The 72,089-nt window shown below is 34.2% G+C and overlaps 2 protein-coding genes and 2 long non-coding RNA genes across 5 annotated transcripts; all 4 read right to left on the bottom strand.

Annotated features, from left to right (window-relative positions):
- Nucleotides 1-19,296: 19,296 nt before the first annotated feature.
- LOC107613754 (mRNA-decapping enzyme-like protein) lies at nt 19,297-21,301 on the bottom strand. The gene is made up of 6 exons (XM_088496178.1): nt 21,191-21,301; nt 21,010-21,050; nt 20,858-20,907; nt 20,405-20,559; nt 19,847-19,944; nt 19,297-19,324 (listed from the first exon to the last, which is right to left on the bottom strand). The coding sequence occupies exons 3-6, from the start codon at nt 20,874-20,876 to the stop codon at nt 19,297-19,299; spliced, it is 300 nt and encodes a 99-aa protein (XP_088352304.1). The 5' UTR covers nt 20,877-20,907; nt 21,010-21,050; nt 21,191-21,301.
- A 4,933-nt stretch (nt 21,302-26,234) lies between these two features.
- Nucleotides 26,235-27,680, bottom strand: LOC148549923 (uncharacterized). Its single transcript, XR_015896627.1, has 2 exons — nt 27,255-27,680; nt 26,235-27,068 (listed from the first exon to the last, which is right to left on the bottom strand). It is a non-coding gene; the product is annotated as an uncharacterized LOC148549923 (long non-coding RNA).
- Nucleotides 27,681-42,448: 14,768 nt separating this feature from the next.
- LOC148549922 (uncharacterized) lies at nt 42,449-45,574 on the bottom strand. Of its 2 annotated transcripts, none has more exons than XR_015896763.1 (4): nt 44,747-45,574; nt 44,595-44,649; nt 44,391-44,513; nt 42,449-43,635 (listed from the first exon to the last, which is right to left on the bottom strand). It is a non-coding gene; the product is annotated as an uncharacterized LOC148549922 (long non-coding RNA). The 2 variants fall into 2 exon arrangements; XR_015896762.1 differs by having other exon boundaries at nt 44,391-44,495.
- Nucleotides 45,575-50,106: 4,532 nt separating this feature from the next.
- On the bottom strand, nt 50,107-52,521 carry WRKY11 (WRKY DNA-binding protein 11). The gene is made up of 3 exons (XM_016315742.3): nt 51,564-52,521; nt 50,554-50,679; nt 50,107-50,463 (listed from the first exon to the last, which is right to left on the bottom strand). Exons 1-3 carry the CDS (start codon nt 52,289-52,291, stop codon nt 50,283-50,285), a joined length of 1,035 nt encoding a protein of 344 aa, XP_016171228.1. The 5' UTR covers nt 52,292-52,521; the 3' UTR covers nt 50,107-50,282.
- Between the last annotated feature and the right edge of the window lie 19,568 nt (nt 52,522-72,089).

Genomic DNA, 72,089 nt, shown 5'->3' with positions numbered 1-72,089 from the left:
TTTTCGAAAAAATGAGGAGAGAGAAAGTGGTAAGGAAGTTTTGAAAAAGGTATGATTTGGAAAAGATTTTAAATTTTTTTTAAAAAAATCTGAAAATTTTTTTTGAAATTGATTTTCGAAAATTTGTTTTAAAATTAGAGAGAAAAGATATTTTTGAATTTAGTGAGGAAAGAGAAAAACACCAAGGAACACCAAACTTAAAAATTTTAAGATCAAGACACAAGAAAACTCAAGAACACTTTGAAGACTCACAAGAACACCAAACTTAAAATTTTCGAAAAACACAGAAAAACCAACAAGAAAACACCAAACTTAAAGTTTGGCACAGGATTTAATAGAGAAATTATTTTTGAAAAATATTTTAAAAAGAAAATAAGGATTCTAAAATTTTAACACGACAATAATAAGGGACTCTAAACCAAAAAGAAAAATTTTCCTAATCTAAGAAACAAAATAAACCTTCAGTTGTTCAAACACGAACAATCCCCGGCAACGGCGCCAAAAACTTGGTGCACGAATTGTGAATCACACTTTTCACAACTCGTACCACTAACCAGCAAGTGCACTGGGTCGTCCAAGTAATACCTTACGTGAGTAAGGGTCGAATCCCACGGAGATTGTTGGTTTGAAGCAATCTATGGTTATCCTGCAATTCTTAGTCAGGAAGTCAATTATATTTATCAGTTGGATTGCGAATGAACAAGAGAGCATGGGTTAAAAGTTACTTGTTATGCAGTAATGGAGAATATGTTGGAGTTTTGGAGATGCTTTGTCTTCTAAATCTCTACTTTCCTCTGTTCTCTGATTCACGCACGCACGTCCTTCTATGGCAAGCTGTGTGTTGGGGCATCACCGTTGTCAATGGTTACATCCCCTCCTCTTGTGAAAATGGTCCAAATGCTCTGTCACAGCACGGCTAATCATCTAAGGTTCCCGATCATGCTGGAATAGGATTCACCCTCCTTTTGCGTCTGTCACTACGCCCAGCACTCGCGAGTTTGAAGCTCGTCACAGTCATTCAATCCCTGAATCCTACTCGGAATACCACAGACAAGGTTTAGACTTTCCAGATTCTCATGAATGCCGCCATCAATCTAGCTTATACCACGGAGATTCTGATTAAGAAATCTAAGAGATATTCATTCAGTCTGATGTAGAACGGGGGTGGTTGTCAGACACACGTTCATGGATTGAGGATAGTGATGAGTGTCACTGATCATCACCTTCTCCATAGTTAGGCGCGAATGGATATCTTAGATAGGAACACGCATGTTTGAATAGAAAACAGAAATACTTGCATTAATTCATCGAGACACAGCAGAGCTCTTCACCTCCAACAATGGAGTTTAGAGACTCATGCTGTCAAAGAGTACAAAGTTTAGATCTAAAATGTCATGAGATACAAAATAAGTCTCTAAAAATTGTTTAAATACTAAACTAGTAGCCTAGGTTTACAGAAATTGAATAAACTATAACAGATGGTATAGAGATCCACTTCTGGGGCCCACTTGGTGTGTGCTGGGGCTGAGACTTAAGCAATTCACGTGCATAAGGCCATTTTGGGCGTTCAACGCCAGGTTTGGATCCATTTCTGGCGTTGAACTCCAACTTTTAATCCTTTTCTGGCGCTGGACGCCAGAATTGGGCAGAGAACTGGCGTTGAACGCCAGTTTACATCATCTATCCTTGAACAAAGTATGGACTATTATATATTTCTGGAAAGCCCTGGATGTCTACTTTCCAACGCAATTGGAATCACGCCATTTCGAGTTCTGTAGCTCCAGAAAATCCACTTTGAGTGCAAGGAGGTCAGAATCCAACAGCATCAGCAGTCCTTTTTCAGCCTGCATCAGATTTTTGCTCAGCTCCCTCAATTTCAGCCAGAAAAATACCTGAAATTACAGAAAAACACACAACTCATAGTAAAGTCCAGAAATATGAATTTTTCCTAAAAACTAATGAAAATACACTAAAAACTAACTAAAACATACTAAAAACTATATGAAATTAACCCCAAAAAGCGTATAAAATATCCACTCATCAAGTATTAATCTATTAAAGTAAACACAACTCCTAACCTTAACAATAAAGGTTTAGTTTCCCATAGTGTAGAAAAATTAAAATCATAATCTAATGTAAAATCTTAAACTAATGAGGAGAAGAAAAATGGAAGTTAAGAGCTAGAGAGAGAGAGAGAGAGAGAGAGAGAGAGAGAGAGAGAGAGAGAGAGAGAGAGAGAGAGAGAGAGAGAGAGAGAGAGAGAGAGAGAGACGGTGTTTTTTTTAATTCAGTGTGAGATTGGGCTCTAGGCCTTGTTATTGGCATTTAGCGCCAGTTTGGGCCACTTTTGATGCAATCCGCACACTCCTTGCTGTCTGTCTGGCATTTAGTGCCAGTTTCTGGCGTTTGGCACCGAGACTCCTGCATGAAATGGTGAGTGGGACGCGGTTTGGCATTTAGCGCCACTTTCACGGCGTTTAGCGCCATGAATCAAGAGAGTAATCCTAAACTATAATATATTGTTGGAAAACTATGGAAGTTGATTTTTTAATGCCACTAAAACCACATCATTTGGACCTCTATAGCTCAAGTTATGCTCATTGGAGTGTGAAGAGGTCAGACTTAACAGCATCCACGAATTCTCTCTGCACTTGTCTTCAATTCTTGGTTCTTCCTTGTGCTTTTGCTTCTCTTTTCCTAAAATTTTCCTATAAGAATCATGAAATCAAGAAAATTAAAGTACTAATAGAATAGCCTTGAAAATAATATAATTATCAAACAAAAGTCATAAATTTTCTATAAAAAATGCCCAAGAAAAGTACTTAAGATGCTCATGCATTACAGGGAAAAACCAAACTTCTATCCAAATTTGATTTGGCTAGGTTCACTCCCTAAACTTTCAACCACTAAGTGCTCACCCAACTTAGTAAGAAAATCCTCTCAAAATCATGATACAACCACTAAGTGCTTAACATAATTGTCATTTTTTAAGGAGAGGCTCTTTCTAGAGTAAAACTTGCTAATCAAAATAACACTCTTAAAGAGTTTAGGATAAAATATTGTTGTTTCTTCTTTCTCCTCCTAAATATTTATTGGATGAAATAAATCAACTTGTATCCACTTACATACGAGAATCATCATGAGTGATCATGAGATAATCAAGTTGTCAAATTAGATAAAAGAACAAGAAACTAGAAGACTTCACACATTGTCAAATTGGTAAAAGATTTAAAAATTTACAATTCATATGAGATTTTTTACAAAATGCTAGAGGATTAAAAAATGTTACAAGTTGCTTACAACATGTTAGAAGTGTTTACAATGTAGTAGTCAAATATTAGTTACAAAATTTGACTACATGATAAAAATAAGTCAAAAGTTGTCAACAATAGTAGCTAGATATATATTATACTCATGAGTTATCAAGCTTATCAAAGACAATTAGTGTAGTAAGTTGAACTTTCTACAAGTTTAATTTCATCACCTCCATTCCAATTCATGCTTAGTTATTCATAGCCAATAATAACTTTTCTTAGCAATTAAGTATGTACTTTAATCATCTCTCCATACTTTGTGAGAGTGTTGTTGGTGAGTTTGAGAACAAAAAAAATGATAGTGTCATTTATATGAATGAGTGATCCTAGTACCAATAAATTGTGGATATTATACTTACAATATTGTTGCCTTAGAAATATAAGACTATGTAGGTCTAAAAAACTCGACCAGTAATTGGTAAGGTTATGAAAATTACACCTGATCGACCAATTTGAATGGATTAACTGGAAATCGGTCATCTGGCCAGTCCGGTTGACCCCTAGAACCATCTTGCAAAAAATCGGTCAAATCGGTGGTTAACCGGCGAATCAACCGAACCAGATGGGTTTTTAAAAGTTTCAGTTTTTTAATATCCACCAAAACAACATCATTTTAACGCTGAAAAAAAAATAAAACCCATTATGGTGCGGAATTTTGAATACCACAACTGAACTGGCAAGTGCAGCGGATCGTACCAAGTAATACCTCAGGTGAGTGAGGGTCAATCCCACGAGAATTGATGGACCAAACAAAAATAATTGAGTGATTCACTTAGTTAGATAAGTAGAAAAGAGTGTTTTGGATTCAAAAGTATCAAACAATAATCAAATAAATTGAGAAAGCAAACAGTAAATTCGTTGTGAAAAGTATGTCAGAAAACAGTTAAGGTTTCAGAGATATTTATTTTTTCGGATTAACAATTCTTACCAACTACTTTAATCATTCAAGATTCAATTCATGGCAAACTTTACTTGATTAAACCCTAATTCCTTAGTGATTTAATCTCCTCTAACCCAATCAACCGCTAATTCCTTGGTCACTTAATTTTGATTAAAGGGTTAAGTTCAATTCTAGTTTATTAGCCACATAAACCCTAATTGCCCAAATATAAGATAATTATATGTCACATATCATGTTAAGTCCAGGTAATTAGTGGTTTAGGAGGAGTTACTTTCAAGCTGTTATTCAAGTGAGTTAACTTTTTCAGGAATCAATAAGAATTCATGTAGAAAAAGAGCTATCTTTCAATATACTCAAATTCATAAGATGAAGAATGAAAGTAATTCTTGAATTGAAATCAATACATTAATTAAAAGTAGACTGGCAATAGTATTAATCTATAGAATAAACAGAGCTCATAACGTTAATAGAGGAGGTTTAGTTGCTCATGGCTCAGAGAAAACTAAGGTTCCAAAAGTGTGTAAAGTGCGGAATGAGGTCCAGAGAGAGGAGAAGAGGGAGCCTGAAGGGCTGAATCTTTTCTCCTTTTATATCTAACTTAGATTTAAAAATAAAATAAAATAATAACTACTAAAGATTGTGTTTTTTTTAACTAATAATGAAAATAAAATAAATAATTAATTAATTATTAACTAAATATTGGAATGAATCCCCTTCCGTGGAGTCCAAATTCGCGCTACTGGCGCGGAACGCTAGTTTCGGCGTTTAGCGCCACTGAGGCCGAAACGAATGGTGCGCTTGTTGTCTTCCTGGCGCTAAACGCCAAACTCGACATTTAGCGCCACTAGCGTGTGTGTCAGGCACATTTTACGAAGCTTCTGGCGTTAAACGCCAAGTCGTGGCATTTAGCGCCAACCTAACAGAATGGTTGCACACGTTTCGAGGTGCCTAGGGCCAAACGCCCAGTAGCGGTGTTTAGCACCAGCTTGGCAGCATCAATTTTCTTCACGAACTCTGCCAAACTCGTCCGGATTTTTTCTAAAATAAATAAGACCACAATGCGCCTCAAAGTAGCATCCAAATAGGCTTCAAACACTATAATATCAATACAATTCAATAAATTCATATCTAAAATAATAAGAAAATTTAGAAAAGATGCTCACGCATCACATTACTGATTCCCACCCACATAGCTGACCCAACCCATTTTCGAAGAGCCACTCACCACACCTCCTTAACCCCAATTTTCTCTTCCAGTCTTCCTCCAACAAACTCCGCCGTCCCTACCACAATCGACGCCGGATCGAAGCTGGACAGAAGGAACTCACCGTCGTGGATCGAAGCTGCTGTCAGCGGCGGCGTCGTCTGGTCGTCTGAACTTTGAAGCTTCTGTCGTCAGCGTCGTCTGGTCATTGGAAGCACGGTTTGAAGATTATGTCAACGTCGTCGTCGGGCATCTGTTCTGCCACCGTGAACTATAGGCCTTCTCTGCTATCTGCCGTGGTGAGTTCTTATGTTTTTCAATTAATTTTTTATTTTGTTAATTAACATATGAATTGCTGGTTGCTACAGTAAGGAATTTAGTCCACTAATTTGAATTCAATTATTTTTTTGTTAAGTATATGAATTGATGCAGAGTTCTTCTTCTTTTCAATTTTTTTTTTACTTTGTTAATTATATGAATTAATCATTTTATAATTCTAAATTTTACTGAATATAATTTTGATATAAGTTCAATTTTGGATTCTAGATTTTGAATTATATATAGAATTTTGATATAATTTTGGATTCTAAATTGTTGTAATTCTAAATTTTGTTGTAATTGCTATAATAACTAAGGTTTTATTTTGTTGTATGTAATTTGTAATTTAGATGGAACAACCACAAAGTGATCAACAACCACAAGATAATGCCGTCCAAGAAGTTGTTTATGAACTTTTAATGATAAATTATGGATAATTTATTGTGTGAATTTGTCAAATCTTAAATTTTATTAGTTTAAAAATTATTAAATTTTTATATTTAAAATTATATATTAAATTTTTTTTATAATTTTACTGTATATTTAATTAAATCGGTTCAACCACTGAACTATTAAGCCAATCATTCAACCAGTTCAATGATCGGTCCGATTATCACAACCTTGGTAATTGGTTAGCTCTCCATCTAGAACCCAATTGGGCCAATAACTTTGATAAGTGTTTTATCATGCTAATATTAAAGACTTAAAATTCAAAGTTTCAAACAACTTAAATTAGTGGAGTAGTTATCTTACTCGTCTGTTAAATAAGTATAAAGGATTAGAATCCTGCCTTATGCATGCAGAAGTCCACTAGCCAGTGATAAATTCTTAAATAGAGGTACCATGAGAAACCACAAAAAACTAGATAATCAACAACCAACTTGAGTTAGTCTAGCAGTTAACTCACTTGTCTGCCTAAACAAGTATCAAAAATTCAAATTCCGTCTTATGTATGCAACATATTGATCAACGACAAACTTTTAATCAACGATAAATTAATCGTTATTCTGTCAGATTGGGAGGTACGTAAAAAAATGACCAGAGAAGTTTCAAACATTCTATTTCAGTCCAAAAAATTTTTAAACGGATTCAATATTATGTTACAATTAAATTTAACATGAACAATTAGTATATTGAAGAACCAATAACGTTTGATTTCAGTACGTAAGTAAAATTAATCTATTAACGATCACCAATTTAAAATTTTTTCATTTGATTCTGGATCGTTAATGATGATTAATTGATAGAATTTTGGAATTTTTTTACAAGAAAAAAATCAATAATAAAAAGTGGTACAAGAAAATTTTTGTTATATTTCTCTAACATAAAGAAGATATGACTTAACAATAATATTATTGATATTCATGTCACTTATACCGTTAATTATTCGTGTCAAATTTAATAGTAGGACAACACTAAACCTATTTAAATTTTTTGAAATAAAAATAAAATGTTTAAATTAAAACATTAAAAATTAAATTAAAATTTAATCTAAATATTATGAACCAAAATAATACTTTACCTAACAACATCAAAGATATGAAAACCTATTAACTACTATTTTCCTTTTAGTGGATAAATGGATTAATCATTATGTTTTGCTGTGAATATTGTTTTTTTTTCTTAGAAAAAAAAAGTTGTGTACTCTGCTGGTGAAGGTGTGTTGTTTTAGCATCTCTTAAAAGTTAATTTTTGAAAAATTTTATTAGTCATATTAATCTTTAAAAAATATAATTATAGATCAAATTTATTATTTTATTAGTTATGGTTGTATTTAGTTAGTGCTTTTGAGACACATAAACACATACACAAATACACAAAGATACATATACATAAAGATATATAAATTTTGTAATGTGTTTAATAATAATGTATAAGATACACATATATAAATCTAATATTAATTTTATTTTCTGTATCTTAAGTATTGATAATTTCAAAAATAACTAAGAATAGAAAAATCAAATTTTATATCTTATGTATTGTGTCTCAGTTTTAAAAAAAATATTAAATACATATATTTTATGTGTATCTGCGTATCCATCCAAAATTATCTCAATAAATAAACGATAAACGTGTACCACTGTGTTTAATAATTAATGTTCATGTCTCAACAAACAAACATAGCCTATATAATAATGTGTTACGTAATAAGTTAATATATTACGTATCACAAAATGAATGATTTATATATTATTTTATAATAAAATACAATTAATCATTGTGTGACTTAAATATTAAGTTATTATGTTATTATTGTCACGTGATTTTTAATATGATAAATTATCTTTTAATTAATAAAAAGATTGATTTAATTTATAATTATATTTTTTTAAAAATTAATATGACTAATAAAATTTTTCTAAAACTAATTTAAAGAATGAAGTTTAGAAGTTACGTGAAAAAAAAGACAGATTATGCATTTGGCAAACCTTAAATTTGTAATGTAATGGTGCCTTATTTTTTTAGAAGGAAAACACCTATTGCCTTGTCACTAATCCAATGCCGCGTTTCATTATATAGGATTATTATTGCTAGAAATTTCTCATCACCTTCACTGTAACTTCATGGTGAGTTCCTTATATATATTAATAATAATAACCATGATATATATTGTTATATATGCATGTCTATTCACCTAGGATTCAACGTGGATCCTCGCACCTTATAAATATATTGAAGCTACGACCTTAGCTTCATGCTTCATTAGAAATAATGTCTTGTAATTTGATGTGATGTTATGATGATGAGGATGCTCTGAAAGGGTGGGGTTTGTTCAACATCTTGTTGCTAATTATTGCATTGTGCCGATTGAGAAACAACAATTAATATGGTATTGGCTCTTAATAACTATTTACATATGACCTGTAAAATCATGTTTCATGAGTAACATTATGTTGATCCACTAGCTACTCTTTTCTTTCCTAACTTTGTTTTATTTATTCATTCAATCATTAGCTTATTTTCTGAGTTTTTTTAATTTAGTTTAGCCTATTCATGAATTAAATTGAGTCTCACACTTTTAGTATAACTTCAACTCAGTGACTAACATATTTAATATTCTCCATTTTGTGTTTCTTTTCGAGAGTTAGTTTCCAAGTTGAGATTTTGGACAGAAGTGAAAGAGAAAAAAGAAAAACCTATTGCTTTAAAATTTTACGTAACAATTTCTTAATTTTATTTTGTTATTTTACTTTTGCATCCTCATCTCCTTCTAAATTACTAATAATATTATGAAATATGAATTAACAGAATAAGACACAAAAGCATAAATAATTAGACGTTGAACAAACCTCACTCCATCAGAACATTATTCATCTTTTTTTTTCAGTTCCGAATAACACTCTCCAAAAAGTAATTGCATATTTAATTTGCAATTCAATAGTCTTGGCAAAGATGGTGTTCGGTTTGTCGAGTACCAAACGGGTCGGATGAATGGAATGGTTACAAGGAATGAAGGGAATCTGGTCCTAGGCTGATGGGAAAAGGATCTACCTCCTAGGTTCGTGTCTAAGGATGGATCGTTGAAGTTTCGCGACCTCTCAAGCTGTCGTGGTGTAAAGGGGAGCCACCTGCAAAATGGACTCCGATGCTCAAGTCAGAATCCGTACAGATGGTAGTAAGAGTGAGGGGATAGTGACATACCGTGGGAGAGGAGTAGGGTCCTCCACTTATATATTCCATGCCTAGGGCGGGTTCCATAGGGGCAGAGCTGCCTTCCAGAAAATTTTTCCTTCCCAGCTGTCATGTGCTTTGCTGTTGGGAGAAGAAGTATCCGGATGCTCCCTTTGGTTTGGGTGTCACGCGCCCGCCAAGTCAGCCGTCCGGGTCGGGACATTGTGTTAGTTAGGCCGGGCCAGAACAGATGGTATCATCCATTCTTTGGTATGTAAGAATCTCAATTTAATTTCAACTACATTAGTTATATATTTTAGTTAGTTCAAGAATAAAGATAAGAAATTATTAAAAAAGAGTTCTACAAGATAAAAAATTTACATACAATTATCTTCATATAAAGTTAATAGTTCAGCATCATTAGATGATTTGATATATTTGATTAAATTATTATCTAATAGTTTTCAATACAATTATCAACTTCATATATAGATACAATTATAGTTTTTACCAAATACTTTTTTTTTTTGGGAAAGTTGCAACCATTACAAGCTTGAAAACGTATTTTACTCGTGAACAAAAGCAATTGAACATAGGCCTACAGGAGGGGGATTGAGTTGATTATGTTTAGAGATCACCCTTAAGCAGAATTTGCTACTATTATATCAACTAGCTATATAGTTAACGTTATAATATTTTCATGATCAGTTGGGGTACCCACCCTAAAACATCAAAGAGAAATTCAATCTGACTTTCAAAAATTAAATTATCAAACTTTAATTTTAAAATTGTATTATGTTGCTGTTAGTTGAATAAAATAAATTATAAATTGACGATGGTGTAATTAGCGTCAAATATTAAATATGATAAGTCTTGTCAAGCATGATGAATTTTTGTTGAAATAAAGTTATCAATAGGAGAAAGGTATTTAGTTCAATGAGGTTTATCGAAGTGAAATAGAGCAGTTGAAACAATGTTAAGATCGATGGTTAAGACAGTTGAAGACGGTTACACAACATATGCATCTGGCGGGAACAATTACTTTTCAGGTTTTGCATATGGTACACACATATCTCCAGCAACTTTCAGAGTTTGCCAAGAACTTTTTTTTTTGTAGGATTTCTTCCATGTTTTTACTTTTAATTTAAAATTCCTTGTATTTTTTCCTTTTTGCAATTTGCTTTTTTTTTATTGCAAAGTCTTTTTCTTTTCTTTAAAATTTTGCATTGTCTTTGGATTCAAAGTCCTTCGACTACGGAGGCATTTCATTACTTTATTTAAATTCAAAGTCATTTACTTCACTCTCTTTCAAGTAATTTAATCTTACTTTACATTCCAAGTTTTTTCCTTCTTTATTTGTCTAAAGTAGAATTTTTAGTGCACGTTTGAAAATTGGTACTTATTCCCAGATCATTAGATATCAAACTAACCAAGATTTACCAAAAATCTACATAACAAATTGATACGCTCAGCAGAATTGTTTTACAAAGTGTGTTAAAAGATTCATTAGTTTTTGAGTAATGATTTAGTGTATGCAACTTTGAAGTGACAGAGTCATAAATATGGCTGATGAAGTTTCAAATAGCAATGTTGGATCATCTGCAAATAATAATGTTTCCATAATAGTTACACAAACGTCTGCAGAATTAACAAATGCAAAAGAAAGCATTCAAAATCCAGGCAATGGTTCTCGGGTTAATGCCATAGTTAATAATCCTTATGCGGGAAATACTAGGCATAATCCACATCCACGAATTTCTCAAACGCATACACAACTGGGAATAACTGTAGGTTGGCCTCCTTTTGCCCTTTCTCCAGGTTATACTCCACCTATGAGTGGTTACGTGCCTCCAATTAGATTTGGTAGTGCATTAGGAGCAGTTGACAATCAATCACATAATCCTGAGTTCGCTCGAGATTATCAGGTGGGATCAACATCAAATAATTTTGGATCGATGGCTATATTTCGACAGCATGTTGATGAGAGTCATCATGACCTGGTCAATCTATTACCTCAACAAATGACTACTATTTTGAATCCTATGATGGCTGATCATGAGACCAAATTTGATCGTTTGGCTAGACAAGTTGAACGAATTTCTCGAATTATCGATTATCGTGAGGTGATCATCAAAATTTAGGAGTGAATCTCGAGGACTTACAAAATAATCCTAGAGATATGAATGACAATATGAATTTAATTGAGAAAGTTCCTCATGCAATTCAACGTGATCAAAATGTTGATGATGTATTGGATAGGATTCATGTTAATCAGCGAGGGAAACATTATAAAGTAACTAGGATTGTCGAGGATGTTCTTAATAGGGTTGGTATTAATGTGGGTTTTATGAATTGACCATATTTTATTTCCGCATTTCCTGCTGCCATACAAATGGCAGAAGTACCAAGTGGTGTGAAGAACCCTAAAATAATAACAAAATTTCCAAGAGAAGTTGGGGAGTCCACCACTGAGTATTTGCCCGATATATGGTAAAGTTAGGAAATTGGCAAATGATGAGAATTTGAAAATAAAATTTTTTCCTTCTTTGTTAACGAAGAACGCTTTTACTTGGTTTTCAAACTTAAGATCTAACTCGATTGTCACTTGAGCACAATTGGAAAATGCTTTTCATGCTAAATTTTATAAGGGAGAGTTGAATGTGACAATCACCAATTTCGTTACTTTGAAGCGCGATGACAGTGAATCAATAGATGACTTTATTATTCGATTTAAAATGCTCGAAGTCAATGTTATGTCTCTCTTCCCGAAAGTGAGGTAGTGAAGATATCAACTATGGGTCTAGATTTTTACATGCGTCGAAAGTTGCTTAATGTACATATACCAGATTTGGCTCACTTGGCTGAAAGAGTTAGACAGGTAGAAATTCTTTATAAAGAAAAAGAAGTTTTTAAAAGTGAGAAAAAGTTTAAGAATATATCTTTAACTCGGAAAAAAAAAGTTCCGTATATCGAAATTGGATCTTCGAGTGAAGAATCTGATGTTGAATTTCTTGAAGTCGATTTGGCTGAATTAAAGAATGGGCCACCTTATATTTGTTCTTTACTTAAGAAAATTATAGATGTTGATAAGTTCAATTATATGAAGTATAAGAGTAGTAAAAAGTATAATTTCAATATCTCAAAATCGGAGCAAATATTTGATGTGTTGCTTAAAGATAAACAATTGGTTTTGCTAGAGAGTAAAACATCGCTTTCAATTAAAGATTTGATCGGAAAACCTTTTTGTAAATTTCATCAACCAACTAGCCATTTGACTAATAATTGTGTCCGTTTCAGGGACTTGATTCAAGAAGCGATTTCAGAAGGACGATCGAAGTTTGATGATGGAAAAAAGAGATAAAGGTCGATACTGATCCTTTTGATGCTGAAGCGAATTTTCCTGAACCCTATTTCATAGGGGTAAACATGGCTGTTTTTATGTCTTTCGAGTTTGATTTAGCTTTGGGGATTTTGAAGGGAGTGTTTGACAAGTTTACCTTGGAGTAGGTGAGGGATTGTTGGAAATTTTTATGCATAAGAAATTAAAGGATCGAGATATTTCTTTGTGCCCTTAATGCAATGATGTATTTGATGCTGAAGGTGCAGCCATTTTCAAGAAGGAAAGGATGAAAATAGAATTAGCTCATAAAGAAGAGCAAGTTCGTCAAAGACATCCTTCTTGACACCAAGAAGGGCAAAGTTCTCAAAATCTTTAAGAGAATTATTCCCTTTCAATGAATCATTCTCAAGAACTTCGGGCTCAATGGATTAAGAATTGTCATGAGTTCCGTGATCGAGAAGTGCAAGAGTATCAACAACGCCAAGCTCAAAGGGGCTATCAAGGATTCAATCGTGGTCGTTACCTATATCCTCGAGGAAGAGTAAGAGGAAATAGAGGTAGAATACACTTTTGTTGAGTCACATGTGACAAGCCATCGACTTCTGTGGATACGGGAGTAACACCTTCTGTCCATATGAGACTTATCCAAAAGGAGTTCCTTCTCCAGCAAAGGGTAGTAAAGGTAAATTTCTCGAAGCTAATCTTATTAAACCTAATGAAAAAGATACTGATCTTGATGAGAAATATTTTGACGAAGGTGATGAAGAGATGGTTAGCACAATCTCCATTATTCCTACAAAGTATTTGGGAGAATATGAGAAAAATCCAAGTGAGGATTATGACTTAGATGATGAGGAGGCTTTTGTGTTCATTTGTGAGGTTGAAGAGGTAGGGTGTTTCAAAAGGCCTACAGAAAAGCAAAGGTCACACCTTCTACCATTACATATTCGCGACATAATGAGTGGCATATGTGTTAACAAGGACTTGGTCGATGGGGAAGCGGCAAATAGTTTATTTCTATAAAGGATGTTAAACAAGGTTGGGAAACATTTCAATGATTTGATTCCTACTAATATTTCGGTAACAGGCTACAGTGAAGTTTTGACACCAACAAATGGGTTGGTTTCTCTTCGAGTTCACATTGGTTCTTCATCTCGAACCACTTTATTTGTAGTAGTTTCTTCAAAGGCCAGTTATAATGCATTACTAGGCCGAGATTGAATCCATGGTGTTTGTAAACCCCGTAAAATTAGCAAATAATTAATCAATAAATTAAATTTTAATAAAAAATTAGAAATGTAAATTTTATAGTAAAATAAGATAGAGCTAATTAAAACAAGAATTTTGACACTAATTTTAAAAAATTTGGCCCAAGATTGGACCGAACAGGCCGAAACGGCCCCAAGGCCCAATTCAACCCAACCACACTCAATCAAACACAGCTTCCCTTCCTCCTTTCACTTTATTCACGCTAGAAACATTTTTGGAGAGGGGAAGAAGAACTCAACCCTTGCTTTGATTTCAAATGCCCATATCTTCTCACTCCAAGCTCCGATCGCCGCACCGTTTGTGGCCACGCGTCCGCAGCGTCGAACTCTACAAAGCCCGATATGAAGATTGGTATGGAACTTTTCATTCTCAGCCTCTCTTTCCCAATTTTCAAAAATTATATAGAGTGGTGTTGAGATTTTGGTTCTTTGATGTTATAGGATCCGAATAACTTGAGGAAAACATTCACTCTTGCTTATATGGCGCTTGGGTAAGGTGAGAATTCTAGAACCTTATCTAATTCCTTAATTGAGTATGTTAGGTATTGAATTTTGGGTATGTATGTGTGATACATGTGAATTAGGTTTGTGTATATATAAATTGGAGCTTGATTGTATACATTGGAGGCTTGGTAGAGTTTGGCTGTCATTACTTTGGAGATTTTGGATCTTTGGGGCTGTGTTTGGTGCCTTGGTGGTGTCTCGGGTTATACATGGAAATCGGCCAAGGTATGGTTTAGGTTTCTCGTATTTAATATATAATGTCTTGTGAAAACTTAGGCTAGGTGACCATAGGATATGAATGAATGCATGTGTATGTTACATTGTTTAATGCCTTGAGAATAATTGTGAATTAAGTTAGGAGTTGGATTTTGTTTGATATTGGGGATGAAGTATAGAATGGTATATGATGCTTCAATGATTATTGGTAAGGTGATAAAATTGAATAAGCATATATGATGAATGATTGATGACCTTGTTAGTTAGTTGAGGAAATTTATGTATGAAATGGTGTAATATTGAGGAATGGTTGATTAGGGTAATGGTGGTGCTGTAAAGGGTAAGTTGTGGTGCTATTTGTATGAGTGGAATGTGGTTTTAAATTTGATTTTGGTAAAAATAGAGGTTTAAGAACTTTGGTGAAAAACTAGATTTTGGTCGAATTTCGGCAAGCCATAACTCGGCTTCTGGACCCACAAACTGTTTCAAACTTGTTTTATACAAAAAATTGGGTCCGTTAAGTTTACGCCGTTTGAAGAACGGAAGAAAAATGTTTTGAAACAAAAAAATTATGCGCGTCGGAAATTCGGTGGGCAAAATTGAAATTGCGTATGCGAACACTGCACGCGACGCGGCCAACCCATTTCGGTTTGGTGTTTTAAGGGGTTGCGTGCGCGACCACCTGCACGCGACGCGACCAATCCCTTCGGGTTGAGTATCTCGCATATGCGAGCCATGAATTTGAGGGGTTGTGTACGCGACCACTTGCACGTGACGCAGCCATCCCTTTCGGGTTTGGTTTCTTGTGTACGAGAGCAAGAGGATGCGCACGCGAGCAAGAAAAAATCAGTCCTTGCGCACGCGAGCAAGGTGCTTGCGTACGCAACGCCCCTGTTTTCAACAAATGAGTTTTTGTGTTTTAAAACTTAATTTTGAACCTCTAAACTTCTGTTTTTACTCTTTTAGCCTTAGATCATAGTAGTGAGCCTAATAATAAGATGAAGCTAGGAAATAGAAGTGACTTGGGGGTGAAACAAGGTTGAAAAATTAATAAATTATATATTGAAATGTGAATACTTGGAGTGTATATGGTGCCATGGCTTTAATGATTGATTGTGCAATGATTATGAATATTCATGAGGCTTATACACTTAATTTTATCTGAGATACGAGTTTCCTTGGGTAAAGTACCGTGGCTTGCCACCACGTGTTCCAGGTTGAGACTCAATACTCTGTTGACCCTACGTCGTAAGGGACTAAGGGTGACCGAGCACTTATAAATTCTCGGGAAGGTTAACCCCCATTGAGTAAATTATATATATATATATATATATATATATATATATATATATATGAATTATGAATGAGAAGATAAAAAGTTATTCATGGACTCATGGGGATGCGCGACGAGGGACAGTCCAGGGTTTAGCAGTTGGACTTGTCGGGTTGGCTTGATAACCGACAGATGAGACTCACCAGCCCTAGGACAGGCGTACATCATATGCATATTGTTTGCTTTACTTATTTGTGCATTAATTGGGAATGCCTAAGTGAATTTACTATGTTAATTGTTATATTGCTAATTGCAATACCTGTATACTAGCTGTGTTTGCCCTTGCTTGCTTGTTTGTTTGTGTGGTATCACTGATGTTGGGAGGTCGGAGGAAAGCCGAGGAAGTTAGGGAGTTTATTCAAGTTTAAGGTCTGGTTTAGTTAGAATCTTAGAACACCACCCGTTTCTGGTTTCTGTTTTAGTCCTTTAAGTTTTATAATCTGAGTGTCGGCGTTCTAGGATTGCCTTTGGCTTTCTCGAGACCTTATATCTTATGTGCGTGGCACCTTTACCATGCTGAGAACCCCTGGTTCTCATCCCATACGTTATCGTTGTTTTCAGATGCAGGTCAAGAGGCACCTCGTTAGGCGTCCGGAGTTCTGTAGCGAAGTATATTTTGGGACTTTATTTTGATGTATATTTTATATATGGTCGTATGTATGAAACTCTCCGAACAACTTATTATGTTTTGTACCTCTTAGAGGTTTAAGGAGAATTAGAGTTTTATTTATGTATTTTGGACCTTGGGTTATGTATATATGTATGTAAATATTCTCCAGCCAGCCTTAGCTTCGCAGGCTGAGTTAGAAGCTTGATATTTGTACTCTTGACTCTCTACTCTTGTCTTTTATATATATGTTAGTGAACTATAACTTTTTTCATACGCAAGAAATCCTTAATCTTGAGTGTTGCACTTTTAATTTCGCGATTTTGTTATTCTTCAAGGATCATAGTGTACTACTTTCTTTCAATTACTATACGCATATAAATTTTATTTTAGAGGTCGTAATACCACACCACCTCTGTTTTACGACTTAAGCATCAAGCTCTATGTGGTAGGGTGTTACAGTGTTAGGGTTGTACCTTCGATTGTGCATCAAAGTATCCTTCTTTGGACTGATGAAGGAAAATCTGAGGTGATAACACTACAAAAAATTCTGGTAAAAACGGCGGTTTGAACCGCCATTATTACCAATAATGGCGATTTCGTAAAGCGACGTAATTCTGGGCGCCATTCTGGTTATTACGGTAGTTTTCTGAAAACCGCCACAATTCCCTAGGTTAAAACGGCGGTTTTTGAATAGGTTAAAACGGCGGTTCGAACCACCGTTATTTCCAGGGTTAAAATGGCGGTTCTTGGATAGGTTAAAACGGCGGTTTGAACCGCCATTATTACCCTGACAGAATGGCATTTTGGTTGGTTAAAACGGCGGTTCAAACCGCCGTTATTTCCAGGGTTAAAATGGCAGTTTTTGGATAGGTTAAAACGGCGGTTTGAACCGCCGTTATTACCTTGACAGTTGCATTTTGGTTGGTTAAAATGGTATTTTTGAACTGCCATTTTTACCCTGATAGTAGCGTTTTGATTGGTTAAAATGGCATTTTTGAACCGCTATTTTACCCTGACAGTGACATTTTTTATCGCTTAAAAAAATAATTTTTACCGCCATTTTTATCGAGTTAAATAAATAATTTTATGATTAAAATTTCACAATAGCAAAAAATCATAATCCATAAATGAAATATTATATAACTCATAAACAAAATATTAATATAATATGTAATTTTTATTATTGAAAATCAAAAGTAATAACTCCTATACAAAACCTTGTCTTACTAAACTTGCCAAAATACAAACATTGCAATAAACACTAATCAGTCAAATCTACCCCTTCCAGTTCCCTAAAATATGTTAATATCTAATAATGTATTTAAACCATCTAATAAGTGCTGTCTTTTTCATCTAATACAAGACAAGTAGCTTAGCTAAGTGATGATGAATAAGATTTGGAGGCCAAAAATTTCCTCCTTTTGTAATTAACTTTAAAACAAGCCTGCCTTAGTTTCTTGGTCTCTTGTGTGAGTTTCATCCCAGGAACTTGCTCCAACATCTTTGTTTCTTGCTCCAACACTCCAAGCACCAACACAAATAACAAATAAGCTTTCAGCGCAGTGAGAGGTAGACAACAAATAATCTTAGAAATAATATCCTTACTAAGACTGCTAGTTAATCTTCTTATTATTTTTGTAGATAACTAGTGAAGTGAATGCCTACTAACCTCAACTTAAGGTGACTCTAAACTTGAAATTGACTTCAAATTGTGTTGTATTTTAGAGGTATTACATCGTTCAGGAGAGCCAGAATGAGCAGTGACACACTCCACAGTCCTAAACCCTTTTTCTCTCTGAGTGAATGAGAACAGCAGCAGAAATCAGATACAGGATAAGTAATTTCTGCATTTTTCCATTTTATATAACAAATAATGAGGCCTTGTCTTATACAATAACAAGAGTTGAAGAATATCTAAACCCTGTTTCACATGAAAAATTATTACCAACAGATTCATATTAGTTAAAGCAAGTTAGTTAGTTATCTAAATAATCAAACAGCTCATTTACATAAGAACACTGAGACACACTATCTGTTTTCAATTAATTCTTTTTAATACTTGATTTATGGTTATTTGATTAGTAAGAATGTTAGCAAAATTGTGTGCAATATCAGCAGTATTTAATAAATGAAAACAAGCAAAGTAGCAGCAAATATAATAAATATAAAAATAGAGAAATTTAGCAATGCCATTCGAGAGGACTACATTAAAACCAACCAAGATTCATCAAAGAATTAAAGAAAGAATAAATTTTATAACCTAAAACACAACTCTTCCCTCATCCCATTAAGCATAAAATTTCTTAAATCTATGAGCAGGAAAAAAAAACTTACTCAAATTATGACTCAACATGAATAATTTTCCAACAAAACCCAGAAATTGCACAGTAATTAGGAAGCTCAGAAGCCATGGTGAGCGATATTCTCAAGAAACAAAACAGTAAGGAACAATTAGAGAATGTTGTGCCGTGTTGCAAACCAAATCAAATCAAATTGAGCTCAAAAACGAACAAAGTTTCAAACTTTGATACAACATCATGATGTGTAATAATCATGTAAAATATAAAAAAATAAAAATAAAAAGAGAAAAAACCTCAGAAACAATAAAGGGTAACTGAATTTACCTGCAAAAGGGTTGAAGATTGATGATTGTTTGGTTTTCTGTTTCTGCGACTACAATGAAAATGGAAATTTGGAACAACTGAACAAGAACAAGGAACAGAAAAACCAAGCAAGTTAGTTAGTTAGTTATCTAAATATTTTAAAACATATATCTAATGTCTTCTCAAAAATGGCTATAGTGGTGCAATATCTAAATGAGAGTGACTGGTTATAGAAGAAAAATGGCCACTAGGAAAATAAAGTGGATGCCATTGCAGCAATGCTATTATTTGTTGTTTCCACATTCCCAAAAATACACATAATATTATTTTATTTAACGGATCCATTGATGCATATAGGATGATGAATCCTTCTCATCATCATGTTAATTTTTTACATAATTTTATTATCACGTATAATTTTTTTTAATCTTTTACTTAAAATATGAGACTTAAACAAACTAAAATAAGTAACATTAGAAAATAAATAATAAATATAACAAAAAATCACATGTAATGAAGTTATATTAATGATTGATTATTGATGTATCCATTATTGTAGTGATAAGGGTATGCATGCATGCCTATGAGATGGTGCAGCTAAATAGATAAAACCAACTAACCCAGTGAACTTTAAAAGCTTCACTGCCCCTTGTATTTTAGCCTCAGCTTCTTTTTCTATACCCATACTAAACCATATCCGGTGACAGAGGTGAAAGATCTGCATAATATGAAGCAACAAAGGAAAAATGCATTTATCATCAGATGTTAATAATTAAATAATCAGCTTGCATTTTGGGTCAAATGAAGAAAAGGGAAAGTAAAGACAGAAGAAGAAGAAGAGAAAGAAAGGGGAGGGGAAAGGCTGTAGATAATGCATTAACTATTATACTGGTAGAAGATAGCGTGTAAGAAAATGGAAGAATGTAAAACTAGGTATTGTTTTAGCAGACAACCTAAAGTGTCTACAAGGTAGAATAGATGCTCTGAAGTTTACAAGTCCACAAGACAAGGAAAATCCCTTTATAGTTCATAATATTCTAACTGGAATGGGAATTTTAAATCCATTGTCACATGACAACCACTTATATAGGCCAGCTGAAAATAGTTTGGTAAAAGTAAGAAATAGTGAACAATGTTTTAATTTAAATTGCAAATTTCTAACAGGGATACAGTTCTACCAAAATGACCGCAAAACCATTTAAGATGCTGTCTTCTTCACATTCATCTTCATTGTAAAACCATATACCATTAACTTCTTGAGCCGCATTCCGATATAATAGGTATGGCTTCTTAAGTTCATACTCAAAATCCAATAGATTTTCTACTAGGTTGTCTGTCAGAACAAATATTACAAAGAAAGTTGCAAATCAGAAAACTGATAGCACAAATCAGGCACACAGATGAATGAGAGCAGAGCACTAGTACATTTATATTTCTCCAAACAATGAGGAAATAATAAATCAAGCACTGCCAAAAAGAGAATATGCGATCTACAGCAACAATAATGCAAAATATATTTGAATGATTGAATCTATCCAGCACTGAACATTAATTAGCATTTAGCAGTTAATCTTGGAACTAAAAACACCACAAAATGGATTCAATTAAAAAAAAGAAACACAAATCCGAACCTGTATTTTGTCGATTCATGACAATGAACTGAAACTGAGGCTACACATTCCTGAAAAATGCAAAATAAAAAAATAAGGGAAATTGGTCAAGGATCAAAGTGCACATGAACTGAAGCATATGGAAAGAGGAAGAAGCAATGTTCATTGATGACCTCTTGACAACAAATAGAGATCCTTCGACGTCCTTACGAGTCTGGAAAAAAGAATACATCCAGAAATTGAAGAAACGAGATGAGAGATTATAGAAATGTGTCAAGAGAGAGAGAGAGAGAGAGAGGGAGGGAGAGAACGGACCCACTGATTAGTTTCAATGTTGAATTCGTAGAAAGAGACATGAGCGGCGGTGAAAAGAATCTCGGCGATGAAGGGATTGAAGCGCTGGAGGACAGTGAGATTCAGCACCTTGGTGCTCTGCCTATCCAGATTCGGCATCAGTTTCTTACTCTGACTCTGCGACATCTTTAGCTCACAACCAAAATAACAACTTATAAGATGTACAAACTTATATATACAACCAGAGTATTGGAAAGGGTAAAATCTTACAGGTTTGAAATTAGAAATTTAATAACAAACTAAGTGAACTACTGGACCAAAGTTGGCCATTGAAGCCCCAGCACAGCATTCATTGCCATATGAGGATAGAATGAAGTGAAAAAGTATACTAAAACTGAAAACAGCAGCGTTGCTTTAAATTAAAAATAGCAGTCATATTAGTTAATACAAACTGCAATTGGTGTAGGGATTGGATTCACCTTTTTCTTCTTGACGGATTTGAGGATCTTGATGATGCATTTTTCATTATCGGTGGAGTGAACGCCCTCAGATCAAAGACCTCATTGTATTTCCCTCTTCCCACCTTCCTCACAACCTCGTAGTCATCTTGCTCCCTGCAAGTCATGAACTCAATTTTTTAAACAGACATTAAATAAACAAAATAGGAATTCAAATTGATGGGAAGGTAACTAAAGCAAATTCATTCCCTTCTTTCCTACTTTAAGAAGAATAGATAGTTAATTTTACCTCCCTGTAAGCATGAATGCATTGAAGAAGTGGCTCCTTAGCCTTGAGGTTACTTTTTCCTTCCTGCTTTGCAAAATAACACCAGAAATTATTAATGTATCTCATAAAAGTTAAAAGTTAAATCCTTGCTTATGTACTAAGGCTTAGAATCTGACCTGAATTTCCAGCAGTTCTTGCTTTGCTACCTCCACCGATGATAAAGTACTGAATGATTGCAGCTGTGAAAAACCACAATTCTATTTTAATAGACATGCATAAGAGAAGAGGAATAGTGGATGCACAACCAATAAAATACAGACCAATATGAGCAGCGCTGCTTGAGCTTCCTTTCTGGAATCTCCCGGTGCACTGTGTTTCTTCAACTTGTCTTTTTGTTTCAATATTCTATCTAAATATTAACGTGCAATCCTGAGACGGAACAAGGAATCGGAGAGAACATCAAGGAACAGCCGCTAAGTTCCTCAAAGCATGAACATAGATTAATGTCACATAAATTATCGTTAAGTGCATTATCATTAAAACCGCATAGTAACAAAGAAAGGATAATTGGAATTAGAAAAAGAAACAAGCCTAAGATAATTTGATTTAGTTTTGATATTCAAAAAATTGTTCCCAATTTTTTACCTAAAAATAAATTGAACAAGGAAGAAAATCAAAACCTGAAATTAAATAAAATAAGTAGCAGTTAGCATAGAACAATCAAAACCTAGAATCAAACGAAATAAGGTTGATGAGGAGAAGAGAAGCTCGAAGAATAGAAACTAATAGAATACCTAGCAAATCGCATCAATGGAAGCAAATGTACCATCAGAGGAGAAGCATTGATGGACATGACACCGATGGAGGGGAAGAATCATTGATGGAGGAGAAGCTCGCAGAGCAGCGGCGATGTCGTTTTTGAATTCTGCCACACCAACACAACTCTCACACACATAAAACAAGGAATCGAAAGAATAGTAATAATCAAGAGGAAGTAACAAATCATGAATCAAAAGAAGATGAAGAAGAAGAGGATGAGAATTTTGTATACAAACCTAAAAGTGAGAACGGACACGGAGAAGACGAGCTAGGGTAAGAAGCTCACACAACATAGAGCGCAGAAGTTCGATAGAGGAGAAGCTCGCATCAATGGCAGAGAAGCTCACAATAATAGAGGAGAAGCTCGCATCAATAGAGGAGAAGAAGCCACTGGAGGAGAAGCTCGTTGCTCACGCTCTCCTCTGCGATTTGCAATTAGGTTTAGGTTGGGTTTTCTTCTAACAACAGTTATTACTGCCAAAATCATTAAAAATGTCCTTCCCTTACAAATACATTATGGCGGTGACATAAACCGCCTTAATTCATGAGTATTGTGGCATTTTTATGAAACTGCCTTAATATTAATGACATTTTAACCAGTTTTTTTTGTAGTGTAAAGGCAGATGAAAGCCTTTATATTGAACAAATGCGTGTCGATTTTAAAGTATAAATGACAAGATGAAACCTCTTAATGTCGATAGGATGCTTAATTATTACAACTGTGAAGGTTGTTTTTTGACTTCAAAGGGGCTGAATGTGAAGCTTCGACATCCAAAGCTTGATTACACTCCTAAAGGATGGGAGTAATTGATCTTTTGTTAAATAGTTCGATTGTGTTTTAAAATGGTTGATGATCAAGATGTGTCAAACTATTTACTTTCTTTAAAAAATTATTTAAGTAGTTTTTTCGCAGCATGTTGTTTAATTTCTAGTGATGATTCTTTCGAGAAAGTTGAGTGAAATAAGGATTCAAATTCAGTAATATGTAATTCAATTGTTAGCACGGTTTTGATTCCTAAAATCGAATCTGGTAGTAATTTACTTTCTGCAGCATGTATTCCCATTCCTAGGTCTAGTATTGTTGGCCAGTTCTATATAGATGTATCCCGAGATGTTTGCTTTGTAACTGACTCGACCGCCGATTTGGCTGATGATTTTGATAAAGTTTGTTTCTCCTCACATGATTCAGTTGATCTTTCTTTTGATTGTATATATGATCTCGAACATTTGGATTTTGAAAAATTATCAGTTAATGATGATCATACAGAAAAGGGATTTAAGTCCCAAGATCCACTCGATGATGTGATGGTGAAGTCGAGTTCGATTGATCAACATCTTGATTATTTATGTCAGGCTTTCAAGACAATGCGTTAAAAAGTTTTAAAAATGAATCTTTTAAAATATGCATTTGGAGTATCTGCAGAAAATTTTTTAGGATTTGTGGTTCAAAAGAAAGGAATTGCTGTCAATCAAAATAAAGCTAAAGCAATTCTCGAATTACCACCTCCAATGTCGAAAAAAGAAGTTCAATCTTTCTAAGGAAAAGTCAATTTCTTTCGACAGCTTATTTCCAATTTATCTGGTCGAACTCAAATTTTTTCTCCTTTAGTCAAACTTAAAGATGAGTCACAATATGTGTGGACGAATGAACATCAAGTAGCATTCGCTTCCATCAAGGAGTATTTGTCCAAGAAACCAATAACAGCTACAGTTCATACTTTGGAACTTTTAAAATTGTATGTTGTAGCTTCGACAAACACTATTGGGTGTATGTTGGCCCAAGACGATGAAGAGAGACATGAGAGAGCTATTTATTACCTAAGTAGAGTGTTGTCTGATATTGAGACGAGATATTCTCGTATCAAGAAATTGTGTGTTTCTCTTTATTACGCTTGTACAAAGTTAAAATGTTATATGAAATATATGTTATCTTACCTAATATTACAGGGACGATTAGGAAAATGGATGCTTGCTTTGACAGAGTTTGATTTGTAGTATGTCCCGGCCAAGGCAGTGAAAGGACAGGTCATTGCAGATTTTTTGGTTGATTGACCAAATAATCTTAATGACCAAGGGGCAAATATTGTCAATGGCGAATCTTGGAAGTTATATTTTGATGGGTCGAAACATAAAGATGGTGTTGGTGTTGGTATTTTGATTATATCCCCGAAAGGGGTTCCATCAAAATTTTTGTTTGAATTAAAATATCCATGTTCGAATAATGTAGCCAAATATGAGGCTTTAATATTGGGGTTAAAAATATTGATCAGTAAGGGTGCATTAGATGTCCAAATCTTACGAGATTCTCAATTAGTTTTAAAACAATTGTTGAAAAATTTTAAATGTACAAATGAAAGATTGCAGAAGTATTTGTTTTATTTCGAAAAGTATTATTAGTTCATATTCCAAGAGTTCGAAATGAGGTTGCAAATGAGTTAGCTCAAGTTGCTTCGAGATATAAGGTTTTTCCTAAAACTTTGGAAAAGCTGGCAGAGGTTCAATAGATCCTTGTGCCCATTGAATTAAGAGAAATCTTGGCAACTGATGAATGGGATGATAATGATTGGAGAAAATCAATTGCTGAGTATTTAAAGAATCCCAATGTTCAGGTTGATCGGAAAATCAGATTACACTACAAAAAAAAATGTCTATGGTCACAGTTTTTGACCTATGGTCACGGTTTTTCCACCGTAGCCTATTTTGCCGTGGCCATAGACCTATGGTCACGGTTTTTTTTATCTATGGTCACGGTTGTAGTATTCAAATTCTGGCACTTTAGGCCACGTTTTTTTACCATGACCATAGGTTAATCTATGGTTACGCGTAAAACCGTGACCATAGCCTCTATGGTCACCCCACGTTAAACTGTGACCATAGCCTAATCTATGGTCACGGTATAGCTTCTATTGTCACCACTCACCCCCACTTAAAACCGTGACTATAGCCTCTATGGTCACCCTTCCTTAAAATAGTGACCATAGTCTCTGTGGTCACCCCACCTTAAAACCGTGACCATAGCTTATCTGTAGTCACTCCACCTTAAAACCGTGACCATAGCCTATTTTATTTTATGAGATTTAGTTTTTTGTTAAAGCATAATGACATCACAAAATGGTGATAATTACAAAATAAATCTAAAAATGAGAAATTCAGGAAATCTAAATCATAAAAGTTACATTATAAGATAGATATATGTTTAGTCCAAATAACACAAATCAAAATAGAGTGTAATTTATTCATTACATGTAATACCGGATAAAGTCTCTTTTCAAAAAGTATAGAACACATCAAAATATTATATTTAGATAATTTTGAGAGCTTCATGGTATTAGTGTCATCTCCTCTATCTACCTTAAATAATTATGACATAGCAAATTTTGCTTCTGAAGCACCCAGAAGCCTCTCAAATGTGGCTTCTGCTTCAGCAATTCTTCCTTGCTATATCATCATAGAGAGAAACCACCAGGTGTTATGTGAAGTATGGAAACCAGAGAGATACAAGAATGAAAACGCAATGAAGAGAAGTAAAAAGGAACATTCAAAAGCTACAAACACTAGGTAATGAATGATCTTCTGTCTCACTGACCAGTGAAGATCAATACTATTTTATTTATATCTGACGTTGACAAGGCTAGAGGAGTAAACAGAACAGTGTTCTATTCACGCCCATAAAAGTCAGATTTTAAATAGAACAACGAGAACAGGCAAATAAGTGAAGAGAAGATTTCGAGAACTACAAATCATAGGACATATATATTCTTCAACGTTTTTACTGACAAACTTAATCCAACACTAAAATGAGAGAGTAAACAGATACAACAGCAACATAACAAGGCATATTCAAGATTTTATTTATTGACCCAAAAAAAAGCTTGATATCAAGCATACATTCAAAGGCAACATAAGAGGAACTCTTAAACAATTTGTATTATCAACATTACAAATTTCATGGGATTCAGCAATAAGTTACAATAAAACGATGAAAATAGAAAAAATTTCATCTAATATTAGCTGCCAACCTTGTATAACCAATGTGGACTCTTTGCATAGAAGATCATTCCCAGAGCAAGTATGCCAGCAGAAAAAGTAGATGCCCCGAAACAAACCCGCCACCAGGGGCCCAAAAAAGGTCTATTTAACATCGCGTATGACTAGTAATAAGTATAAAATATGATTTCAAATTTAAATCATACCATCCAGAGATTTTTTTACAGGGATTCCAATCAATAAAGCTCCCAATATGCCAAGGCAAGTTGCAATCTGGATTAAGGTTCCATAGGTTCCCCGTACAAAAGTAGGAGAAGCCTACCATCCACCAAATATTGTGATCTCACGAATAATCAAGTAAATTTTCAGCCTACTCAATTATGCAGATGCAACCATATTCATACCTCTGTCAAGCAAAACACAACTAACACATCAAGCACAAAGTGAACGGGTACATTAAAACATTAAACCTATCAGATTTAAAGTTATCAGATTACAACTTAATAGAACCCTAAAGCTCAATTTGGTTTTTAGCTTAGGAATTTGGTACATTTTTTAGTGAAGGAGTCAAAGGAAGAGGGAACAAACATACCTGAGCATGCAGACAGCGACGGAATGGAGCAAATGGCGGCAACTCCTCCCCCTGGGCCACTGGCATGCGTTCTCTTCTCCCTCTCTTCTTCAATGGTGAGGCGACGACGACATTGGACGATGACGGCGTCGATCTTGACAACAGCAGTGACGTGCGATGATCCCTCCAGCGACTGCGTGGATTACGGTGGCCCCCCTCTCTCTCTCCCTCTCTCTCTCTCTCGCGTTTGGCTGGACGACGTCCCTCTCTCTCAACATCTCCTCCCTCTCCTTCTCGATTCTGACAACGACGACGTCGGCGGCGACGGCGACGGCGGCACCCAGCCTTGCCGGTGCCATCACCTCCCTCTATTCTTCTCCCTGCGCCCTCGCTTTCTCTTTTCTTCCTTCCTTTCCTTCTTTCTTTCGAACCGTGGGTAAGGGGATTAGGGGGTAATAAGGAGTGAGGGATAGGGTTATGAAGCCTAGCGTGTGTTTTGAATTTTAGGGTTAGAATTGATAATTTTAATCAAATTAAGGTATAGAGTATTAATTTAAGATTTAATTTAATTTTTTAAAAAAATTTAAAAATATTATTTAATTATTAATTTGCTAATTAATTTTTAATTAAGTATTCTAATTTAAAATTTTAATATTTAAATTAAAGCATATAAAATTTTTATTAATTTTTAATTATTAAAATTTTTAAATTTTAAATATATGAAATATCCAAAATTATAAAAAATATATAAGAATTTTAATTAATTTAAATTCAAATTATCAAAACCTAATTTAGTTATAAAAATATTTTTGAATAGTAATTAGGGTTAGGATTAGGATAATGTAAAAATTTTTATAAAATTAGAAGATAGAATAGTAATTAAAAATCAATCATAATTTACTTAAATTATTTTAAAAATATAATATTTATTTGTCAACTTACTAATTAGTTTTAAATCTTAATAATTCTTATTTATAGAATTATAAATTTTAATATTTAAAATAAATCATACAAAATTTTTATTAATTTTAAATTATTAAATTTTTATATTTTAAATATATAAAATATCCAAAATCATAAAATATATATAAGAACCTTAATTAGTTTAAACTCAAATGATCAAAACCTAATTTAGTTAAAAAATAGTTCTTGAATAGTAATTAAGGTTAGGGTTAGAATTACAATTAGGATAGTGTAGGAATTTTAATAAAATTAGAAGTTAGGTAGAATAGTAATTGAAAATCAACTATAATTTGTTTAAATTATTTTAAAAATATAATATTTATTTGTCAACTTACTAATTAGTTTTAAGTTTTAATTAATTTTTTAATTTAAATTTAAAGTATTCTATTTAATTTTTTTATTTATAAAATTAAATTTTATATTTTAATATTTAAATCAAATCATATAAAGTTCTCATTAGTTTTTAATTATTAAAATTTTTAAATTTTAAATATATAAAATATTTAAAATAAAAAAAAATATATAAGAACCTTAATTAATTTAAACTCAAATAATCAAAATCTAATTTAGTTAAAAAAATTTACTATAAAAGACTGTGACCATAAACTCCTTTTCGATCACCCTTTTGTAAAACTGTGACCATAGACCTTTTAGGTCAGCCACTAAAATCGTGAGTATAGACCCCTTTAGGTCACTCTCCAAAACTGTGACCATAGACTCATTTTAGGTCACCCTTTTTCGAAAAATCGTGACCATAGACCCTCAAAATTGTGACCATAGAAACCTTTAGGTCACTCTCCAAAACTGTGATCATAGACCTTTTTAGGTGACCCCCGAAAACTGTGACCATAGATACCTTTAGGTCACTCTCCAAAATCGTGACCATAGACCCGTTTAGGTCACCCTCCAAAACCGTAACCATAGACTCCTTTAGGTCACTCTTTCGAAAAACCGTGACCATAAACCCTTTTAGGTCATCCCCCAAAACCGTGACTATAGACCCTTTTAGGTCACCCCCTAAAACTATGACCACAGACCCCTTTAGGTCACCACCGAAAACCATGACCATAGACCCTTTTATGTCATCTTTTCGAAAAATCGTGACCATAGACCCTTTTAGGCCACCACCAAAATCGTGACCATAAATACCTTTAGGTCATCCCACAAAATTGTGACCATAGACCCCTTTTAGGTCATCCCCAAAACCGTGACCATAGACCCCTTTAGGTCACCTCCCCAAAACCGTGACCATAGACTCTTTTAGGTCACCCTTTTTTATAAAATCGTGACCATAGACCCTTTTAGGTCACCTCCCAAAACCGTGACCATAGACCCCTTTAAGTCATCCCCTAAAACCGTGACTATAGACCCCTTTTAAGCAACCCTTTTTTAAAAAACCATGACCATGGGCACTCTATGGTCACCATTTTTTTAAAAACCGTGACCATAGTTTTTTTTTTTGTCAGGGTAAAAAACCGTGACCATAGAGAGTCTATGGTTAAAAGCAAAAAAATCGTGACAAAAAAAATTGTGGCCATAGACCCAAAATATTATAGTGTTAAGAGTAATAAATTTTGTAGTAATAAACGATGAGTTGTACAAAAAAAAGTGTTGAAGGAAGTCTTATGAGATTTTTTGAGCAAACCTAAACAAGTAATTGCTCTTGGTGAAGTTCATGAAGGTATTTGCGGTGCCCATCAAGCGGGAAAAAGAATGAAATGGGTGCTTCGACATGATCAGGTATTTTAGCCAACAATGATTAAGGATTGTATAGAATATGCAAAAGCGTGCCAAAAATATCAGAAACATGGTGTAATACAACAAATACCTACTTTTGAATTACATTCGATTATAAAACCTTGGCCATTTAGAGGTTGGGCTTTGGGTTTGATTGGAATTATTCATCCTCTATCATCGAAAAAACATAAATTTATTTTGATAGCAATTGATTATTTTACGAAATGGGTTGAAGTTGTTCTTTTGATAGAAGTTAGTCAAAATGAAATCATTGACTTCAGTGAGGAACATATAATTCATCGTTTTGGAATTTCTCAAACTGAGTACTGATCAAGGTACCATGTTTATTGACCAACATATTAAGTATTTTGCAGCATCGAAAAATATAACTATGGTGACTTCGACCCCGTATTATGCGCAAACAAATGGCCAAATTGATACTGTGAATAAAATTTTAATTAATTTAATTAAGAATAAAATTGGTCCAAAACCTCGTACATGGCATGAGATATTAAGCCAAGTTTTATGGACTTATCGATATTCACCAAGAGGTTCGACAAATACATCTCCTTATAAATTGGTTTATGGCCATGATGCGATGCTACCTTTGAAAATCAATCTTAACACTATGAGAGTGATGAGGCAAGATTAATTATTTGCCAATCGAGGATTATTGGAATCTAATGTTTGATAAATTAAATGATTTAGATAATGAGCGTGTTTTGGCACTCGATAATCGTATTCATCAAAAAGAGAGTATAACTCGTATTTATAATTGACAAGTGAAAGGAAAGGTGTTTTGCATTGGTGAGTTAGTCTTAAAGGCTATTTTACCATTAGATAAGAAATCGAAAGTTGATGGAAAGTGGTCCCTTAATTGGGAGGGGCCTTTTCAAGTGGTCCGTCTATATTCGGAGAAGGCTTATAAAACTACACATATAGATACTGGTATTGAGGTCAAACGATTAATGAAAAGTATTTAAAACGATATCGATACTTTAAAAATAGTACTTGACATCAAAGGTAAAGTAATAAAGCTAAAGTTCCAAAACATCAAATTTATAAGAAGCGAGCAAAAAGAAAATACAAAAGAATTTGGTATCCTAAGCCTTCAAAGATAAAGCTCTAATAATTCTTCCAAGTCAAATCGAAGACGTACTCTTTTTTCGTCATAGGAACTGTAGATTCTGATTTCCTCATGCTCTTCAAGTTGTATCTTCTCATACTTTCTTCTAATGTTGTCTCAAGTGATTTCCATCTCACATAGTTCTCGAAATAGGTCTTTTTTTCCTTCTTCTTTAGCTTTTAGGTAAGGGCCTTCTAGCAAATCTTCTTCTTCACGAATTTTAGCAATTTCTCTTTCAAGTTCATCTTTGCGTCGAGCTAGTTGTACTCGAGCACTGGCGGCATGAACAACATTTACTTCATAATTTTTGTAACTTTTTTGTGTTGATACATAAGAAGTTTCTAGTTGCGTCGATTCTATTTTAATTTCTGCCATGCTTTTCTTGAAGTCACTGAGCTTGTTGTGAGAAATGAATAAATTGTTGGTAACTTTCTCGAATATTTTTACCACTTTGGAGAAGCTGAAAGAAATTTGAGATTCAAGGGAAGCACTCAGAATATCATAGAATATAGAGTTTAAGTCATCTCGATTTACCCATTCATCAATAGTATACTTCAGAAGTTGAAGAAGAGCTTGATCCCTTCGTTAGCATGAGGAGTTAGTTCTTTAGGGAGCCCGTGTTAGCCGGAATTAAGGATTTTAAATTTCTATTTTGTGAGAAATATTGGACATGGTAGATTGTGGTTGATGGAGGTTGATGACTTGATTGAGACTGATCAGAAGCATGTTCAACTTGATTGTCAAGATTTGGTGTAGTATTGGTTTTTGGACTGGTGTAAGAAGTTGTTTTCCCCATTTTGTTATCTTTTTCAATTGGGTTATCTTCTTTAGAAGGAGAAGAAATAAGGGAGAGATCGACATTGATTCGTTGAGGAGAAAGTTCTTCCGTGACTTGGACTTTTGAGAGATTTTCTTGATTTGGTTTATTTGGAGAATTTCCCTCTTCGACATGCTAAACAACTTCTTTGACAGGCTGAATGACTTCTTCAGGCTGTTCAGTTTGTTTAGTTTGTTCATCGGGCTGTTGGTTTTCTCGATCAGTCTGCAGGTAATGTGATATCACGTAGCCACTTGACCAAGAATTTGAAGAATTTCCTCTTTTTTCACCGACAGGAGCTTTTGTTGTCGAAACAATGGTGGATTCTAAGAAAGTATTTTAATCTGAAATGGTTTAATTTCAAAATTCAATTTTACTTTTAGTTCACCGTTACAGTTATTTGAAAAAAGAAAATTGATAGCACACCTCTACTTTTTGGGGTTGAGAGTGTGATGAGTGAGTAGAGATTTTTGAAGTGCTACTAGAATCTGACGTACTGAAGATGGCGGAAGAATCATTTGAATGAGTGGGGGTCTTTTTTGGAGAAGACTTGGTGGATTTATTAGATGACCCTTGAGTAGAAGAGCCTCCCTACGTTAAAGTTTGAAAGTTTTTCCAAAGTCTAAGATGAAAAGCTAATGATATTGAAATTCATATAAGAGAATTAAAATTTGATTAAAGTTGCCTTGTTAGTTGGAGGAGCTTTTGTTGAGTTTGGTCGTGCTTTCTTTCCTCGTCGAAGTTTTGGTGACTCAGCTTTTCTTTTGGAAGATTTCTAAGCAGGTATGTCGATGGTATTTAGGAAAGTCTTGATGATCCCTTTTGAAATGTCATCAAGAGATTGATTATAGCGAGAATAGTAGTAATCCCACCATTCGACAAAGGATTTGGTAACATAACAGCTTCAAACAAAGTTGAGTAGGAAGTAGTGGCTTCGATTTTTCTTGTTGCACTCAAGACATTTGTCAATTTCTTTCTTTTTGTTGAAATTTATTAGGCAAGGAGGAGGAGGCTTGCTTGGAAATGGTGTTGGGATGACTTGAGAAAAACCCATTTATTTTGCAACGTAATGCGTAGTTTGAAGAGTGACTCAAAATTGTACTTTTTATACTGAGAAATTTCTATCAGGATTATTTGGATGGAAAAAAAATTAGACCACATAGAATCATTTGTGTGTTGTTTTTTCTTTTTCTCCCCTCTTCGAACAATAGGGTGTCGAAACCAGGTTGGTCCACATCTCCGACTGACAAAGGGAGCAATCTCTAAATCTTCATTTTGGAAATTCTTACATGAATGAAGTTTTGAGAAAGCCTCCCAGAAAAGTTCACTAGTGGAATGGGAGTTAGTAAATTTGGTTGCAAGCTGACCAATCAAAGTCCTTCAATGCTTTGTCTTTCATAAGAAGCAATCCCTTTTGTGTTTCATATATTTTTCAAAAATGGCATTCAACCATAGTTGCAGCAGCCAAAGGGGACCCAGCATGATTAAGGATTTTCTTCGAAGGCTATCAACCATTTGCCCCAATTCATCATAGAGATTACCTAGAAGCAACTTGGCCAAGCTAAATTTGCGATTTTCATGAATCAAAGCATCTAATGGAAGAAATAGCTTCGACATCGAGACATTTCTTGAACAAAATACAATGGCATTGAGCCAACAGTATAGAAAAGCAACATGTTCGTCATTCGTAATTGGACTATTATCAACTCCCATATTGTACTTGATAAATTCCCCATAAGAGCTTTTTTCAACAATGTGGTATTTTTGTTCAGCTTCCATATCAAAAGTAGCTGTGGACCCAATTACAGAAAGCCCTGTAATAGCTGCCATATTGAAAAGTGTAGGTCCGATCATGCCACAAGGGAGATGAAAATTGTTAGTAATTTTATTGCAGAAACATAGTGCAGCCCCAAACATCCAATTATGTGTTTTTGAGGGGAAGTGGAAAAGTCTAAGAAGGTCATAAATCCCTCAAAATTTCCATCCTTCCCTTTTTCAGAATCCATTCTTCGGTACCAATCGAGGAAACTTGCATTCTTAAAAGAGATTTTGGGGTTATTGCGAAATGATCGTTTGTTGTCAACAAAAGGGGCTACAAATAGGTCGTCTTTAATAAGCAAATACTGACTCTCAATACTGGAAAAATAGTGAAAAACCTTTTTTGCTTGATCGGGGGAATTCAAAGGACTCAAGAAGCAATGAAGTTCATTTTCGACAGAAAAGAGAAAAAGGATCTTATTGTCGTTCTTTGTGTCAATTGGATCCTCAATTATTGTATCTGCTGCGTGAGATAGTATTTTTAAACTTGAATGTTCAAAAATTTTGGTGGTGGCTTGTTCTTCTAGTTGTTCGGTAGTTTGTTTTCCTTTAACCTTGGCTAAGGATTGGAGCTCGCAAGAAAGGATGATTTATCTATTTCTGTGTAACAGAGGAAGTAAATTAGGTTTTTGAGAGAAGTTTGTTTAATGAAATTGGAAAAGAAGAAATGTATGAAATAAAGCATATAAGATAAAGCAGAAATCTACCAGGATAAGTGAAGAAATATGGAGAAGTTGGGAGTTTGAAGTTGCTTACAATGACTATGTTAGAGGAAGAGCGTGAAATAGAGCGGTAAAACTCTTTTAAAGCTTTGTTTGAAGACGAAGGCTTTTGGATTTAAACTTATAATTTTCTTGAAAAAGTAAAGTCTGAAGAGAGAGAAGATGGTAATTAATGAGAAACGTGCATTGTGGGTGTATTATTTAATGGAATCATGGAGATCTGAATAGTTAAGAGACGTTTAAATTGAGTTACACACATCCTTAATTAATTTTAACATTTAAGAAATTTCTTTCATTTAGGATTAAACGTTTTATCTTTAGGATTATTTTCGGTTGACGCGTTAGTTCTATCGGGACAATTTGTTAGTTGAATAAAATAAATTATAAATTGAAGATCGTGCAATTGGCGTTGAAGATTGTACATGATAAATCATGTTGAGCGTGATGAGTTTTTGTCGAAATAAGGTTCTCGATAGAAGAAAGGTATTTAGTTCGATTAGGTTTGTCTCGAAGTAAAACAGAGCAGTTGAAATGGTGTTAGGATCGATGGTCAAGACAGCTAGAGATGGTTACACAATACATGTATCTAGCAGATATAGTTACTTTTTAGATTTTGCATATGAAACACGTGATGAAATTTGATTGGTTGAAGAAATCTATAAATATACAAGATTCATAAGAAACATGGGTTAAAATTCGTCTTCAGAAAACACTCTCGCATACTCATATCGTCAGTGGCTTTTTGAGTCAGTCAAGAGCTTTTTTTTATAAGATTTTTTCCATATTTTTACTTTTCATTTAAAATTCCGTGTAGTTTTTGCTTTTTTCAATTTACTTTTTTATTGCAAAGTCTTTTCCTTTTCTTTAAAATTTTGCATTGTCTTTGAATTCAAAATCCTTCGACTATGTTAGAGGTATTTTATTGCTTTCTTTAAATTCAAAGTCATTTACTTCGCTATCTGGACTTTTAATTTCAAGCAATTTAATCTTAATTTACATTCCAAGTTTTTCCTTTTTTATTTGTCTAAAAATTGAATCTTAGGTGCACGTTTGAAAACTGGTACTTGTTTAAAAGATGAATAGATTTCGCTCCCAAATCATTAGATATCAAACCAACCAAAATTTACGAACAATCTGCATAACAGGTACGCTCTTTATTTGTGCTAACAAAAAAAAATACTCATTCTTGTGACTTAAAACTGAACTAATTTCATCGGCTTAAAATTAAGGAGAGTAGGTAAATTTAGAATACTAGGACATAATGAAAAAAAATAAGCACATAATATTACAACTACATCGATAGAAGCCTACAAAAAAAATGTAACACCCTAATATTCAAATCCTTATGCTCGAGTCATAAGTCAATGATATTATAGTGGTACGACTCTCAGGTGGATTTTTAATATATAATATAAGTATAATTGAAAGGAGTATTAATCGAGAAGCCTGAAAAGAGTAAAAATAAAATCGCAAAACCGTATCACTCACGTATCGTCAACTAAGAGATAAGGCGTGAAGCCGAAAGTGATATAAAGATAAAGGCTTAAAGGAGAGTAAGAGAAAGACAGTATATAAATATTTAACATAAGTAAATAGCCACTAGTCGCGACCCGCGAAGTTTAGGCCTGCTAGGGTATAGTATAACGGTAGTTGACAACAGAAACTCCTAATCTCTCCCATTTCAAACATGAAAGCCTCTATTGGCAAGTTCAAAAGAGTTCAATACATAATATAAGCTTTTCAAAATAAAGGTGGAGAGATTCTAAGCAAATATAAAATAGAGAATATAAAGATCTTCGCCGCCGCTCAGATGAACCACAGCTCACCTCTTAGTACCTGGACCTGTATCTGAAAAACAAGAGATATATACGGAATGAGAACCCCCGACCCATGAGTTCCCAGTATGGTAAAAGTGTCAAATAAATACAATACATTATAATAAAAACTCACTAAGCATCCTAATCTTTCTTTCACCAAATATTCATCCTATGTTCTCGCTAATCCATAAATAGGCAACTGTCATAAGGGATTGCTAAGTCTAATTCCTTTTCCTCATGTTTCTCAACTCTCTCTAACTCTCCAACGAATCAGAATCAGAGTCATAAACAAAACCATCACCAGTTATTCTGTCTCAGCAATTCTATATCAATATATCATATCCTCACTTGGAGCAAGTGAATTCACTTCACTCCATCTACCCAGGGAGCTCAAATTATCTCATTCAATAATCATCATCATTATTCAATATCATTAATTCATCTCATCAAGAACTGCCCTCAACGTCCACCGACACCAGCATGAGGGACCTCTCGGTTGTACAAACATAAGCAATACAGGCAAGTAATACACAATTAAAGTACAAGTAGAACAAGTAGCACATAATCAGGTAACATAGCATACATGATATAGCAGTCCAAAACAAGTAGGCAAACCCAAACAATTCAAACATATGCAAATGATGAATGCCTGCCCTATGGCTGATGATATCATCTGTCGGTTATATAGCCAACCCGACAAGTCTTGGTAGCTATAGCTAACCATTGGACTATCCCTCTGTCGTGCATCCCCAACTCGAGTTATTCTCAATCATAATCATAATCATAATCATAATCATACGACACCCACACTGGTCTTTATCCATACAACACCCACATTAGTTAAACACGGGGGCAAGCTCATCCGGAACTTTCACAGTGTCTAGCCACACTTACGACATAGGGTCAGCAGAGTATCGAGTCTCAACCTGGAGCACGTGGTGGCTAGTCACTGCTTTCATCCAGCGAAACTCGTATCTCAGATAATCATTCCACATTCATTCATAACATTCCATAATCATTCATCATGACCATATCGTCATTTATACATCACATGATTGCACATTTTTACATCACCCATCATAACCCGGGGCAAGTGGGACGAAACCACAACCCTTGCGTCCACCCGAGGAGCCTCTATACTAACCAACCTAGAGCAAGTGGGGCGCAACCACAACCCTTGCATCTACCCAGGAGGTACGTTCTCATATGCCCAAGAGGAACTAAGGAGGGGATCCTAACCTCCCACCATTTCGCTGGGGGAGATTTTACAATACCAAGAGGAACAAGGAAGGGGATCCTCACCTTCCTTCATCTCTCTGGAGTAGCACTTCCGAGAAAGAGAGCTCGAGATAAAGCAATCATTCAAAGCCATATTCTCATTTCCAGCCATAAATCAATATTTATCATAGCCATCCGGCTCATGGCATAATCTATAACCAGCCAATAATCATTATCAAATACAGCCAGTTGGCTCACGGCATACACTGCACTCCCATCATCACCCTCAACAACTCATACAGTCATAATTAATCATAACTCATCATTAATTCTCCCCTTACTTCGTCCCCAAGTTCCCCTTACTAAAAGCATATTCCACAAACCAATATTCATTATTCAATTCATCAAATTCTCAACATACCAAACATACAAATTCACACAATCCTCAACTCAATCATCAATTTTCATTACATAACAACTATACATATTAGTACCAACCATTTTCACAATCCAAACTTAATCCTAGGGGCATCTAGCCTAGGAATTCTCATCACACCACACGATACTTAAATGAAACTTAAACTGTACCTCTTGTAGCCAAAATAATTGAGCTTCTTCTTGAGAGTCTCCACCAACCTTTAGCTCCAAGCCTCACCAAGGCTCCACCAGCAACACCAACCTCCCAATTGTGCACCAAAATCACCAAATACACTAACATAACCAATTTTACATATATATATTAACCTAGGGTTCATGAAAATGATAAATCACAAAGGTTAGAGGGTTCCTTACCTTAACCCATGAAATTGGCTGATGGAACTCACCAACGGCTCATACTAGAGCACTCCTAAACAACCAAAATCACAAGATTTCCTCAAAACCCAAACTAAATTCAAAATATAAGAGGAAAATCGAAACTTGGAAGAGAAGAGTTAAATACTCACTACAAAACTTAGATAGACTCGAAGAGGAAGAGAAGAGCGACGCGTGGCTGCAAACCGCTCGTCAATCGGAGTTTCGGAGAGAAAGTTATGGTGATTTGAAGTTTGGAAGGCTAGGTTTCCTTCCTCTCTTTTCTCTAGCCGCCCCTACCCTCTTTCTTTAGGGTAAATGAGCTGAAATGCTCATAACTAATGTTTATATATGTTGGGTCTTGGGCCCACTTGGGCCCGATTCACTTATTTTTGTTCATTGGCCCAATTTTGGGCCAAAACCTTTAAGATTAGCGCTTTAAATCGCATTTTAAATATTTCTATCTTCCCTAATTATAACTCCTAATTTCTTGGCCTTATTCACTTATAATTAATTTTTTCAGCTGCAATACCAGACAGATTTCAGCCGGTACTACCGGTCAAGATTCCAGTGCGCGTTTTTACGTAGAAAACTATGTTTTCCAACTCAGAAAAATTCACTGAATCCAAATATCATATTTAAATTATCAAATTCTGATTGTTAGATTTTCTAACCATATTCACTCCTATTTAATTTATTATTTAATTAATTACGATTTGACCGGGTTTTACATTCTACCCCCCTAACAAAAATTTTTGCCCTCGAAAATTTCATCAGCCACCACGAGTACGTGAGCGTAGTCTGCCCTCATTTACAACGCATAGTAGTTCCAAGGTCTTTTTACTCTATGCGCTTCCGTTGCCGCGCTCTGATTCCTCTCTCTCCGATGGTCTCGATCATTCGTCCAACACCGACCTATAGCCTCGTTCGTTAATTTCATCATTTCATCAACTCACATCTTATTAAATCTCAAATCATGTCATCAATAATATTACCATCATCCTTAATCATAGTCACCATCTCACGTCACTATAATCAACCAAAAATCATCACCATACCTTAATCATACTCCATCTTTATCCTCTCTCTCTCTGTCAAGCCAATTACCACTAATCACAGTTCAACTCCAAGCATAACCTCCAGACTTACGTTCTTATTTCCAAACCCTCGAATTTCTATATAAATTTCTGTTTTAAAGTCTTGACTAATTAATCAAAACTCTCTTTGTTTTTAGAAATCAAATGAGTTTGAAATGACAAGTTAACAAAATCATAAGAATTCGATTTTCTTTAATAATCTACAAAAGTATTCGAAACACATCTCTTTTGTTAAAGTTACTCAAATCAAAAATCATTTTCAAAACCACAACCAACACTCTTTCAAATTGTTGGAAAAATTTCGACAGCCCCTCCCCTAAAAACTGGAGTTTGCCACCCGTCACGGGTCCCCTCAAACTAATCTCAGTACAACATCAGCATCTCAAATTAATGGTTTTCAAATTCATCTTTCAAAACCAATCATTATAAATCTCAATCTAATCCAAGGCCACTGTGACCAAATATCATAATACTCATCTCTCAGACACGACGACTTGCATTCACTCATCATCTAAATCCAATTACGCATCAACGATCATTTTCTCATCCATTTCAGAACCATCAAAGTTCATAGCCACCATTTATCCCAATTATCTAGAATCATTATCTGCATTAGTTCACTAACCTTTTAAGTACTCAAAGCATAAAGCATTTCTAATCATACCCTACTATTCCTTATTATTACCATGCTATGCTAACGCTTTAGCAAGCTTCCGCTGCGCCACTCTGATTTCTCGTCTAGTACTAATCTTATCACTTATTTCCTCAAGTACTAAACCACAACTTAGCATGACTGACATTCACTAAATTTCATCTCTGATAGCCAAAACCAAATACCAACTTAATTGTACTTTTAACACATTGTTACCGATCTTTCACTTATCTCTTCCCAAACCGTCGGATCTAGCGGTATCCCCCGTCGTCGTAGTGAACACACGACCTTGTTGTTAGCCATTGGCAGTATTCCAGTTGACCTGCTCAAGACGGTTCCAGGACATGTGTCCAGCTCCTCTACAACAATAGCAAAGTCCCAATCCAGCTCGACATGGAGTTCCGGATGGCAGCTTCCACATCGCCTACAGTTATTCCATTCTAAGGTTGCTTTCCATACCTCATCCCTTGGTAATTGTTGTTATTGTTCCCTCGGGGATTGTCTAAAAAAAATCTCTCGTATAGAGATTTGGTCTCGTCTTCACTCACCCATCAAACGATGAGCAACTAAAGGTTGAATCTGCTCTATTCTCTTCTCTCGCAGTTCACTGTCATTGGGTTTCGAACAATAACTCCGTACAGCTCTCAACACTTCCGATCCCTTAGATATAATTCAACTCGTTTCTGCTGTGTCACTCTTATTCTTAACTTTCAAGAGCCTAGCTACTCCTCTAAGTTAACTAAACATTGTTCTGTCTCAGCAACTAATAGTCCTCGACTAATCGTCGACTTGGACTTTACGATTATCAACACTTGTCATGCATCACGAGCGAATATTACATATTAATGATATGCAAGGAAGTTAGAAATTCAACTACTAGTTTACAATTACCTCGGGTATGAGAATTGAATTCGGTTGCATCCTGGCCTTCTCTGTAGGGACAATTCCAAGACATATGCCTTGATCTCCCACACTTGTAGCATACACCTAACCCCAATCGGCACAGCCTATTTGGGTGATGACTTCCACATCCCTGAAAGCTCGAAACATCTGAAGCAGCCGCTGTCTGTTTACACTTACCGTTCCCTTGGGACTCCTCATTCATTGCAAAGTTATTTCGTACTTGGGGAAAGTATTGTGTGTATCATCTCGCCTTAAACTCTCGACCCCTTGGTGTGAATCCTTGGTTGTGCTCCCTATGACTTTCTTTCTCTGCAGCCACCTTTTTCGTACACTCTTCAGCAACTTTGCTCTTATTCTTCCTTAAGCGTAACGCCATAGCCTTACATACTAAGCATCCGATGAATCCCATTTATCATAACTACATGCACAAGCCAACCAATATCAAACTCAGCAAAGTCCAATCCCAATTCATACTCTACCTACCTCAACACTTAACAATTCGCCATCTACCCAATGTTATTCCAATTCACATCCTAATTATTAAAGGCCTATAACATAAGTTTTCTGATAATTAGTCATTTCTCAATTCCTACACAAGTGTTCAATTTCACAAACTTTCATTTCCATTCAAATCCAACTATTCCAATGTCAATTACAAGCCTCTTCTGCTCTAAATCATCAGATTCCAATCAACTCAAACCTAATTAAACAAATCGTTCGAGCAACCATTCACCTCTAAGTATTTCACCCAACAATCCAAAATCAACACATCATTCTCACATATACCACTGCCAAGATTCCTATCACGGCGCTCCATCACCGGTTCGTTCTTAGGAATTCCTCCCCGATTACTTCATTCATGTCCATGAGACACCATTTGGGTCTTGTTTACACTAGACAAGCGATATCGAGGTGATCAGACTCAATATCTCAAGTTAAGCGCTTCAAATTACCAAAGGTACACTCATGAACTTCATGCTAGACGTATCAACTAGATACCCTAACTAGCACAGGCACAGACTCAGAGTATGCATTGAAGCATAAGCAGTTCCATCCCTCAGGCTCACGAGGACGAACTGCTCTGATAACATAATGTAACACCCTAATATTCAAATTCTTATGCTCGAGTCATAAGTCAATGATATTACAGTGGTATGACTCTCAGGTGGATTTTTAATATATAATATAAGTATAATTGAAAAGAGTATTAATCGAGAAGTCTGAAAGGAGTAAAAATAAAATCGCAAAGCCGTATCACTCACGTATCGTCAACTAAGAGATAAGGCGTGAAGCCGAAAGCGATATACAGATAAAGGCTTAAAGGAGAGTAAGAGAAAGACATTATATAGATATTTAACATAAGTAAATAGCCACTAGTCGCGACCCGCGAAGTTTAGGCCTGCTAGGGTACAGTATAACGGTAGTTGACAACAGAAACTCCTAATCTCTCCCATTTCAAACATGAAAGCCTCTATAGGCAAGTTTAAAAGAGTTCAATACATAATATAAGCTTTTCAAAATAAAGGTGGAGAGATTCTAAGCAAATATAAAATAGAGAATATAAAGATCTTCGCCGCCGCTCAGATGAACCACGGCTCACCTCTTAGCACCTGCACCTATATCTGAAAAACGAGAGATATATACGGAATGAGAACCCCCGACCCATGGGTTTCCAGTACGGTAAAAGTGCCAAATAATTACAATGCATTGTAATAAAAACTCACTAAGCATCCTAATCTTCCTTTCACCAAATATTCATCCTATGTTCTCGCTAATCCATAAATAGGCAACTGTCATAAGGGATTGCTAAGTCTAATTCCTCTTCCTCATGCTTCTCAACTCTCTCTAACTCTCCAACGAATCAGAATCAGAGTCATAAACAAAACCATCACCAGTTATTCTGTCTCAACAATTCTTTATCAATACATCATATCCTCACCAGGAGCAAATGAATTCACTTCACTGCATCTACCCAGAGAGCTCAAATTATCTCATTCAACAATCATCATCATTATTCAATCACATCATTAATTCATCTCATCAAGAACTGCCCACAGCGTCCACCGACACCAGCATGAGGGACCTCTCAGTTGTACAAACACAAGCAATACTGGCAACTAATACACAATTAAAGCACAAGTAGAACAAGTAGCACATAATCAGGTAACATAGCATATCTGATATAGCAGTCCAAAACAAGCCAAACAATTCAAACATATGCAAATGATGAATGCCTGCCCTATGGCTGATGATATCATCTGTCGATTGTATAGCCAACCCGACAAGTCCTGGTAGCTAACCATTGGACTGTCCCTCTGTCGTGCATCCCCAACTCGAGTTATTCTCAATCATAATCATAATCATACAACACCCACACTAGTGTTTATATACACAACACCCACATTGGTGTTTATCTACGGGGGTGAGCTCATCCGGAACTTTCACAGTGTCCGGCCACACTTACGACATAGAGTTAGCAGAGTATCGAGTCTCAACTTGGAGCACGTAGTGGCTAGTCACTGCTTTCATCTAGAGAAACTCGTATCTTAGATAATCATTCCAAGTGACGCCCGCGCGTACGCGTGGGTGCGGGCACAAAACCAGCACAATTCTTGGAAATTTTGGCTGGGCAACTGATTTAGCCCATCGACGCATACGCGTGGGCCAGGCGCACGCGTGGGTAGCAAATATTTGAAAATGACGGGTGCGCGTCGGTCACGCATACGCGTGGGTGTGCGTTCTGCAAAAAAATTTACTAAGTTAAAAAGCTGAAAAATTTCATTTTTAAACCTCAAACTTCCACCATACATAACTTCTTCTACAAAATTCCTTTTTCAACCATTTCTAAACCGTTGGAAAGATCTTTGAATAAAATTTCATAAAATTTCATTTTTTGAAGAATTCCGAACCCCTTAGACTGAGTTACGGTCCGTCAAAGTTGGTCAAAAATCAGTTTTTATCCCAAAACTAGAAATCACCAATTTTTCTAATATTCACAAGCCAAATTCATTTCCGCTCATCCAAATGACCACAACCCAACCACATTCACATGATTACACTCAACCAAAACAAACCTACCTCCTCTACATAATTTCATCCAAAACTATCAAATTCCACACCTTATTTCCTCAAACCTTATTATTCAATAACCAAACCAATTATTCACATATTCAATAACTAAAATCCATCCAATCTCTTATATCATCACACAACACACATATCAACTTACCTCCTTTACCTCTTTTCGACCTCCGGCCCAAATTCACGATTTAAAAGCATATTCCACAAACCAATATTCATTATTTAATTTATCAAATTCTCAACACACCAAACATACAAATTCACACAATCCTCAACTCAATCATCAATTTTCATTATATAACAACTATACATATTAGTACCAACCATTTGCACAATCTAAACTTAATCCTAGGGGCATCTAGTCTAGGAATTCTCATCACACCACACGGTACTTAAATGAAACTTAAATCGTACCTCTTGTAGTCAAAATAATTAAGCTTCTTCTTAAGAGTCTCCACCAACCCTTAGCTCCAAGTCTCACCAAGGCTCCACAAGCAACACCAACCTCCCAATTGTGCACTAAAATCACCAAATACACTAACATAACCAATTTCACATATATGCATTAACCTAGGGTTCATGAAAATAATAAATCATAACAGTTTGAGGGTTTCTTACCTTAACCCACGAAATTGGATGATGGAACTCACCAATGGCTCATACTAGAGCACTCCTAAACAACCAAAATCACAAGATTTCCTCAAAACCCAAACCAAATTCGAAATATAAGAGAAAAATCAAAACTGAACAGAGGAGAGTTAAATACTCACCACAAAACTTAGATAGACTCGAAGATGAGGAGAAGAGTGACGCGTGGCCGCAAACGGCTTGTCAATCAGAGTTCCGGAGAGAAAGTTATGGTGATTTGAAGTTTGGAAGGCTAGGTTTCCTTCCTCTCTTCTCTCTAGCCACCCCTACTCTCTTTCTTTAGGGTAAATGAGCTGAAATGCTTATAATTAATGTTTATATATGTTGGGTCTTGGGTTCATTTGGCCCCAGTTCACTTATTTTTTTTCGTTGGCCCAATTTTGGGCCAAAACCTTTAAGATTAGAGCTTTAAATCGTATTTTAAATATTTCTATCTTCCATAATTATAACTCCTAATTTCTTGGCTTTATTCACTGATAATTAATTTTTTCAACTGCAGTACCAGACAGATCTCAGCCGGTACTGCCGATCAAGATTTCAGTGTACATTTTTACGCAAAAAATTATGTTTTCCAACTCAAAAAAATTCACTAAATTCAAATATCATATTTAAATTATCAAATTTCGATTGTTAGATTTTCTAACCATATTCACTCCTATTTAATTTATTATTTAATTAATTACGATTTGACCGGTTTTACAAAAAAACACAGATAACATTAAGACTCAAAAGCTTTGTAAACAATAAAACATAGATTATCAGTTTTGCTTTCACCTTACAGAAACTATGGCTTCTGTGGAACCTCTTCATCTTCAAAGGTAAATGACTCTTATCTGAGAAAATGCTGGCTCAGGCGGGCTCTCCGACGACGAAAGTCATGAACATTGTAGACTCACATTTTTCTTTCCTTTAAGCTTTACTCTTCTCTTCTTTTCGATTGTAATCGCTATTTGAAAAAAACATCTTTTTTTCTTGACTTATTGTAGTGTGTTGTCTAATTGGAGGCCACTATTATTTATTTTCTATCACTAAAATAAAGCCTATTTTTTTGTTAAAAACAAAAAGAAACACAGACAACAAAATCAATCAGAAAGTACGTCCGCAAAGTAAGTTTTGCAAAAAACGAAATATATCTATATTATTTAATTAACGATTGACTTTCTAAGTCTTCCAATTCATTGATAAACAAATTCGCTTAAACACATTTTTGACGTTAATATACTAAAATCAGGCATAACAATAAAATATACATTAAAAATAAAATAAATTACACATATATATATATTTTTACATAAATATATAATAATTAATTTTAGTAATTAATTTTAATGTTCAAATAGTATTTTTTATAAAATATTGGCCGTGGAAGAAATGTCCATAAGCAAGGACAATAATTGAATCAAGTTTAATATCATAAATCTACTGAATGGATGAGTGGTTTTCAAACTTTCGTAATAAGGTATTGGTTGTTATGGTGGTTTTAATATTCGTGAATATGCTGCAAATATAAAGAATAATAGGGATATTTTGACCTTACTCACGTTTAGAAAATTAAACACGCTTAAAAGTCAAGAAATATAAGGTTGAATAACATACACGTTTTGGTCATCTTTATTTTTATTAATAATGTTTGTGGAATAATATCTCGTCACTCATGAATTGTGAAGAAAGAATTGTCAACCAGTTTGGAAAATGAACCAAATACCTGGTTTTGAAAAGGCCATAGAGATTTTCGCAAGGAGATTTTAAAGTTGGGACACTCTATTATACAGATTAAAGTGGTATAGAGAGAAAAAATAAATTTTTTATAGTTATTTTTTATTATTTTACTATTATTCAAAGTGTAGGTCCTACTTTTTTCAATCTCTTTTTCATCTCATAAAAAAAAATTTGTAAACTTACATCTTTACCATATAATTCACCTTTAAAATTTCATTATATAATTAATGTCATTGGGAAAATATAGATTATCAGAATATGAAAGTATTTTAGGTTTTGCTTTTTAAAAAACGCTTTTATCTTTTAAAAATTATAAGTATAAATATATAGTTTTTGTTATTTATTTATCAAACACAAATGAAAAGTACAAGTACATACAAAAATTGAGAGAATTCATTTCCATAAAATTCAAAATGTTCTAACAATAATTTGTCCTTGAAGTGGAAAAAACTAATTTCAAAGATGAACCAATTTGTAATAAATTTAAAAACCTGCAAAACCAATACATTATGGTAATTAATTTTTATGTAAAGAAACACACTCTTGAGAAATCAGGTGTCCATCAGAATTTTCAGAAAAATGCTTAATTTGCTTAATTAGTTTCCTTAAAACTTTATTCTAAAATTTTACCAACACTTAATTTTATAATTCAAAACCAGGACAGTTAAAATCAAATTGATCAAAACCTAATATAGTATTAAAGTAAGACTCTATAACAAAAACATTTTGTAAAACAATCTGTTAAACAAAAACCATTTCTGAAAATAAAGTTCTTATGCCATATGTCACACAATTAATTAACTAAATATGCTTTTGGAAAGAGTTGAGATGCTATTTCCATTTCTAAATCCATTTAGACCGAAGCCCTTAGGCCTTAATCGAATTATATTCAATTTGGCTCTTAAAATTTAAAGTTGAAGTCAATTTGATCTTTAAAATTTTAATAAATTTAAATTAAATCCCAAAATTTTTATAATTATAACTTACATTAACTTTTGAACTAATCTCTATTGACGACGTGTTGATTTAATATACGGTAAAATTTTAAATTGGTTCCTTGCGATTAAGTGTAATTTTATTTTGGTCTTTAAAGTTTAAAGTGTCATATTTAAATAAAAAAAGTTTCATTTAATTTTAACTAGTCCCACCGTGAGGTCAAAATTAAATAATTAATGGAATGTTCTACATGATAGCAGTACAAAAATAAGGTCGATAATTTAAAGAATAAGTACAAGCTCCAAAGGCACAAAATCAATTGTGGATGCATCAATATATTTATTTATTATTCTCCTTAGTTCTATAGAAAATATTTCATTTAAATTGTAAGAAAAATAATAAATAAATATATTGATGTATCCACGGTTGATTTTGTGCCTCTAAAACTTGTATTTGTTCTCTAAATTATCAATTTTGTTTTTGTATTACTATCATGTAGGAGATTTTTTGTTAATTATTTAACTTTGACCTCACTATAAAACTACATTGAAACTAAATAAAAATTTTTTAGATTTAAATACGATACTTTAAATCTTAAGGACCAAAATAGGATTACACCCAAAGGTAAGAGACTAATTTAATACTTTAACCTTTAATATATTAACTTGTGATTTAAATTATTCACCCAAATTATATGTAATCAAGATTTATTATTAGAGCTCCAAAAGTTTAATTGTTACTTCTAGAACTATAAAATTTTCAAATTTGTTATTATTACCTTCATGAGCTGTGAGAGAATTTATAACAGAGAATGAGAGACTAGGGATGTCAATGGGGCAGGGCGGGGGCGGGGGATGCCTCCCTGCTCCCTATCCCCGCCCTCAGATTTGCTCCCCATCCCCGCCCCATTCCCTGCCGTGGGGGAATATTGCTCCCCATCCCCATTTCCCACGGGGCCTCATTCCCCGCGGGGACCCCATTCCCCATGTACATAATAGTTATAACTAATTATTAATTTCCATATGAATAGAGCTGCAAGTATCTATATTATACAAAAACTGCAAGATTTTATACAAAAAGTCTAAATGACACGATGGTGACTTCTTTCGAAATAACGTAATGGGGACGCAACGACGAGCCAAAGGATAAAGTAGTAGACGAGGTGGGAGACGCGGCAACAGAGAGGAGAATGGACACGACGGTAGAGTTACGAAAAGGAATGCCGCAAAAAAAATTACGACGCGGTAAGGGTGATGGCACGGTGAGGTGTGATGATGCGGTGAGAAGGGTGACGAGGGGGTGGCTACAGAGAGGTTGGATAAAGTATGAACTGCCTTAGGAATCTCTGAATTGAAGAAGGGTTATGCAAATAAAGATTAGGAGTTTTGGGTTTCTATATATATGTGTGTATGAGAAATCTCTAAAAAACATATATGAGAAATAAACTATTAAGGATAATTCAAGGAATTCATAAATTTCGGGGAATAGCGGGGACGGGGCGGGGATCCCCGCTCGGGTCCCCGCGCCTGCTTCGGGGGAATTTTGTCCCCCATCCCCATCCCCGCGGGGAAAATTCCCCACAATCGGATCCCCATTCGGGGCAGTCCCCGCAAGGATCCCCGCGTCTCGGAGAATTTTGCCATCCCTATGAGAGACCATGACCACTCAAATATTTTATAAAATAATTAATAGTATTTTTATAAAAAAATATTATAGTTCAATTAGATTAGTATTTTAACTTTAACCTAAAGCATTCTCGTTCAAACTTCACTTTTTATATTTGTTGTAATATTTACTTTTAAACCTTTAATAATTTGGGCTGAAATGCAATTGCCTCTCTTCAAAAAAGGAAAATTCTAACACTTCATTGTTTCAAACCAAAATCAAAACACACAAAAATATTATAAAAATTTATGTATTTTTATTTATTTAATTTAATATTATTTTATATTTTATTATTTATTTAATTTAATTTTTTATATTATACAAAAATATTAAAATATTCAATAAATATTAATATTATTGTATTTTTATAAATTGATAAAAAAATTTGTAAATTATAACTTAAGAAGTTTTAATCTTTTAATCTATGTTTTGAATTTAAGCAGTTATATTTTTTTATCATCTTTATTAAATTAGATAATTTTATATTTATTTAATTTAGCATTATTTTATATTTATTGATTTTTTTAATTAAATGTCTTTAAACTAAAAATAATATTTAATAAATATTATAAATTTCAAATCATTCCATACTCAAAAAATATCATTATAAATTATTTTATATTTTTTATTCATAAAATTATTTATTTATTATCTTATTAATAACAAACTTAAAATATAATTATATTTATGAATTTTATTTTAATATAAATATTATTATGTAATTTTTATATTAAATTTGTGGTCCCTCAAATTTTTTTTTTAAGTTTTGCCACTGTTTATGAGAATATTGGAAAATCAATTAAATTTTTAAAAAATATAGTAGATCTTAATCATTTAAAATCTTAGCAAAAAACCTAAATCTTAACAAATTATATAAAAAATTAACATACTATTTACAGAATTAATTCAAAAATAACATAAATTATTATTATAAATTTTGACAGCCAAATTAAATTAATTATAATTTTAAAAATTAATTTAAATCTGACCTCAAATTTTAAGATTCAAATTGAGTATCAACTCGATTTTAACCATATTTTATAGCCCCCACAAAACAATTGAGAAACCTTTTCTACTAACCTCCAAGACTTTCAATTTTTTCCCCCTCCATCATAAAGTAATAGGTAAGACTTTTTAGTGGGAGAAGCTAAAGATTCCATTCTTCCACCACCACCTTATAATAATAATTTTATAATCTTATAATAATCATTCCAGTCAGAAGAAATTTACATTCAAACCCCGCCACAATTGAGATTCTTTCTCTTTTTTTTCTAACAAAAAGAAGCCTCACCACTATCACCTAGTCTTTTTTCTTTTTCTTTTTCTAATAATCGAACCTTACGTTGACCCGAATACCAAACCCACTCCCGCAGAAGAAATGTTATCCTGCATCGCGGTCTGAATGGAGTGACGGTGCTCCCCTTCGTACGTCACGATCAGCATAGATGGATCATCTGGTGCGCGCTCCACGTGTTTCCTCGCCGGACACCCTCTCACAGTACTGCACTTATAATAACCCCTGACCCACAAAAATTGAATCAATGTCAGTTACTCACCCTTTGACAAAAGTCAACTCAATCAACGGTCTCAAATGATTCATGATACTCACCTTGGGTACGGCGACCCTTTGATCGGTTTCTGACCGTACTTCCTCCATGAGTACTCGTCCGCCGGAATATCAGCTATCTTTGAACTAATTGCCGGCACTCTTATCGTCTTCTTAACCCTATTTTTCCTGAAAAAACAAATCAAATAATTTCGTTAGCAAAACATATGAAATTTTTTAGTTAAATATATACGCTTATAATATAATACAAATAGAAATTTAATCTTTTTTTTATATCAGAGATAGAAAAACTTGATGCCACAATCTCTTAAATGAATACGAAGACGCTATACCATTTGAATTATATCTAGCGCAATAGAAATTTAATCTATACACTTCTTAACATATTCTCTCACATTCTTAATTCAATTGCCGACATTTCTTTTAAATTTATTTTAAAAAAATATAATATTTTTATGTCCATAAATACCGTAGTCTTCAAGAATAAGACAACTCTAAGTTAAAGGAATCCTTAAAGAAAAAATTATTGTATACTAACACAAAAATAATCTGTTGTGATAATGCGCTAGAGTTTGATAAAACGAAATGGGGGCATGGTCAAAGAGTCCAAAAGAGAGAAATAATAAAAAAGATAAAGTCTACGAGGGTTAACGGGTAGTAACGACAAAGTAGAATCAGGGCTGTGTTTGGTTGAGGTTCCGTTTTCTTTGTCTTGTTAGGGGACAGCGTTTCTCAAAAATCGGCAATTGACAAACGCGGTACATGACAAGAACCCTATCTTGTCACTCTCATCACGCGTGCCACTGTCACAAAATTTAATACTAGTGCTACTTCCTTTAACTGCACCACTACCGAAATCGTTGACTTCTTGAAATTAATTCTAACTCGTCGTTTCGCACCGAGTCACACCAACCGAGTCATAATCATCACTTTCTCAACTCAAACTCGTACTCGTAACCGTAACCGAAACGGTAAAAAAATTGGAAATAATAATAATAATCATAAAAAAATAAATAAATAAAAGAAATTATACGCTGCATCGCGGCTGTTACCTTCGCTTGATGCAGTGGCACTTGCTGGAAGAACCGGAGACCTTGCCGGATACATCGTCGGAGTGGTGGTCGTGACACCTTTTCTTGACCGGAGCCGGAGCCGGCGCCGACGACGAGAGAGGCAATTTCCCGGCAGGGTTGAGAAAGATCGAGGTTCCGAGCTTGCCGTTGGAGACGCTGCCGTCGCCGGTGATGGCGGAGGACATAAACGACGAGTTCGACGAGACGCTAAACGTCGTCGTGTCCTTCGAGAACTCCAGCTCCATGGATTTGGCTCCGGCGTTGTTGGATACGTTGGTGAGGAAGCTGTTGTTAGGTTTGGTGAAGTCAAGAGTGAGAGTCTGCGGCGGAAGAAGAGGAGAAGGGTGGTGTACGGTGACCGGAGCAACCGCAAGCGGCTGTGGCTGTAGCTGTGGCTGTGGCTGTGGCTGCGAGTGCGGCGGCGGCGGGGGAGGAGTGAAGGTCGCCGGAGAGAAGGATAAAGTGTCTGAGGAATTTGAAATTGGTGCACGGCGGAAGCGGGCGCGGCCGGTGCGGTTAAGTAAGGAGATGAGTTTGCGGAACTTGGAAACGGTGACGTTTGTGAGGTCAGTGGTGTCGTTTTGCGAAGGGTTTGAAAGAAGGCGAACGAGGTGCTCCATTCCCTTTATGCCCTCGGATGCTGCTTCTTGTATGGCTTTGTTATTTGGGTCGTCCATTTTTGGGAATCCCATTAACTCCACTGCCATTCTTCTTTACCAGTGAAGATGAAACTAGGGACAAAATGGTAAAAAGAAATAGAAAGAAAGAACCAAGAGTCAAAATGGTGGGTTTGTGTTTTTGGGAAGAGGAAAAGAAAAGAGTAAGGGAATGCGGTGGGGATGGCGTATTATATACCGTAGTTGAGGGGGTTACTGGTTGAATTGGTAAGAAGAGAGAGAAAGTGAGTGTTGAGTTGTTCTTGGTTTGGGTTTGGGTCAATTTTTTAAGAGGGAAATATCTTTGTATAGATGCTGTCATTTTTAAATTTGATATTGTCATTTTTTAAATTGTCCTCTATTATTATTATTTTTTTTTTTATAATCATAAAAGTTCATTATCAGAATAGTTTGGAAATAATATTGAAAAATGTTAGAGGATTAATATTTTTATTTATTTTGTATTTAAATTAATATTAATTATTTTCTTATTTAAAGTATTGTCTCTCATATGGTTCAATAATATATGAATGAAGAATAATTTATCAATTTGAGAATAATACTACTTTATAATTTTATTTAGTATTCTGTTATCTTTCTTTAATTTAGTTTTATTTTATAATATTTTTTTTTTTAAAAAATTAGTATTGAGATATCAATTATACCCATAATTTATAAAATTAACAAAAAATGTCTATGTCTATGAAGTATGAACACTTTAATTTTTTTAAATTAATTATTATATATTTATGTATAAAAATATATGTTAGTTGGTATGTTTTTCTAATAAAGTGATCCATTACTAAAATAATTAAACATTCTACAGGTGAATAATCAAATATTTTATAGCAGACTGATTAAAATTTTTTTACGGTAGTATAATCATAGACTCATAGTTTAATGATGAATAAAAAACCAGCAATCGGTATTTTTGTATACTTTTATTCGTATTGATTATGAATACAATTATAGCAATTTGATTCTATAATTTATGAAATTAATTATAAATAATATGAATTAAGTCTGACAATATTTCATATAAATTTTGGTTATAAATATGAATCTAAGTTGAATATAAATTTGAACATGAGATTACTCCATTTTTCACCCATATATATTATTGGTTAGTGGTCAATTTTTTGCGTGTAATATAGAATTTGTTAGGTAGATAATGATTTTTGTAAACAATGTGAACAATAGGTTTTAAAATTAGTCCAATAAAATAAAAATATATTACTACACCCCTAAATTACTAATCTAAATCTTAATATTAGAATAACAATTCGCACACCTAGAGAATTGAACATCTGATATATCTATTATTCACATTATTTAATATTTTTATTGTCTATCTATACTTTTTCTACTATAAATTACACTGTATGTTAATCTATTAAAATTTTTAAAATTGTTCTCTTATAAATTTAAAATGTTTTAGTAATATTATCTTTAATTACTCTAGCTTTCAAGATTCTTAATAATGATGCTGTTAAAAAAATGACAGATAAAAGGAAATAGAAAAATAATATATTAATCCATATAATTTTTTTGGTGACATTAATCCATATATGAGTTTAGCAGCATATATTTTCACTTTTTTTTCTCTCATTTTTTTTCTTTCATTCTCTTTTTAATTTTCTTAGTTCTTATATTTTATAAATTTCAAAGTAATGTTAAATTCATAAATGAGTTTTCTATCATTACAATATTACATTGATAAATACATATTTTACACGTATTTATTACATATGAAAATTATATTAATTATCAAAATTTATAGAACTAATAAAATGGCTTATGCATATACTTACAAAGATTAAAGTGAACCTTAAGAAAATGTGAGATAGCCATCGTATTATATATGAGTTAATTAGATATTAACAAATTAATATTTTCTTTAACTTACTTTTTACATTATAAAAAATCTCAAATTCACAAATATAAATTTACGTTTCGATTTTATATAAATAAGTATAAATGACACATCTATTTTCAAAAAAAAATAAAAAACCTATATATATTCAAATATATTGAAATAAAAATGTATGGAACTTTTAAAATTATAGATAAAAAATCATGCAATATTAATTTTGGTAATATTAATATTAATTGGAATTTAATGTTGAAATAATAGATAACTTTAAATGACAGGTTATGAGGAGGGCCTAGAGGGGTGTTGCATGGTGTGAGGTGTGTGTGAGACAACACAATGCTTAACGTTGAAAATGGGTAACTCCTAAGGCTTCTAGAATAATTAAATTAATTAATAATTTCAATCATGACTAAAAGGAATAAATTTATAACTTTTTAATCTATATATTACTTATTTTTAAAGAAAATTAAATATATGTACGTTAAAGTGCTTTATTAAAAAAAAAAAAAACTAAATATATGCACATTAATCTTGTGAAAAAAGATTGCATTATGTATAACGTGTAGTCTCTCATTATTTGTTAATTGAACCTTTCTTTATTTACGGTATTAATTTCGTTTTCTTAAATGTATCTCTTAATAATGTTGAAATTAATTTCAAATCAAATCTTATAACATTTAACAGACTAAAATTTTATAATAATTTTTTTTTAAAAGACCAAGTATCAGCAATTTTGTTTTATAAAAGATAATGATATATTAAAAATTTAATTATTTTATTGGTTCTAGTTTTAATAAATTTGTATTTAAGTTTTTATATTTTTTTTATCAATTAGGTTTTTACATTATTTTTAATTTTGTAATTAGGTTCGGTTAGAAAAGTTAAAATTAATGGAATATTTTTTTAAAAAAAATATATGGTCAAAGATCTAGTTAAGTTCTTATGTATAGATATTTTTAATTTGTGAAAAAATATTCAGTTAATATTTAATTATAATATTTTTTATACTAAAAAAGATTTAATTATAAAATTAAAAGTATTATAAAGATTCAATTAAAAAAATATAAAGATCTAATTAAAATTTATAAAATTATAAAAATCAATAGAATAATTAAACCTATATTAAATTATAAAACTACAAATTTAGACCTAGTTTGGATAAACTTTTTAAATAAATTCTTATGAAAAAAGAGCTTAAAATATAAGACTTTTATTACTAATAGCTTATAAATAAGTTATTTTGTGTTTGGAATTTTAGTTATATTTATTTTAAAGTTGTACCATTTGAATAAATGACTCAAAAAATACAATTTTTTTATACAAAGAGAATGGATATTAAAATAACCATGATAATTTTAATATTGAATGTTGATTTTACATAATTTAATTACTAATATTTTATATCATATAATAAAAATAGAGTGGTAGAATAATAAAAAAATCCAAGAAATTAAAGAAACATATGCAGCAAGTGGTTCAGATGAAAGATGAAACACTGTATAGAAATAGTGGTGGAGGAACAGTACTTTCTAGTAGATAAAACATTACGCGAAAAGAATGGTAGTGGAAGGACAATACTTCAAGCATATGAAACATTACGTAAAAATAGTAGTGAAGGGCCAATATTTCTAGTAGAAACGAAAAAAAATATTTTTAACAAAACCAAAATTAAAAGTAGCACAATGATCTCTTTTATTTTAAAATTAATTTTTATTAATGAAAATGATAAAATAATTTTTAAAAAGAAAAAAAATAATATTTTTTTATTTTTCAAAAATTCTCAATTAATTTTTTAAAAAATTAAAAAGTATTTATCAAAAATCATACCAAACACCCGTAATATAAATTTTATAATCTAAAAATAAAAAAAATAGCTTTTACTCTTTTTCAAACGGGTTTTTAATCTTTGTTTACTTTACATATATTTTTTAGTAGTAAAAGTACCACTCCACCAAACAACAGTGTGTTCATAATCTCTAAAGAGGATTTGAATTTTCCACGGCTACTATATTAAGATCATGTAATCTCCATCTAACATTAAATGTTATCAAACTGTCTATGCAAATCGTGTAGTTACATGTTTCTAGACTCCACTGGTTCATATTTTACGCACTTCAAAAGAAAAATGCCCAATTTTTTTATTTCTCTGTGGATAAGTTACGAGTTGCAATCGTTGACGAATCTCACAGAACTCGTGAAAAGTGTGAATATGCTTGTGATCCACGGTGTATTGTTTTCTATTTTTCTTATACAATGATAATCTTCACTTAGAAATTCGTTATTATTATCCAGAAACTGTTAATTGATAATAGTACTAGTAACATAGCACGCAGCTTACTAGGAGAAAAAATATTGTTCACTGATTTTTTATTAAATATTTTTTAAACAAAATAAAAAAATATTAAAAAAGATGTTGTAAGATAACTAGATAAGACAACTCACTCGACAATATATATCATCCGAAAAAATTTGAGAAGATTCACTCTAAAAAAAATTGTATTAGTTTGGATCTTTTAAAGTAAGGCGATTTACAAAATATATAATAAATGAAAAAATATAGGTAACCAACAATATTTTTGAACAATGTGTAAATAATGTGAATTAATAGGGTTAAAAGAGTAAATTTAATTAGTAGCATTAAATTAGAGTGTAGTGTATTTTTATTTAATTGGTGGTTGTTCATGTTGTTTAAGATAATCATTGTTTACCTAGCCCTCTCCATAATAAATAGCAGAGATAAAAGCATTAGACCGAGTCACCGAGTTTAGCAAAACTTGTCTTTTTTAAAATAAATTTATTAAAGATGATTTTTGAATGATAATTTTTAAAAATTATAGCAGCATTGTATTTTCAATGAACACAGTTATACCAATTGTATTTGACAAAATTATTATTGTTTTGGACTAATTCAAACCTCAGGAGAAATAGAATTTGGGAGTCCAAAATCATTGGAGAACCATATTTAGAGTCTTAAAGTCACTATGAGCAAGATAGTGGAGGCATAATATAAGAAAGGTTATTAAGCTACAACCTTTGCATCCTTGGAATTAGGCATTTTTACCAATTGTTTTTAAAATTTATTATCAAAATGCTACTGTTTTCAAATTATTTATCCAGATGTCATCGTTTTACCACAATAGCATCTGGTATTATTATTATTATTATTATTATTATTGGTTTATCCCAAAAAGATTATCCAAAACCTCCTCTAAAACTCACTTATATAATTTTGATATCCTTGGTGGAAACACGAGTTTCCCTTGTGGTTTTGCTCTTTCTGTAAATGTGTATGTTGTCGATTTGAGATGACATTTTTTCTTACTATGTTTTAAATCCGAAAACAAAATGTTATCATTGTTACTGTTAAAATTTGGGGAGAATACAATGTAAAAGAACAAAAAAGAAAAAACGTGAGGTGCAATAATAGTTAAAATTACTTAAAATAATGATAATTAAATCATACCTAAATCTTCGGAATTGAAACCGTCAAAAGAGTATATTTCGGACAAAGCAAATATAAGTACGATTTTTCAGAAGTTGACATCAAGAGTATCAGTTACACACATGATAAAAATAAAATAAACTAACATTTGAAATTTAAAAATTTGTGGATCACCATCACTTCGGATAATAGACACCACGAAACCCAAAACGGTTACAAGACAATAGGCTCCACCCTCTGTAAAGGGGGAAGAAGCCGATAAACAAAACAGAATGAAAAAAGGAGAAAAAGAACAAACATATTAAGAACAGTATCTTTTAGTCCTTCACTGACTTGAGCGTTAGAGTGTTTTCTGTAGAGATCCCGATGTTCGGAGCTACAAAAGAAGTAAAGACAGATCGGTAACGCCGAGAAGCCTAGTGCCCAAGGAGCCCGAGCTATACATCAACAGAACCCCTAGTCCACATAGAACATATTGGCGCCTACCGTGGGACCCGAGATAGCTTGACCCCACTATATTTATTTTCTTTTTGGTCTTACCCTTTTCTTGCAGGGACTTCCAATAGGACTGACAACGAAATCTCACAATTGACATAATCTGAGTTGTTGGCCCAAAATACAGAACTCTAAGTCGAGGTCCAAAGAATGGTCGAGCTATTAGCTCAGCAACAGAATGGGAAACACGGTACAGAAGATCCCAAGAATGCAAACCCAAACGACGTGCAATTGCGAGATATCCACCCTGAGGAGGTGACATCTCTGAAAGAAAGAAAGACGATATCCAATCCCTTCTCGGAGAATATTATGAAATTTCAGATGCCAAAGAACTCTGTGCTACCTACCACACTCAAGCCGTATGAGGGACTTGGAGACCCTCACCTCCATATTACCAAATTTCAATCAATGATGTTTTTCAACGGTATTTCTGATCCTATACTTTGCTGATCTTTTTCAACATTTTTAGGCGGTGCTACTTTTACTCTGATTTTCTAAGTTGTCTGCAGGTTCCGTTTCTAGTTTTGAGGATTTGGTAGAGGCCTTCACCAACCACTTCGCCGCCTAAAAAATATATGTGCACGGATCGGATTATCTTAGTACTATCAAACAAGGTCAACACAAGAGCCTTAAAGACTACATGACACGGTATGCTAAGGCGACCATGGAGATCCCTGATCTTAGCCCAGACGTCCACTTGTATGCACTCAAAAGCGGTCTTCATCTTGGAAAATTTTAAGAAACTATAACAGTGGCTAAACTAAAGACGCTGGCAGAGCTCCGCGAAAAAGCCGCAGGGCAAATGGAGATCAAAGAGCTCCGTGAAGCTCAGAGAATAGAAAAACAACAGCCTCGCCGAGAGGAGGAGAGACACCCCAGACCCCAAAACAGCAAGGACATCAAGAAGCCTTTTAAACTAACTGCAAAATTTGACACATATATTCAGTTCAATACCAAAAGAGAATATATCATCAAAGAAATCCTTAATGCTAAGATCTTCAAGCCACCAAGCAAGGCCGAAACATACCAAGACCAAAAGTACATAGACAAATCTAAGCATTGTGCTTTCCATCAGAAATTTGGTCACACTATAGACAAATGTGTGATTGCTAAAAATCTACTGGAAAGACTAGCTAGACAGGGGCTACTGGACAAATACGCAGACGGTCGAATACAACAAGGACAGTCGAGAATAGGTCGCAACCAATCAAAAAATACGAGTGAACAGAAAAAACAAAGTACCAACCACCTCAGACGAGAGGTGTAACTAATTGCATTTTTGAAGGATTCGCAACTGGGGGACTCACCAGCTCGGCAAGGAAGATAACACACCAAGCAATGCTGGTAGTGGAAGGCACACCTTCCGAGGTTGCACCTATGTCATGAGTACCAACCATCACCTTTAAGCATTTCGATTACCAGGCTAGAGCAATGAATTTGGATGACCCCATCGATATTTCCATCCAGACCGGAGACCTCTTAGTACAGAAGGTCCTTCTCGACCCTGGCAGTAGTGCCAATAGAAAATGAAGCTAAGCGAAACGGCAATAAAATAATCCTCTAGAAAGTTAGTGGGATTCTCAGGAGAACGAGTACCTATACTTGGGCACATATGGCAAAAAAAAAAAAAAAACACTAGGCGAGCACCCACTGTCTAAAACAATGGATATTTAATTCTTAGTGGTCGATTGCGTAATCCTTACAATATCATCTTCGGTAGACCTTCTTTAAATTCTTTTGGTGCTATAGTATCCACTGTTCATTTGTGTGTCAAGGTTCATGTGTAGGATAACCAGGTGGTAACGATTCATTCTGGTCAAAAGGAAGCGTGACATTGCAATAATACAAGTCTCAAAGTAATACCAGAACAATCACCAAAGTCTGAACACACTCAAGCTATAAATAACATCACTGACATACCTAAGCTGGCCAAGCCCGACCCCAGAGAAGACATCCACGAGAGACCTTCACCAATAGATGATCTCGAAAAGGTAAGTTTTAATAACAACCCTGAGAAATTTACTTATATCGAGTGCTCCCTCTCTATAGAGGACAAACGTCAAATCATCAACATCCTCCAAGAAAACATGGATCTTTTCACTTGGACCCCCACAGTTATGCCAGGTATCAACCCCAGATTCATATGCCACAAGCTGCAAATCAACCTAACTGTCCAACCTATAGCTCAAATGAAACGGAACCTGGGTGAGGACAAGAAAGCAGCCTCTTTAGAAGAAACTTAAAAGCTCCTCGCAGCAAGATTCATCCGAGAGCTTCATTTCACCAAGTGGCTGTCCAATGTTGTTATGGTAAGGAAGGCCTTAGGTAAGTGGCGCATATGTGTAGGCTTCACAAACTTAAATAAAGCATGTCCAAAAAATGATTATCCTTTCCCATGCATTGATAAATTGGTAGATAATGCATCAGGGTTTGCTCTTTTAAGCTTCATGGATGCTTACTTTGGTTATAACCAGATTTTAATGCACCCCCAAGATCAAGATAAAACAACCTTTATAACTGAATATGGCAATTATTGTTACAATTCATGCCTTTTGGACTAAAGAATCCAGGTGCTACTTACCAGCGCTTAATGGATTTTTTTTGCTAAACAAATAGGCAAAAACATCGAGGTATATATCGACGATATGGTGGTTAAGACAACACAAGAAAAATCCTACAGCACCGACCTCGAAGAGATCTTTGCTTAGCTACGACATCATAGTATGCGACTTAATCCTGAGATTTCTAGGTTTCATGCTAATCTCTAGAGGCATTGAAGCAAATCCTGAAAAATGCTGAGCTATTTTAGACATGCATAGTCCACGAACAATTAAAGATGTCCAACAGCTTACAGGGCGACTGGCAGCTCTATCAAGGTTTCTACCAGCTATCTCCAGTCATTCCCACCATTTCTTCAAAACGTTGGGAAAGCAACAAACCTTCAATTGGAACTTGGACTGTGAAGAAGCTTTCTAAACTTCAAAAAAGGCATTATCTTCTCCTCCAATTTTACAGAGGTCCACCCCAGGTATTCCCTTATTTGTTTATTTATCAGTCTCTACTAATGCTATAAGTTCTGTTTTAGTGATAAAAATAAAGCATAAGCAATAGCCAGTATACTTTGTTAGTAAAATATTGCAACATGCCGAACTAAGATACTCAAACATGGAAAAGTTAGCATATGCCTTAATGTAACACCCTCACTATCAGAAGTCACGCTTCCGGTTGCGCTACTCTGATAGCAAGAAGTATTACGACTACTTTACATACTAAATATTAAAATAGGAGCCTGTGACTCGATACTGTATCGCTGATTTCTTTGAAAACCGGAAATAAACACTTTGTTTTAAGAAAAATACAAGCAGACATAGATTCATATACAAGACTCCTTACATAATAACTCATAATATATACATATAAAGCATACAACTCCTATCCCTCTTACAAACTTGTAATAACAAAGACGAGGGAAGAAAATAATCTAATTAATACAACATATATAAATCAAACGCAGTATAACTTTCCATGATGCTTCCTCATCTGGTTCCTGAAAAGGTAAAGCTGTAGGGGGGTGAGAACCTAACCACATGGTCTCACCATAGAATTTCAAAGTTGTCATAAGAAGATATTTAACAAGAAAATTGTTTTCAAGCTCAGTGATTATCAATGCCTTATGAATCCTTTAAAAACCAGTAAGTAATCGATCAAAACCTTTTCAAAGAAACAATGTTTAATCTTTCCGAAATCCGAAAGCTTTCCTTTCTTATAAGAAAATCTCAATCAGAAACCAACCACGCAATCAAACAACACAATCATTAATTTAGCACCAAAGTTCATTTTCAAATGTAACACGCCAGGACAAACACAGGCAAGACAGACAAGGAAAGCACAAGTAGGTAGCAGTTACAGCACAAAGTTCAAGTAGCAGTTAAGAACAGTTTAGCAATTAGGCAAACCAAAACAAGTTCAAACCCAAGCAAAGCATACAAATGCATATGATGCATGTCTGTCCTATGGCTGATGAGGCTCATCTGTCGGTTATCCAGCCAACCCGACAAGTCTGAATTGTCCTTAGACCGTCCCCCGACGTGTATCCCCAAGAGTCTATGCATAGTTTTTTTCTCAAATAATCAATATTGCTCAATGGGGGTAACATTCCCGGGAATTTATATAGTGCCCGGTCACACTTACGTCGTAGGGTCAACAGAGTATCGAGTTTTCAACCTGGTACATGTGGTGGCAAGCCACGACACTTAATCCAGGGAACCTCGTATCTCAGATATTTCAAATTCATAAGCCATATGAATAATTCAAAGATCATATCTCAACATTCTCAACATCATAATCATTCATCAATCCAAATCTCATTTTCAAATTCATTCAAAAACCATATTTCAGAGAAAATTCTCAATCATCCTTCTTTCCATTCCGTTCACTAACAATTCCCAATATCCAAAACATAACTCTTACTTTGATAAATGAGGTAGTTTTAAATCATATAATACTTAAAACCTTTTTTAAAATAACTACTTTCAATGAAGCTTCTAATTTTATAAAATTTCGGCAGCATCTCCTCTAAAACTCGGATACTGCCACCCTTTTCGGGTCCCATCCAAACATTTCTCAAACCATTTCCAAATCTCGATCACTTTCCAAAATTCAACCAATTCCAGTATCAAATTATTTTCAAACCAGACCAATTCCAATAATAAAACTCTTTTTAAAGTCAAACCAGCTCAAGCATTAAATCATTTATAAAATCAGACCGACTCAAAATCAAACCGCTTTAACTTCAAACCAAGAGAAACCACTTTTCCTAATAATCAATCAAATAACTTTTCAAATCCACTTCTTATTAACAATCATACTTCACTCAAGCAATCAAGCACCCAATAATCCAGTCCAACAAACCATCACATCCACAAGACAAATATAATCACAGAAATATATCTTTTTGCCTCAATATCTATTTATCACAACTCTGTAATGTAAAATAGATTTTAAGAAAAATCCCTACCTCGAAAGTTGAAACTCGAAAACTCTAGAACGCGTCACAAATTCATTTTATCTTGGCTCGCAACGGCGGCAGATGCAACTTCAACTCCAAACCATTCGCAGCAACAACAATAGCTTTAATCATGACATGCAGTAATCGGGATTCAACCCTACGTTACCGAAACCTTAGAATTTCTATTCAAACATACTAGAATGCAGATTTTTGAAAGGTTCTGAAATGTAAACTCTTACTGTAATGAAGGAATAATGACTGAATCAAACTGCAGAAAGTTTGGCGGTGGTTCTGGCGGTGGCAGAGAAACTCGCGGTGACCCCTGACACAGACAACCTCAGCAACCACTCTTAACGGTGAAAATCAATTTAATAGACAAAGAAGTTGAAGCAAGGTTTAAAGTTTACCAAGCAAACAGGCTTCCAAGACGGTTTTCGGCGGCGGCAGCGGTGGCGTGGAGCTCTGGCGACGCAGAGGCACGGCCAGAAGCTTCAACAGGGCACATCAGAGGTAGCAATGGAGTTATACAGCGACAAAACCTAGCTTCCTTCCTTTCTCATCGAGCGCGCTCTCTTCTCCGTCCCGGGCTCGATGGCGGTAACGGCTTTGTGGCGGCGCCACGCGGTGACGGACAGCAGCGGCGGCGCGACTCCACGGGACGGTGACGCTTCCTCCTTGCGCGGTTGCCTTTGTCACCTCAATTTTGATTCGCGATGGTGGGTTCGAGGCAGATCGGCGGTGACGCATGGCGCAGTGGCGATGCAAGACAGGGCAGAGCGCGGTGGCATGTTGGACAACGGCGACTCCTCCTCCGCCTTCTTCTACCGGCGATGCTCTCCCCTCCTCACCATTCTCCCTCTCTTCTCCCTTTTCCCTTTTCTTTCTTTCCTGTTTTCGTTTCCCTTTTCCCCCGCTCTTTTCCCCTTTCCGTTTCCCCCTTTTCTTTTCTTGTTGGGGTTTCTGTGAGTGAGTGGCGGTGAGGAGTAGGTGTGGGTAGGGGTTAGGTAAAATTAGAATTAGGGTTAAATTTGGGGATATTATTAGGGTTAATTAGGGTAGTTTAGGTAATTTTATTAAAATTAGGGGTATAGAGTATTAATTAAAAATCTAATTTAAATATAGAAAATTTTTTAATAATTATAATATTAAGTAAAATTTCTAATTTAATTGTCAAAATTTGATTTAATTATTTTTAATAAAATAATTTCTAAAAATAAAGTCTTTAATGAATAAACAAATTGAATTAACTCATGATAATATTTTTTTTAAAATTATGGGTCTTACATCCTACCAACCTTATAAAAATTTTCGTCCTCGAAAATTGATATAAATTAAAAGAAATTTCATATAATTTCACTCTTGAACTCATTTAAAGAAAAGGCAAAAAGTCCTCAGTATATATATAGTTTCAAATACCACGATTTTTATATGGCATAAAAATATAAAGGGTATAAGTGTGATGTGAAACAGGAATTACAAGATAGGCTTAATGTACAAGATGATATGTTTCAAACATGTGATGGTAAAGTAAGGTGGCAAAATGTTATAAAACAAGCCGCGGTCAAAACGATGTGCTTAACGTCCGTATACTGATGTTATACCAACTTCAGAGATTCAACTATTCGAAACTACAAGTAAACAAGGATCTATAAGCAATGAAGAGTGTTAGGAAAGAAATCATTTTGGTAACCTTAAGAATAATATCCGAATAAAAGAAGTCTGATAGGAACGATAAAAGAAAAGGTAGTGCGGTAGCTTGAACAAAATTAGGTTGAGTCAAAGAAGTATAATGTTTACAAAAGGAGAATGCCTAAAACCGAAAACGAAACTTACAAGACTCAAGAGTAGGATTAAAATATTTTCGAATGCATTGCTCATGAAGAGTATAAAACTTTTCAAGAACTATTTTATGTTCTTAAAGAAAAGGTGCGCAACAAACACCTTGTAAAAGAATAACAAAAGTATAAATATGGCATTACTTTAATACAATTTCATGTTGAAACAGGTTATATAGAATTTTTAAAACAAAGTAAACACCAATTGGACTAAGAGCAAAAATATTTTCTCAATTATTTTAGGAAGATAGTTAGGTACACAACTTAACCAAAGGTAATCATAAAACTTGGGAGAAAGTCAAATGCTTGTTCAAAAATTCTCGAAGTTCATATTCAAACAAACGTGTATAAAAGTTATACCACAGATAAAAGTCAAACTCTATTTAGAACAGAGAAATCTGAGGTAAAAATTTTCGTAAACACACTCTATCTTATATGAAAACTTCTCAACTTTCGTTCCTTTTGAATTCTCATCTTTATCCACGTTCAATTATTATCTTAGACTTCCAAAAAACTCAATTAAGGTTTTAAACTCATTCATTATTAAGCGGCAATGTAAATAATCGATCTTAGTTCGAAAACTTAGCAACCTGACACGTGCCCAAACACATCAGTGCAAAATCAAACGTCATAACTCGTGACATTTTCAAACTCACCAAATCCATCTCCTGCGTTAACAAGCTGTGTACTAACAAACTAACATATTGTTACCCATGTCTAGGAGTCACCGGAAAACTCGAGTTTACTTAGAGGGATACAAAACCTAGGAAGAGCAAATCAAATGACAAGGACAACGTTTGCATGAAGTCAAAAGGATAATTAGAATCGTAATTTAACAAAAATACGCAATAACAATGAAATGTTCCAGAAGGAGAGTCAATTTACATTTTTCTTAGGAGGTCTGAATCAAAGAACTTCAATGGAGACAATGAGAGAAAAAATTTACATCTATCAGAATTAAAGTCAAGCTGAATCAAAGTATAAGATTTACAAGAGGAAAATGATCAAAGTTAATGGCTTCGTTTACCGAATTCAAGAGAATGTTTAAGAACATAACCGAATAACATGTCCACAGAGAAACGGAAAAACATAAGGAGGAATTATTTTACCTTTGAAAAAGAAAAGATATGAATTAATCATTTTTTTTAGAAGAACCAAGAAGAATATAAATGTGTGTTACATCAAAACATATTCAAGTTGAAATATGTTATGTGAGGATTGTAAAATGATTGGTTATTTGGAACAAGAACAAAAATCTTCCTTCAAGAGTCTTGGAAGATATTTAGGTATATAACTAACAAAGATACGCATAACAACAGAAACAAAATTGGTAAGAATCAAATTACATTTAAGTAAAGAATTAAAAGTGAAATCTTCTATAAATCAGTAAAAGAGTAAACGTATATTGCAAATATGTAGGTTTAAACCATATAAAGAAATTTTGAGGTTCATGTAGAGAAGTGCATGTAAAAGTAAGAACGATTCTCATAAAAAATTTAAAAATTGGTTGTGAAAAAAATCAGGCAAAGGACGTATCAATCAACTTCTTTAGAAAGATCCAAACAGAATCTCAAAAGAATGCCATAAGGTATGATGTAACAAAACGAGTTCGAAGCTTATCGAAGAATTATATTTCCATGTATAGAAACGCAAAATTAGAAGCCGTGATATCAAGAATCTACAAGATAGCTAATGAATATGGTTAGAGTAGAATACACATAAAATGTAAAATATGAAACTAAAGATTCAAATCATATCTTAAGAAAGAATCTAATTCAGGAAATTTTGATAGAAAGAATAAAAGAAAAGATAATATATTGATCGAAACAAGTTCCGACTGAAATAGAATACAAAGTCCAGAAATAAAGACAGTTCAGGTCAATGACAATATTATTAAAAATTTTGAGATCACTCTTTATCTGAAACAAATTCAAGCTTGAATCAAAGGGTATAAAATTCATAAAGAGAAATAAGTGGTGCGTTGCAAACAGACAAATCTAAATAAGGAAGCTTTTCAAAACTTCATTTAAAATAGCCCATGCCAACTTTAAAATAATTTTGTCAAATAAAAATTAACAGAAAAGAGGCAAAAATCTTTTTTTTTAAAGAATACTTAAATACATAATCAAATAAAGATATTCGTAAAAACTGTAATAAAGTTGTTAGAAAATCAAATTGTATTTAAAGTAAATATATTTCCATAAATCAGTGAATGAACAAGCGGGGTATTGGAAACAATTAGTTTTAAACTGTATAAGGAACTTTCAAGTTTATATAGAAAAGTATATATATCAAATCAAAAGTGGTTTTGGTAAGATTTGAAGAATGACTCTAATTATCGTCAAATAAGAGGAAAACTAAATCACAATTTGTTTACAAAAGACTTGGAATAAGAACTTAAAAAGTTATACTACATCAAAACAGATTTAAATGTATATCAAAGAGTACAGGCCTAAATAAAGAAAGTAAATACATCAAGGATTTTAAGCAGACATATGTAGTTAGGATCAAACAAGAGTGCACGTGAACAAGAGGGCAGGATTGGAAGATAATCTGATCACTTTCGAAGAAAAGAATCGCAAAGAAAAACCTTAGAGCATACCAGCAGGAACAAGATACGTGACATTCGCAGAGTTCAAGATACCTAACGAAATAGCCTCAAGAATTAACTCCTAACGTTCCCAAAACCTGCGATTCACATCTTCTATAACTCGCATAATGTCTATGATAACCCATTGGTGCTTCCACGTACATAATTCACTAGTGTTAAGCCAGCCAAACTTAATACCAGGAATTATGCAATGCAAGACTAATGGTATTAATCAGTAGACCGTCATGTGCATAAAGCTCTAATTCTCGTTATTCAAACAAGACCTATTACATGACAGACTCTCAGAGTATGCAATTGATGCATAATCAGTCCATTTCCAAGGCTCTACAGGAAGGACCGCTCTGATACCATAATGTAACACCCTCACAATCAGAAGTCACGCTTCCGGCTGCGCTACTCTGATAGCAAGAAGTATTACGACTACTTTACATACTAAATATTAAAATAGGAGCCTGTGACTCGACACTGTATCGCTGATTTCTTTGAAAACCGGAAATAAACACTTTGTTTTAAGAAAAATACAAGCAGGCATAGATTCATATACAAGACTCCTTACATAATAACTCATAATATATACATATAAAACATACAACTCCTATCCCTCTTACAAACTTGTAATAACAAAGACGAGGGAAAAAAATAATCTAATTAATACAACATATATAAATCAAACGCAGTATAACTTTCCATGATGCTTCCTCATCTGGTTCCTGAAAAGGTAAAGCTGTAGGGGGGTGAGAACCTAACCACATGGTCTCACCATGGAATTTTAAAGTTGTCATAAAAAAGATATTTAACAAGAAAATTGTTTTCAAGCTCAGTAATTATCAATGCCTTATGAATCCTTTAAAAACCAGTAAGTAATCGATCAAAACCTTTTCAAAGAAACAATGTTTAATCTTTCCGAAATCCGAAAGTTCATTTTCAAATGTAACACGCCAGGACAAACACAATCATTAATTCAGCACCAAAGTTCATTTTCAAATGTAACACGCCAGGACAAACACAGGCAAGACAGACAAGGAAAGCACAAGTAGGTAGCAGTTACAGCACATAGTTCAAGTAGCAGTTAAGAACAGTTTAGCAATTAGGCAAACCAAAACAAGTTCAAACCCAAGCAAAGCATACAAATGCATATGATGCATGTCTGTCCTATGGCTGATGAGGCTCATCTGTCGGTTATCCAGCCAACCCGACAAGTCTGAATTGTCCTTAGACCGTCCCCCGACGTGCATCCCCAAGAGTCTATGCATAGTTTTTTTCTCAAATAATCAATATTGCTCAATGGGGGTAACATTCCCGGGAATTTATATAGTGCCCGGTTGCACTTACGTCGTAGGGTCAACAGAGTATCGAGTTTTCAACCTAGTACATGTGGTGGCAAGCCACGACACTTAATCCAGGGAACCTCGTATCTCAGATATTTCAAATTCATAAGCCATATGAATAATTCAAAGATCATATCTCAACATTCTCAACATCATAATCATTCATCAATCCAAATCTCATTTTCAAATTCATTCAAAAACCATATTTTAGAGAAAATTCTCAATCATCCTTCTTTCCATTCTGTTCACTAACAATTCCCAATATCCAAAACATAACTCTTACTTTGATAAATGAGGTAGTTTTAAATCATATAATACTTAAAACCTTTTTTAAAATAACTACTTTCAATGAAGCTTCTAATTTTATAAAATTTCGGCAGCATCTCCTCTAAAACTCGGATACTGCCACCCTTTTCGGGTCCCATCCAAACATTTCTCAAACCATTTCCAAATCTCGATCACTTCCCAAAATTCAACCAATTCCAGTATCAAATTATTTTCAAACCAGACTAATTCCAATAATAAAACTCTTTTTAAAGTCAAACCAGCTCAAGCATTAAATCATTTATAAAATCAGACCGACTCAAAATCAAACCGCTTTAACTTCAAACCAAGAGAAACAACTTTTCCTAATAATCAAGCAAATAACTTTTCAAATCCACTTCTTATTAACAATCGTACTTCACTCAAGCAATCAAGCACCCAATAATCCAGTCCAACAAACCATCACATCCACAAGACAAATATAATCACAGAAATATATCTTTTTGCCTCAATATCTATTTATCACAACTCTGTAATGTAAAATAGATTTTAAGAAAAACCCCTACCTCGAAAGTTGAAACTCGAAAACTCTAGACCGCGTCACAAATTCATTTTCTGTTGGCTCGCAACGGCGGCAGATGCAACTTCAACTCCAAACCATTCGCAGCAACAACAATAGCTTTAATCATGACATGCAGTAATCGGGATTCAACCCTACGTTACCGAAACCTTAGAATTTCTATTCAAACATACTAGAATGCAGATTTTTGAAAGGTTCTGAAATGTAAACTCTTACCGTAATGAAGGAATAATGACTGAATCAAACTGCAGAAAGTTTGGCGGTGGTTCTGGCGGCGGCAGAGAAACTCGCGGTGACCCCTGACACAGACAACCTCAGCAACCACTCTTAACGGTGAAAATCAATTTAATAGACAAAGAAGCTGAAGCAAGGTTTAGAGTTTACCAAGCAAACAGGCTTCTGAGACGATTTTCGGCGGTGGCAGCGGTGGCGTGGAGCTCCGGCGACGCAGAGGCGCGGCCAGAAGCTTCAACAGGGCACATCAGAGGTAGCAATGGAGTTATACAGCGACAAAACCTAGCTTCCATCCTTACTCATCGAGCGCGCTCTCTTCTCCGTCCCGGGCTCGATGGCGGTGACGGCTTTGTGGTGGCGCCACGCGGTGAGGGCGAAATCGATGGCACGGACAACAGCGGCGGCGCGACTCCACGGGACGATGACGCTTCCTCCTCACGCGGTTGCCTCTCTCGCCTCAATTTTGATTCGCGATGGTGGCTTCGAGGCAGATCGGCGGTGACGCATGGCGCAGTGGCGACGCAAGACAGGGCAGAGCGCGGTGGCATGTTGGACAACGGCGACTCCTCCTCCGCCTTCTTCTGCCGGCGATGCTCTCCCCTCCTCACCATTCTCCCTCTCTTCTCCCTTTTCCCTTTTCTTTCTTTCCTGTTTTCGTTTCCCTTTTTCCCCTCTCTTTTCCCCTTTCCGTTTCCCCCTTTTCTTTTCTTGTTGGGGTTTCTGTGAGTGGCGATGAGGAGTAGGTGTGGGTAGGGGTTAGGTAAAATTAGGATTAGGGTTAAATTTGGGGATATTATTAGGGTTAATTAGGGTAGTTTAGGTAATTTTATTAAAATTAGGGGTATAGAGTATTAATTAAAAATCTAATTTAAATATAGGAAATTATTTAATAATTATAATATTAAGTAAAATTTCTAATTTAATTGTCAAAATTTGATTTAATTATTTTTAATAAAATAATTTCTAAAAATAAAGTCTTTAATGAATAAACAAATTGAAATTAACTCATGATAATATTTTTTTAAAAATTATGGGTCTTACACTTAATCACCACGATAGGGAGACTAAGGCATCATTTTCATAGCAACACAATTATTGTTAGAAAAGACCAATCTTTGCGGTAGATCTTAACAAGACCTGAAGTATCTGGAAGACTTGTGAAATAGTCAGTCAAGCTATCTGAGTTTGACATTCATTATGAGCCTCAAATGACACTAAAGGCACATGCTCTTTTCGACTTTGTAGCCGAGTTCAACACAAAATTAGAATACATCGACACTTGGCATTTATACGTTGATGGAGCCGCTAACATAGATGGTTCAGGAGCAGGAGTATTGCTCACCAATAATCATGATCTATGTACCGAGAAGTCAATTCGATCCTCCTTCCCAGCAAGTGATAATCAGGCAGAGTATGAAACACTACAGGCTAGCCTCTAGTTAGCACAATCCTTAAACATTACACACTTACAAGTATATTGCGACCCATTACTAGTAGTTCAATAGGTAATAGGTAATTTCCAAGTCCAAGATCAATTGCTAGATAGATACTTCATGTTAGTAAAAAGCCTTATTTCACAATTTATTTCATTCCAAATATCATAATATCCCAAAAATACAATACCCGAGCTGACACCCTATCTAAGCTAGCAACAGCTAGAAAATATATGAATGAATATATTCTTTGTTAACTAACCCTAGCTGAGCCTAGCATCAGCAACAAAACAGTTTTGTCTCTTTCACAGATACAGGATTGGAGAGAACCTTACAAGCAATTCATACAAACAAGAAAAATATCAATTGAAACAACCAATCCGAGCTTATTTAAAAGAAGAGCAAGTCTATTTACAATGATCAGGGACGAATTATACAAACGTGGATTCTCACAACCCCTACTATGTTGCCTTGGAAAAGACGAGAGTAACCTCGCAATGGCAGAAGTCCACGAGGGAGTGTATGGCAACCACATCAGTGGAATCAACTTAGCATCTAAGATTGCAAGAGCAGGATATTATTGACCAACAATGAAATAAGACTGGATATATAGATAAGGTCAAACACTGTGACAATTGCTAAAACCATTCCCCAATCATTCAATAACCCAGCCGAATTGCTACACAGTTTGGAGGTAAGTTGGCTTTTCTACAAATGGGGGCTAGATATTCTCGGACCATTCTCTA

The sequence above is a fragment of the Arachis ipaensis genome, chromosome B8 (genome assembly GCF_059453495.1).
Source record: "Arachis ipaensis isolate K30076 ecotype BB chromosome B8, ASM5945349v1, whole genome shotgun sequence".
NCBI lineage: Eukaryota > Viridiplantae > Streptophyta > Magnoliopsida > Fabales > Fabaceae > Arachis > Arachis ipaensis.
Note: the sequence above shows the minus strand (reverse complement) of the source record. Positions and strands in the feature narration are given on the sequence as shown.

Coding starts and splice junctions, on each gene's coding strand:
- LOC107613754 (XM_088496178.1), bottom strand. Junction 19,945..20,404: donor ATGGTTTTGCGGTCATTTTG/GTAGAACTGTAT, acceptor CATATTATGCAG/ATCTTTCACCTCTGTCACCG. Junction 19,325..19,846: donor AAGCTTTTAAAGTTCACTGG/GTTAGTTGGTTT, acceptor GTTCTTGTTCAG/TTGTTCCAAATTTCCATTTT.
- WRKY11 (XM_016315742.3), bottom strand. CDS start 52,291: ATGGCAGTGGAGTTAATGGGATTCCCAAAAATGGACGACCCAAATAAC. Junction 50,680..51,563: donor TGCCACTGCATCAAGCGAAG/GTAACAGCCGCG, acceptor TTGTTTTTTCAG/GAAAAATAGGGTTAAGAAGA. Junction 50,464..50,553: donor AAAGGGTCGCCGTACCCAAG/GTGAGTATCATG, acceptor TTTGTGGGTCAG/GGGTTATTATAAGTGCAGTA.